The sequence below is a fragment of the Heterocephalus glaber genome, unplaced genomic scaffold (genome assembly GCF_053883595.1).
Source record: "Heterocephalus glaber isolate CG9 unplaced genomic scaffold, H.glaber_assembly_v1.0 deba00001532, whole genome shotgun sequence".
In the NCBI taxonomy this organism is placed as follows: domain Eukaryota; kingdom Metazoa; phylum Chordata; class Mammalia; order Rodentia; family Bathyergidae; genus Heterocephalus; species Heterocephalus glaber.
Genome location: NW_028258330.1, coordinates 23,608,248 through 23,676,343, shown reverse-complemented (window position 1 = coordinate 23,676,343; position 68,096 = coordinate 23,608,248). Strand labels below are relative to the sequence as shown.

General features: G+C 45.4%; 2 protein-coding genes and 2 pseudogenes across 7 annotated transcripts; 3 read left to right on the top strand and 1 right to left on the bottom strand.

The window, feature by feature from the left end:
• Positions 1-13,032: 13,032 nt before the first annotated feature.
• Positions 13,033-14,077, top strand: LOC101707421 (G patch domain-containing protein 11-like; annotated as a pseudogene).
• A 4,778-nt stretch (positions 14,078-18,855) lies between these two features.
• Positions 18,856-45,880, bottom strand: Pofut1 (protein O-fucosyltransferase 1). Of its 3 annotated transcripts, none has more exons than XM_087188847.1 (7): positions 45,672-45,880; positions 43,760-43,881; positions 38,868-39,050; positions 37,692-37,804; positions 28,011-28,203; positions 25,669-25,908; positions 18,856-23,127 (listed from the first exon to the last, which is right to left on the bottom strand). In XM_087188847.1, the coding sequence occupies exons 1-7, from the start codon at positions 45,802-45,804 to the stop codon at positions 22,939-22,941; spliced, it is 1,173 nt and encodes a 390-aa protein (XP_087044973.1). In that variant the 5' UTR covers positions 45,805-45,880; the 3' UTR covers positions 18,856-22,938. The 3 variants fall into 3 exon arrangements, with proteins under 3 accessions (XP_087044973.1, XP_004840638.1, XP_087044974.1); XM_004840581.4 differs by having other exon boundaries at positions 25,669-25,911; positions 45,672-45,878; XM_087188848.1 differs by lacking the exon at positions 25,669-25,908.
• A 73-nt stretch (positions 45,881-45,953) lies between these two features.
• Plagl2 (PLAG1 like zinc finger 2) lies at positions 45,954-59,975 on the top strand. Of its 4 annotated transcripts, none has more exons than XM_087188844.1 (3): positions 45,954-46,104; positions 51,401-51,774; positions 54,874-59,975. In XM_087188844.1, the coding sequence occupies exons 2-3, from the start codon at positions 51,515-51,517 to the stop codon at positions 56,102-56,104; spliced, it is 1,491 nt and encodes a 496-aa protein (XP_087044970.1). In that variant the 5' UTR covers positions 45,954-46,104; positions 51,401-51,514; the 3' UTR covers positions 56,105-59,975. The 4 variants fall into 4 exon arrangements, with proteins under 4 accessions (XP_087044970.1, XP_087044971.1, XP_021110552.2 ...); XM_087188845.1 differs by lacking the exon at positions 45,954-46,104 and adding an exon at positions 46,129-50,215; XM_021254893.2 differs by lacking the exon at positions 45,954-46,104 and adding an exon at positions 46,130-50,634.
• A 2,370-nt stretch (positions 59,976-62,345) lies between these two features.
• On the top strand, positions 62,346-63,531 carry LOC101714243 (putative testis-specific Y-encoded-like protein 3; annotated as a pseudogene).
• The last annotated feature ends 4,565 nt before the right edge of the window (positions 63,532-68,096 follow it).

The following is a 68,096-nucleotide window of genomic DNA, read 5'->3' as shown; positions in this document are numbered from 1 at the left end:
ATAATCTACCACATTTAACTGGATGTCTTCAATGCTTTATAATATTTTTTAAAAGAGAGAAACTGGTATAAACAGACAGTTCAGAAAAAAGAATAGAAAATATGGCTTTTCAACATAGGAAAAGATGCTTCTGCTCACTCATATTCAAGGAAATGAAACTTTAAACAATGAAGCTGAGCATGGTGGTACACACTTACAGTCTCAGCCACTAAGGAGTCTGAGGCAAGAGGATAACTTGAGGCCAGAAGTTTGGGGCCAGGCTGAGCAAAATAGCAAGATCCATCTCTTACCAGAGGGGGGGGGGGAGAGGGAGAGAGAGAGAAAGAATTATTTCTCATTTATGGGGTGGGGGGGAGGGCTGTATAAGGCATGGTTGATAAAGGTTTGTTCTTGTACATAGCTGTGTAGAGGATGGGATTTGTAGTAGTTCTTTAGCATTTGTATATTTTATGATGATCAACTTGATCTGCTTTATATAAGACTTTCCTATTTTAACATCAAAAGTTTTTTGTTCCAAGAAACCCCTCAGTCAGGGCAGACTGAGATAATCAGTCCCCTTGGGGTGGTGGGATGCTTTTTTTTTTTTCCTGGTACTGGGGATTGAACTCAGGGCCTTGCGCTTGCCAAGCAGGCTTGGCACCACTGAACTAAATCCTGGCCCTGGGATGCTTTTTAATGTAAGACCAGTAAGTTTCCATTTCTGGAACTTTCTTTTCATACCTTTTTCCCTTTTCCATTCATTTTGGACTGTAAGGGATTTGTTACTGATGGAAGAGTTGCTTCACCAGAAAAATAGAGAAAGGATTTTCTGAGTCCCAAATTCTGCAGGAGGGGACTCAAGGAATGGAAGAAGTCTTGAAAAGTCATAGCAGGACTTCCAACCCTGCCAATATGGGAGATTTTCTCAGTTTGACAATCCAAAGATGGTAAGAATGCAACAATAGGAACAATGCCACTTTCACTGGGACAAGGGGGTCCTGGTCTGGAGATCATACAGACTACAGCAAAGACCCTTCCTATTGCCTCCCCTGGGGCAAACTCCAGCCCAGAAACCATATCCTCTCAATCCAGTGAGCACCACTGTGTCTGTTCTACATAAAGTACAGAAGCCAACTCTGACCAATGGTACCAGGAAAGGATTTATTAGCAGAGTATTGAGAAGTTCACAACATCACAGGGATGTTTCTGATAGACTCCCTATGGAGATGACAAATGGTGGAGGGCCTGGTTGCCCTACAAGGGTAAAATCACTAGGTTTTCTTTCCTCTCTGACATCTAGGCAGTGCTGTCCTGTCCTGGCTTCTAGAAGTGGCCAGACTATGTGAGACCACGTGCTACTAGACTCATCCGGTGAGAACACTGGATGCCCCAGCTTTATGGGGGCATCTGGCTGTGGGCACTGTATCAGCACGCAAAGACTGCTCATAATTCCAGCTTCTTGGTAACCTGTGCTCTGATTGGTGGAGCCTTGATCATCCTACCTGTCTCCTACCTGCAATGGAAACTGTAAAGACAAACACAGAATCTAACTTTTTTTAAAGCTTCTGTGGTAGGTGGCTTCCACTTACAAAGTAAAAAATTTCATCCAGGGATGATGGCACATGCCTGTAACCCCAGCACTTTAAGAGACTGAGGCAGGAGGACTGCAAGTTTGAGTCCAACCTGAGCAACTTACCAAGACCTTGTCTCACAAAAAAGGTGGGGGCCCTGGGGATATAGTTTGGTTTGAAGGCCATGGGTTCAAACCCCAGTAAAACATACACACACACACACACACACACACACACACACACACACACACACACACACACTGCAAATTCCCCAAACATAGGAAGGAGGCTCTGTTTCTAGGCTGGAAAAATATCCCATTATAATTAACCCCTTACCAAAGAGCTCCCTCAATTTTGCCCTCACTGATGATACTCAGCAAGGACCCCTCTTCCCAGCAACAAGCATGTCACCCAGTGACCCAGCCAGAATGTAGCCTAATGTGTCAAAACCTTTGCTTTGTCTCCATCTGTTTTTTCCTGTGATTATGCTCCATTTCAGTGACCAGTGGGAGCCCAAATCCCATGAGACAGAGGAAGCACTGGATCCTTGGGGAAGTGTGGAAGCACTGGATCCTAGCAGGGAAGTGTGGGAAGGAATCTGGCAGCACCTATCACGGGAGGAACTGATTGAAGCTCAGACCAAGAGAAAGGTAAAACACAGCCCCAAACCCCACGCCTGGCTTTATGATGACCTTGCTTACTGAAAGCACCCTCTGAAGGACTCCCTACAGAGCTGGCCACTGGTGGCTGCCCTGTTCCCCATGAAAGGTAAAATCACTAAGTTTTTTTCCTTCTCTGACCTTGTAGAGCACTTCCATCCAACAGATCTTTCCATCATGATGGGAAATGTATTATATCTGTGTTGTTCAATATGGTAGCCACCAGCTACATGTGGTTATTGAGCGTTTGAAATGAGACTAGCGCTGCTAAGAAACTGAATTCTATTCACTTAATTTTAATTAAATCATGTTGAGCATACCACTTAAGGACAGTGGCTACTATATTGGACACCATAGCTCTGGGCTATGAAAAATGACCAACAAGGACTATAAGGTCCAGATAATCTTGAATTTGAATCCCAGTTCCATCCTTCTCCAGTTAGCTAAATGATCCAGAGAAAATCACTTATCTCCTTAAGACTTAGCTTCCTCATCTGCAATATAGGGCTGTAAATGCTGTTTCAATTTGTTGTGAAGATTAAATTAACAGGTGTTCCATAAGCAGTAGATTTCTTTCCTTCCTTTGTGGGTGAGGCCATGGTTCCCTCCAGGGAAACAATAACTGCAAACATGAAGAGTCTGGCTAGTAAAAGAGTTCAGTCTTCTTGGAAATTTAATACTATTTGGGGAAGAGAGCTGAAAGAGGTTGTGTAAAAAGGCTGAAAAGGGAATTATTTATTAGGACGCAAGGAGGCGGCATTCCAGAGCCTCTTTCAGGAAGCAACAAGATGCTGGGCTTGGACAGGGGCCAGGTACCTGAGAAACACTTGATGGCTCTCGCTTGGCTGAGTGCCCAGGTTCAGTGTGGATGAGCCTCTGGGACCCCAGGGAGGCTCAAGGGTTGGGAATCAAGCTAATGGCTTCTAAATTCACATCTCTGATGTTTCTGAAGAAAGCCAGACAAGAGTTGGCTGCTAATTGCTTCCTCCTCAGGCACTTAAAGGCAGTGTGACCTCGGGCAAGTTAGCTCACCTTCCCGGACCTTGTTCCCTATTTACTCTTGCAGGGTTGCCCAGAGGATTTGCCCAATCAATGAGCATGAAATGCTGTCCCAGGTATGAGGCACAGTACACCAGAAACAGGTAAGAGCAAGGATACAAAATCTTAGAGCCCGGAAACAGAGTGGTACCTAAGCACCAGGACTGGGTTTTGTCTTATTTACTAGTTTTTAGCACAGTGGCTGGCCCATAGCAGCACACAACACACTTGTTAAAAACATACACTATCAAAAAACCCCCCAAAAACCATACACTATCATCATTCACTTCTCAAATGACCAGGCTTCTTTGAAAGGACAACATTCAATCTTGGCAAGGATGAAGGGGGAATGCTTTTCTCCCACTGCTAACAGTGGTAAGAAACTGCACAAATTATAAGGAAAATTAACATGATGACTAAAAATCTTTTGAGTCAGTCCATTCCACTTCTAGGAATCAATTTTGAGAAAATGATATCTACTCCCAAAGATTCAGCCACAAGCATGTTCAACCCAACTTCACTTAACATGGAAATATGTCCAAGATTAGGAGAATGAATAGATGAACTATAATGCCAGTAAGAGGGAATATTATTCTGCCATTGAAAATGATGCCACAGGGCTGGGGATTTAGCTCAGTGGTTCCGGCACCTGCCTTGCAAGCGCAAGGTCTCAAGTTTGATCCCCGGTACCCCCCCCAAAAAAAGCAGAAAACGATGTCACTGAAGAACATCCAATGACATCAGGATATGCTCAAGAAGATCCGCATTTTACAGAAGAGAATCAATTCTCCAAATGATTATCTAATGAGGAAGTCTCAGAGTTAGATATAGACCTGTACTAACCAACATCAGAGTCTGTGACTTTGGTCTTTAAAAAAAATTTTTTTTTAGCAGGGTCTCACTTTGTAGTTCAAGCTCACCTTGAACTCACTATGTAGCCCAGGGTGGTCTCAAACAGCCAGTGATCCTCCTGCCTCAACCTACCAAGGGCCAGGATTACAGATGCCCACCATGCCCAGCAACTTTAGCCTTTTTTAGCTCATTCACTGATGGGCAGTGGACAGCATCTGCCTGCAGTTGTGTTTTGTATGAAGTGTTGTATAAAATAGAGAATTAATTACCAATATTTTAAAAATCAGATTTCTCATAAAAATTGGGATTTTCAGCTTCTCTTAACAAACCAAATCCAAAGACCTGACTACATTGTGCCTAGATTCCCACATAAGGGAGGGAGCAGCAATTGCCCCCATTCAATAGGATGTGTGTAGTTTACTTTGACATTTTACCTCCAGTCCCCAGCTTCCAGTCTATCTCATTCACTCCTGTTGCCTGCCTGACTCCTGGAAGCATCTGAGTTTGTGGCTCTGGGGTTTATACCTTTGAACAGTTGGAACTGCCTTACAATGTACTGAGATCCCTAACACTGGAGAGGTGCAGATCGAGGCCAGGTGAACACTTAATAGAGTTGTTTGGAGAGGGATTTCAAAAGCCAGCTGAGAAACTGGCTCAGATAACATACGCAATTCTTCCAGCTCTGTAATAACAAATACTTATCACTGCAGCATATATTTTTAATAACTAACTTCTCTTCTAGTCTCAATTTACTATTTCAAACTTGCGTATCACTTTGGTGTCTTAATCTATTCATAGATCTTTTGTGTTTTATTTTTTTTGGTACAGAAGATGGAACTCAGGACCTTGTGCTTGGGAGGCAGGTGGTGAAACTGCTGAGCTAAATCCCCGGCCCTAGTCATAGATTTTTAATCAAATGATTATACTATATGAATTCTTGGACGCTTCCTCAAATCCTTCTTGAAACATGAAATGAAGTATGGAGAACAAATAAGCCTATGCATAAATATTTGCTTACAGGGATTGGTTCCAGGTACTGGAAAGAAGCAAGTAAGAATTATGAATTGCAACTGCCAACTTATCTCAGTTTCCCTGCAAATGCTCAGGCTCAAGTAGAGAAGGACAGGTGGGACTAAGATCCCAAGGTGCAGCTGCTGTGAGCACATGCCTAGGCGCACTCACCTACCTTGCAGGAAGGGCAGCCTCAGAGTTTGGTTTTTTTGTTGTTTATTTGTTCGTTTTTTGGTACCGGGGATCAAACTTGGGTCCTTGAGCTTGCAGGGCAGGTGGCAGAACCACTGAGCTAAATCCCCAGCCCCTCCAAGTTTTATCCCTAACTCTTTACTCAAGGTAAATTTTAAAATTCTATAATTAGCCATGACAGTCTTTAAGAAAAGTGGATGCAGATTCTCTTTAGAGGGAAAATGTCCTCTTTTCACAACTCTTGGTAGAGGCTGATTTTAACAACAGAGTATGACAGAAGTGACACTGATTTCCAAGCTTGGATCATAAAAGACACACAGCTCTGCCTGACTCTCCTAGAATATTCTCTCTCCCAATGCTTCCTTCTGAAATGCTTCCTGCTAGGATACACCTTCCATGTTGTGAAGAAGCCCGAGCCACTGGAGCAGCCATGTGTAGGTCAGTGACTTAAGTGGAGCTCCAGGTTCTAGTCACTCTGTATCCTGTCCAAGTGCCTGACGCACAGAATCTGTGAGCAAAATATCAGGCTTGCTGTTTATGTTGCTAAACTTGGGGTAGTTTGCTACTGAGCAAAGAAAATTAGAACAGTAAGCCAAAGACACAGTTATTACAAATGATTCAAACCACAAAGAAAAACATAGAGCTGGGTGTGGTGGTGCACATTTATAATTCCAGCACTTGGGAGGCCGAGGAAGAAAGATTGCTGTGAGTTTGAGACTAGGTTGGGCTACATTGTGAGTTCAGTGCCAGCCTGAACTACATAATGAGACTCTGTCTCAAAAAAAAAAAAAAAAAAAAAAAAGAAAGAAAAGAAAAGAAAGGAAGAAAGACAGAAAGAAAGTTGTGTATGGTTGTGCATACCTGTAATCTTGGCATTCAGGAGGCTGAGGTAGGAGGATCACCAAGTTCAAGGTCAGCCTGAACCACACAGTGAGATTGTGTCTCAAAAATGAAAAGAAAGGGGCCTGGGATTTAGCTCTATTGTTCTACCGCCTGCCTCGCAAGCGCAAGGACCCGAGTTCGATCCTCGGTACCAAGAAAGATGAAAAGAAAGATACGGTGCAAAAGTGGTAGGTTCATGTGTGTGTGTGTGTCTATGTGTGTGTTACTGGGGATTGAACCCAGGATCTTTTCACTGAGCTACATCCTTAGCCCTTAAAAAAAATTTTTTTTTTTAATTTTGAGACAGGGTTTCTCTAAGTCGCTAATTGCCCAGGCTGCACTTGAACATAATGATCCTCCTGCTTCAGAGTCCCAGAGTACTGGGACTACCTGTGCACTACTCTGCCTAGCTAATAGGTTCCCTTTTATAACGTGCCTACCATCCCATCTCCCTCTTCAGGGGTGACCCTGTTAACAGTTTTGGGTGTATCTTTCCATATCATTTCCTGTGTATTTATACATGTATGTGTAATAGAAATATTTAGGCTTTGTATTTACTTTGAAAAAAGACTATATAAAAAAGTAACTTATCTTTTTTCTACTTATAATATGTCTTGTTGATCCCTTTAAATTTACAGGAGAACTTGAATGTGATTGTACATTAACAAGCTGTGGTAGCAGCCTCCAAAATGGCCCTCAGTGCCAGGTGTGGTGGTGCATCCCTGTAACCTCAGCACTCTGGGAGGCTGAGGCAGGAGGTTTGAAAGTTTGAGCCTAGCCTGGGAAACATGGCAACTTAGTGAAACCCTGTTACAAACAAACAAACACAAGGCTGAACAGATACCCTAGTGGGATGTGTAACTTAGTTGGATGTGTTGCCCAGTATTATATACAAAAAAAAAAAGATTCCATATTCTTTACTCTCAGAAACTGCATAAGATACTAATTGTTGTTTTCACTTCTGAGTATGGGGTAATTTATTTGCAGCAATAGATAATTAATGCACTCTGTCATTCCTGCATTTAAGCACCTGGTCCCCTTCCCCTCTCATGTTTCCCACCTCATTCGCAGTGAACCTTTGGGAAATTGACTCTCCTGGGTACAGAAGCAAACACACCCTGCCCTCCCACAGCTCATCTGCCCCTGGGAGGCTGCGGGAGTGTGTGGTACCTTTCAGCATTTGGAAATGCACCCTTCCTTCCTCCGACTCCACCTTTCCCTATCAGGGCCCTAGACACCCACAAGCATCTCCACATCCTGTGTCTCAGGGTGGGGGCTTCCCCTCCTCTCATACTGGTAGAAAACATTACCCAGCCTTTTTCTTCAACTCACAGAAGTCAGAGGTCAATGCTCACCTCCTGACATCTTGTCACCAACACCAACCTCACTGGCCTTCTTTCTCGTGGTCCTGGCCCTTCATCTTGCCCCAGCCTGGCACCTGTTACGTCAGACTTCTCAAAGTATGTTAGTCAGCTTTCTATGGCCATAACACACACTTAAGACAACCAACTATAAAGAGAAAAGGTTTATTTTAGCTTTTGGGGTTTCCAGGCCATAATTATCTGGCTCCATTGCTTTTGGGCCTTTGGCAGTACATTACAGTAGGAGTGAGTGGTGGAACAAAACCCCTCAGCCTATGGCCAGAAAGAGAAAAGGAGAAAGAAGGAGGAGCTGGGATGCCATGATTCCCTTCAAGGGCACACTCCAGTGATCTGAAGACTTCCCACTAGGCCTTACCTCCTAAAATTGTGTCCCTCTGAAATTCATATGTTGAAATCCAAACCATTAAGGCAGTGGTGTTAGAGTAGGAAGTGGGGGTTTTGGGAGATGATCTGATCTCCCAAAGGAGAGCCATGAAGGCAGAGCCTTCATGAATGGATTACTGCCCTCAGAGAGGGGTCTTCTACCACATGAGGGCACACAGAAAAGGTGCCATCAATGAGGCAGGGAGCCAGCCTTTGCCGGACACTGAATCTGCTGGCTGCCCAGACCTAGAACTGTAAGAAATAGGGTTTTGTTTTTTATAACCCACCCATTCCATGGCATTTTTTTATAGCAGCCTGAATAAATTAACTGTGGCAAGTCCATACAAGGGAGCACAGCTCAGCAATAAAAAAGAATGAATGACTAATGCCAGTAACAACTTAGGTAAATCCCAAAGGCATTATTCTGTGTTCCCAGAGGTTGCATACTATGTGATTTCACTTATGTGACATTCTCTAAAAGTCAAAACTATAGTGAAGGATCTGTGGTTGCCTCAGTTTGAGGTGGGAGGAATGTGTCACTACAAAGGGAAACATGAGGGTTTTTTTGAGGGGTCGTGAAATGGTTGTCCATCCTGTTTGTGGTGGTGGTTATGCAAATTTACACATGCAAAAATTCACAGAACTATACACATAAATTTTTTTAAGTTTTACTATATTCTAATTAAAGCAGAAAAACTTGTGATAGTCAGCTTCTAAGATATCTGCAATGATTTTTTTCCCTTGGTATTGGGGGGTTGAACCCAGAGTCTTTATACTGAGCCATATCCCCAATCTCAGCCCCCTCCCCTTTTAAAAAAAATTTTGAGGTCTTACTAAGTCACTAAGCTGGCCAAGCTGGGCTTGAACTTGTGATTCTCGTGCCTCAGCCTCCCAGAATGCTGGGATTACAGGCATGGACCACCACGCCTGGGTCACAATGATCCTTGACTCCTCTTCATGCATATGACCTTGTGTCCCCTTTCACACTGAATAGAGCTGACATGCATAACCAACAGAAATGGCAGAAATGACTTCTGAGGCTGGAGCATAACAGACATTGAAGCTTTGCCTTGGTCTCTTGAATCTATTCAAGACTCACTCTGGGGAAGCTGGCCATGTTGTCACAAGGACCCTTGAGAAGCCCCATGGAGAGGCACTGAGGCTTTCCACCACCAACTGGTCCCAACTTACCAGCCTCGGGAATGAGCCACCTTGGAAATGGAGCCTCCACCCGCACCAAGCCCTCGAGAGGCTGCAGCCCTGGCCAACATGTCACCAACCTCTCAGGGTACCATAAGCTAGAAATAGCCAAGCTACTCCCAGATTCTTGGCCCACAAAAACTGTGAGAGGTGATATATGATTATTGTTGTTTTTAAGATACTACCTGTGGAAGTTATTTGTTGTACGTGTGCAGCAGCAGATAATTGACATAAAGCCCAAGCTAGATACACCACACCTCCGCTCAAAAACTTCCAGTGACCTCAGGTCACTTGTGTAAAGCCAAAAGCAAGCTCTGCTATGACCCCACCTATGCTCCTCCTCACACCTCACCTCCTGTCCCTCCCTGTTCCTCAAATATACCCACCTCACCTCCACTCCAGGCTTCTGCACAAGCTGTTCCTTCTACTTGGCATGCACTCCCCAGACAGCCACATACATGGCTTACTTACTCCGGGCCTCTGCTCTGATGTCACCTAGACATAGAGGCCTTCTCTGACCACACCAGTCACTTTGCTCCCCCTTCAGCACCTGTTCACATCTTATATTTTTACGTGGTTCTCATCTGTTTCTCCCCTGATAGAAAGCAAGTTGCATGGAAGGAGTAATTTAATTCATAAGGATTTGGTGGTTTCATTTGTATTCTCCTTTTATAGATGAGAACACTAAATCCCAGCAATGACACACTGGATTAACGGTAAAGCTGAGCCTCTAACCCAAGCCCTTTGGACTTCAAGTCTTGTGTTCTTCCCAAAGGTCACCCAGTCCAAAGCCCTCATTTTACATGAAAGAGGAAACAGGAGTTCAAGTGGACCACGGCCTGCCACAGTCAGGTCTCTGCCATTCACTATCTCTTGAGCCCTATGTCATGGCCTGAGCCCTTGGCTCTCTCTAAGCTCTGCTGCTCAGGTGCCTAATCCTTTGGGAGGGGAGGAGGGTCTCTTCTGCAGGCTGTGTCCCTAGCAGGCTAAGTGCTCAAGGTTCCTGTTTGTTCACTGTCAACAGCTGAGAAAAGATGGTTTCACTCTGAGTAAATACAACATTGAAAAGCCAGGGGAATGTATGAAGGAAGTGTACAGCAAGCAGTGCTTCACAGGGCAGCTGGAGCCCGGGGAAAACTTAATCCCCTCTCTCTGAGGCCCTCCACAGGGTTGCAAAGCATTTTCACACTCTTAGCAATCTTTCTGGTAGCATTGTGCCAGCTGAAGTTTTATAGTTGAAGAAACTGAGCCTCAGAAAGGCTACGCAATTTCACAAAATAATAGCACTATTATTATGTAGTGTCTACTAGTATCAGATAATACATGCTCACAACAACCCTACAAAGCAGAATAGAGTTAATGTCATACAAATTTAACAAATTGAGACAGATATTAATATGTGCAATTTTTATGCATCATTTAAAAAACTTAAACACCTTGAAGTAGAAATACATTTTGTCTTTATATTTTAGGGCCTGCCTTTGGGATAAAATAAGACTCTACTGAGGAAATTATTTCCATCTTACAAAAATAGAGGTTCAGGGCTGGGAGTTTAGCTCAACGGTTCTGCTGTCTGCCTTGAAAGCGCAAGGACCTGAGTTCGATCCCCAGTACCCCCCCCAAAAAAATAGAGGTTCAGATAGGCTGACTGTCACAGACATTCCTGGTTTACTGATGTCACACATCAGTTAATGGCTGAGCTGTGACTTAATCCCAAGCCTCCCAGGCTGCGTGCAGCCAGCACACAATGGCACCAAGACAGAAATCAGCATTCAAATCCAAGACCAGTGCCTTCTCCCTAAGTCACAGGAAAAACCAGTGAAAGCAGATAGTGCAGCGGGGAGGGACTAAACTGGGGAGAATGAAGAATATGGCCTTTTTTTTGGTCCTTTGGCAGACAATGTGGTCATGTCAATCAAATTACAGATGTACATACCCTTTTGACTTGCCCAGAAACAATCCCTTAGTTGTGATGTGGCATCAAACTCTAATACCTCAGAATAAGTTAAAAAGCATTATCATGCATTCACTTTATAGAATATTGTGCATCAAATAAAAAGAATAAAATGATCTATGTACCTCTGAGGTGAAAAAAGCAAGAACCGAACAGTACATTTTGTGCTTTAAAAAAAAGGTATTGGGCCGGGGATTTAGCTTAGTGGTTCTGCCGCCTGCCTCGAAAGCGGAAGGACCCAAGTTCGATCGCTGGTACCAAAAAAAAAAAAAAAGGTATACATGTGGATGCATGTCTATATACAGACACTCCTCATTTAACAACCTTGTTCCATGAGCCAGAGATTTAGCTCTGTGGAGCTGCGCCTGCCTCACAAGCACAAGGTACTGAGTTTGATCCCTGGTACCACAAAAACAAAAAACAAAAAAAACCTTGTTTCGGGCCTGAGACTAGGTCATTGAATGAATTGGTCACTAAATGAGGAATAGTATATAGAATGTACATTACAATATTCAGACCAAAGAAATGGTCAAAGGAAACTTCGACTTGATGACTTTGCTTTGATTTGCATAACTCTTACATGCAGTACTGTAGAGTATAACAGAAAATAAAACTACAGTACCTTACTATACAGTACAATCAGCAAAAGTTACAGTACTGCATAAACAAGATGTACTGTACCAAAAAAAAGACATTGAGGTTCTATAAACAAGATGTACAGAACTGTATATAAAAAAAGATGGGTTGTAAGTCCAAGCAGCACTCCTCCATCATAAGCCCGAAAATCGTTAAACAAGTAGGTTGTTAAATGAGGAATATCTGTGTTAGACATCATATTATCAAAATAGTTCAATGAAATAATTTATTTTTCTTAAGAACACATGCTCTCCAATAACCTTTAAAATAAAATACACTAGCCACCAAGTCATCACATCAGCTGGGTTCAGGCATATTGATCCCTCACATGTCAGAAAAGGCAGGAATTAAAATTATTTCAGATAGCCGGGGATTTAGCTCAGTTGTTTCGCCATCTGCTGTGCAAGCTCAAGGACCCAGAGTTCTATCCCCGGTACCAAAAATAAATAAATAAATAAAATAAAATAATTCAGAAAATCCAAGATATTTTATGATATAGCAATGATATACAAGATGATCATCAATAATCATGATTTGCAAAACAGGTGCTATTCAGATATGATTTTTAGCAAGTTAACAAATATTTCCTCACATGCCCTTTCCTGGCATCTTAGCAGCTTTCATGAATTCTTCAAGGTAACACAGATCACACATTGATATTGCTACAAACTGTATTTTTTTTTCTTAAATTCTTTTATTGGTACATTTTAGGTATATAATACATTTAGATTTATCTTTGGGTGCTTGTACCTGTACATGATGTACCTTGGTTCTTATTTTTCCCCCATTACCTGTGCACCTTTCACCCCTAAACCCTTCCGTATTTACATACGTTTCCATTTTTTTCTTTTCTCATGCATTTTCCTTTCCATTCTTTCCTTTCCCCTTCCCCTCCCACCACCCTTACCCCTACAAACTGTATTTTGAATGTGCATTTTTGCCTCATTAATGAAGGAGCTTTTGCAAGTCATTGTAAGGGACTGATGAAAGCAAAACACTACAATAAGACATCTCAAAACCACAAACCTGCTTGACTCTAAAAAATCACTGGAACTGCTAAATATCCTTGATAGTGAAACCTGCATTAATAGAGCCACTGTAGTACATATGCAGTAAATATCTGTGGTAAATACCTTGGAGGATAGAAAACTATATATAAAGTATGTAGTAAGGAGCTTAGGTGCATGTGCAGTGCTGGCTCCCTGGACCTGAACCTGGACCTTGCTGAGTAGCTCTGTCAGGTCAATCCTGTTCCCTGTGGGAGGAGACTGCGCACGGATGTTGAAAACCCAAGATGCAGATAGTATTGCCATATGAAGTTGAACATGGCAGAAAAAGAGGACTGTATGTCTGATTCCTTCATTAATGTTCAAGAAGATATCAGACCGGGATTGAGAATGGTGAGGCAAATCTAAGAAGCCTGTTGAAAAAAAGAAAAGCAACAGGAAGCCAATTTGAAAAATAGAATTGGCCAGGGATTTAGCTCAGTGGTTCCACCTCCTGCTTCACAAGGGCAAGGTCCTGAGTTCAATCCCCAGTACCAAGAAAAGAAAAGAAAAGAAAAGAAAAGAAAAGAAAAGAAAAGAAAAGAAAAGAAAAGAAAAAGAAAAATAGACAGAAGAGTTTAGTATCTGTGCTGCCGAAGTGAGCACAACAGAAGAGTTTAAAAGAAGAGGAATGAGAAAGATGTGATACTGGGTTGTAAAATTCACTAGGCTGTGAAAACAAAGACTTTGCTTTGCTCCTAAGGGTGGGCTATAAAAGTGGTCCAGCTCTTGGCAAAAGTGGAGATAGTGGGCCGGGGATTTAGCTCAGTGGTTTCGCTGCCTGCTGCGCAAGCGCAAGGATGAGAGTTCGATCCCCGGTACCAAAAAAAAAGGGTGGAGATAGTATTATTGAACCATTCCTCTTAACGTCAAAACAGGAAAAAGTGGCACTGTTAAAACAGAGAACAGAAGAAAAACTAGAAAGCTAAGAAGCTTCATATGAAAAATCAAGCTGAAGAAAAAGCTGCAGTTCAGTTTCAAATGCGACTTAAACATAAACAAGATGAAGAGTAGCTTGAAGGCGATCTTAAAAGAAGCCAGCAAGCCTGTCAACAATGGATACCCAAAAGAATATTCAGATTCCCAGGGAGGCCTGGTACTGGTTGAAGCCCAAAGAAGAGACTCAAGAAGAAAAAGAAGACGATAAAGATGCATGTAAGAGTAAAGACTTAAGTGTACTGGAAAAATTACAAGTATTGACCAGTTATCTAAGGGAAGAATATCTGTATTGTATTAGATGTGAATGGCCTATGAAGATAAAGAAGATCTATCTTCAAATTTCCCAGGACCAACTTCTGCAGATCACGACTAAGATTATTCATAATAAAGTGGGAATTGTTTACTCCAGTAAGGGAAGAGGACCTTCATATAATGCTTTATTTTTTTGTACTTAACAAGTACTTTGGACTTTAGAATAAAATTGTTTGCTGGCCTGAAAAAAAAACACAATTCTATTTCAGAACACAAGGGTAAAGATTTAGACAATTAAAATTTATGATTGTATTGTGATGCCTGTGGGACTGATTAAGGACCTGAACAGGTAACATTCTTATTCCATTCTTAGCTTTGGAACAAATTGAAAAATAAGACACAGGAGGGAGATCAGAATGTCAGCCTTATTAGTGGAAATAGAGAAAAAGGTTGGCCTTTTCTCTAATCTGACTCCCTAATGTTTTTGCCCGATTAGAGAGTACAGCAAAGCCCACTGTGTGTTCTGAGGCCATTTAGCCTCAGACAATCTAAGGTTGCTTCTTTTGCCTAACTATACAAAAAATGTCAGGTAGCTTATTTTTCCCCTGTATCAGACATTATAGAAATAATATATATTTTGAAGACATTTGTCTTTTCATGAATGCTGTGTTTATTTGCATAACATGCTTAGTGAATGTGCCTAAAATACAATAAGCTACAGGCACTCCTTGTTTAATGACAGAGTTCCAGTCCTTCCACTGGGTTGTTGAATGAATTGGTTGCTAAATGAGGAACTGTAAGTGGTATGTACATTACAATATTCAGACCAAAGAAATGCTCAAAGGAAACTTCAACTTGATGACTTTGCTTTGATTTGCATAACTCTTACATGCAATACTGTAGTGTATAGCAGAACATAAAACTATAATACTGTACAGTACATTCAGCAAAAATTACAGTACTGTGTAAACAAGGTGTACTAGGGGCCGGGGATTTAGCTCAGTGGTTCTGCTGCCTGCCTAGCAAGCACAAGGTCCCGAGTTCGATCCCTGGTACCAAAAAACAATCAAACAAAAAAACCCCCAAACAAACAAAGTGTACTATACAAAAGAAAGACATTGAGGTGCCGCTCCCTGCCTCCCAAGCAGAAGGTCCCAAGTTCGATCCCTAGTACCCAAAAAAAAGAAAAAAAAAGAAATAAAAGAGATGAGTACTAACTCTGAGCGGTGGGGTGAGTCAAAATACTAGGTCTCTAACACCAGGCAGGTCATTAATCGAGGAATATCTGTACAGCAAGAAAGCCTTCTTTCTTGTTACTAGGGTTTACCTCTGCAGCGAGGTCTGGGCATTTTTCACTCTATAGGTATATTCTTTTATACTTTTTTCATTCTTTTTACCTCATACAGGGATTTATTTGCACGAATAGTTTGCAAAGCCAGAGCTCCGCCCTTGGCACTTCCCTCAAGGGCACTACTTTCACTTATAGATGGCTCCAGTGGCCCCTTTGAGTCCTGAAAAATCCCTGCTCCCCTCTTCACTTCATCTACTTTCACCCAGAGACAGTCCTGACTAAGACTTCAGCTTAGAGCTTCAGGCTCTTTACAATGGTCAGATCTTCAGCCGCCCCACCCCTTTTGGGCCCCATCCCCTGGATCATACATGGCACTGCCCGCTGCTCCCTCACTTAGCCCGCCATCTGGCATGGCTTTTCTTCTCCCCACAGATAGCTCTTGAAGTTGTGCTCAGCTTTCCACTCATCTCCTACATGCTCTGTGAATCCTACATGATGCCAGAAGCCAACTCACCTGCCCAGACCACTTTTTCTGCACATTCGTTCATTCACTCATTCAGCCCTATATAAGGCCACTTTTGTAAGCTAAGCACTGGGGTTAGGAGCTGATAAACAGAGACACCTCAGGCAGGGTCCATGTTCTGTGGCTGGGGGTGGGAGGACCTCTGTTCTAGCTGGGGAACAGATAAGCAGACACTGTCTTCTGATAAGTGACAGGAGAGGCAGCACAGCACAGGCCACAGACTTTATACCACGCTTCTAGGTTCTGAGTCCCAGCTCTGCTGTTTACCAGCTGTGTGACCTTAAGATAATGTTTTACCCCTTGTGCCTCAGTGCCCTTATCTGTAAAATAGAGATAATAAGAAAAGTAACTGGGGCTAGGAGTGTAGCTCAGCAGTAGAGTGCTTGCCCAGCAAATGTGATCCCCTTGTTCCATCACTAGCAGAGCAAAAAAAAAAAAAAAAAAAGCAATCTCTTTGGGTTGTTCTGTGAATCACGAGTTAAGTTTCTATAAAGAGCTTAGAACACAGTTATTGTTATAATTTCAAGGGGCTGTGGGGCTCCAAGGAGAAAAAATTCATACAAGAAGATCTTGAAACACTGAATGTAAACAGAAGGAAGGCCTGACAATAGTGTAGAGACATGGAAGGTGAATGGGGTTTGAATACACAGCAGTTTCTCTTATAGTGATTCCAATACATGTGCCTCCCTCTGACACTGAGCCATCTGGATCATGTCCTCCTCAGGTGTCTTTAGGGGAGGCATGAAGATGAGGTTGATCAAGGGTCTCCCAAACTTTATCTTCACAACTCATGCCTCATTATTTTTTGGGGGGTGCTGAGGATTGAACACAGAGCCTCATGCCTGCTAAGCACACTACCCCTGAGCTACACCCCCAGCCCTCATGCCATATTGCTCAATATTTTTCTCTAAGCCCAACTCACTTTTTTGTGTGTGTATGGTACTGGGGATCAAACCCCAGTCCTTCCATTTGCAAGGCAGGCAGTGGAACCACTGAGCTAAATCCCCAGCCCTCAACTCACTTTTTATAACCTAAATAAATTTCTTAAACGGAAACTTTAAAATATATCTGTATAAATAAATAAAACATAAATAAATATAACAAAGCTGGGGATTTAGCTCAGTGGTTCCGCCGCCTGCCTTGCAAGTGCAAGGACATGAGTTCGATTCCCGGTACAAAAATAAATAAATAAATAAATAAATAAATAAATAAATAAATGTAACAAAGACTGTGATTGAATTCCAACTAGCTAAGATTGCCTGATTCTGAAGTCTGCTCTCTCATACAAGGATGAGTATTAGCCAGTGTAGGAATTAATAACAAGCTGGCACGGGATTTGGACTTTTTCACCAGCATTGCTAACAGGGTTGAGAAGGAAAAGGAAAGAGATCTCTCCTAAACCACCAGAGAGGTGAAGAACCCCCTCAACACCATCTGAGGGAATGAAGTCAAGTGGTTCCAATGATGCCAATTGTTTTGAGAGGTGGATTTTTCAGAGAGGATTGAGGCTTCTCTGCAGGCTGCACCCTGGGGTGGCTATTGTCTTTCCCCTCTGCTGAGTCACTGCCTTGGAGGGAGGTCTCTGGGAAATGCCTTTTGTTGTCTCCCTGGTCCTGTTTACCTGGCGATTCTGGAAGTGCTGGACCGATGATCAATAAAGGATTAGATGGCAAATCAAACCAAACCTGCTTGCTTTTTTTTTTCTTTGGTACAGGGGATAGAACTTGGGACCTTGAGCTTTTGAGGCAGGTGGTGGAACCACTGAGCTAAATCCCCGGCCCAAATCTGCTTGCTTTTAAATAATGTTATTTCAGGAGAAAGGTCCCAACCCCCAAATAAACCAGGTTTTAAGCAAGAATTTGAATTAATTCTGACAACATAATCCAAAGTGCAGGATTTACCTTCAGGCTATGTGGTTTTTTTCTGTCAACTCCACTAGGGATAGAAAGAGAGCCAGGAGAGGAAGGGGTCTTTATTTTCAGGCCAGACAAGGCTTATTATTCACTAAGCTTCTCTGAGCTGAACTGAAAATGGAAATGGGACCTCAGCTTTCTTTATCCCTCTGTCTTTCCTCTCCTTTCTTCTTTCCTCTCTTTCTCTCCCCTCTGTTCTCTATTTCTGGAAGATCTATGTTTCAGGGCTGTGTCTCCTAGCTTTGTTCCTTTCAACTTCAGCTTCTCCATTTCTGCCTAACCCACAACTCATCTGTCCAAAATTCTGTTTGCTAATGTAAATTTGGTCCCATCCTAAAACAACCAAAGGTTTGATCATCAAGTTCCATATCCCATTCCCTCAACTGCCACCTCCGCCCCATACACAGAGGAAAAAGTCAATACAATCCGAGCGCTAAGCACCTGCTAAAGACACCTATTCAAGAGCCTTGGTGGGACCTGCCAGGCTTGCCAGGGAGTGGGTCCAGAGGACTTCCATGCTGCTTGCTGGCTAACCAGTGAGGGTTCTTATACCCATGTCATGTCAGGGCTGCCTCCCCAAAGATTCTAATGTAGCAGGTCTGGGAGCCTGAATCCCCGCCCCCCCCAGCACTGGAGATCCAACCCAGGGGTGCTCTACCAGGAGCTACATCCCCAGTCCCTTTCTTAAAATTTTTAAAATTTTGGGAGAGGGCCTCACTTAAGTTGCCCAGAAGGGACTCAAACTTGTGATCTCCCTTAAATGCTGCGATTACAGGTGCTACCTTGCCTGGTTTGGGATTCTGCATTTCCACTAAGCTCCTCAAAGTGACAGTGAGCCAGGGGTGTAGTTAAGTGGTGTCATGCCTGCCTGGCAAGTGCAAGGTCCTGAGTTTTATCCCTGGTACCAAAAAAAAAAAAAAAGTGACATTGATGCTGCTGGTTGAAGACCACAATTTAAGCAGGCTTTGGGCCACGTGCATCACAATCACTGGCAGGTACTTGTGAAAATGCAGATTCCTGGGCATGGGCCAGCTGCTACTAATCTTCAAGTGTGTGTGGGACGGCACTCGGGAATCTGCCTTACCCAGTAGAATCCCAAGGAAGTTCTGGAGACCACCTTAGCACCTGTTTTCATTTTCTCATTGGTGAGACAAAATACTTGACACCCAAAGTTAAAGAAAAAGAGGTTTATTTTGGTTCACAGTTTGCAGAGGTTTCAGTTCATAGTTGGCTGGCTCCAAAGCAGGCTAGAATGGCAGAGGGGCATTGCAGAGGAGAAACAGTTCATGGCAGACAGAAGGCAGCAAAAGCAGCAGGCAGCAAAAGCAGCAGGCAGCAAGCAGTGAGCACCCAGCTCTCCTTCTGTCTCTTACATTCTATCCAGACTACCCACCCTTAGGGTGGATAGCACTCTCACCCAAGGTGGAGGACCCTTAATCCTAGCACCACACAATAAATCAATCCCAGCATCACATACTCTAGCTTCAGCCACCTCTGAAAGCTCCATCTCTGACCACGTGAGACTTTAGGGGGACATCTAGACACAAGCCGTGACAGCACCTGTAATGTGGATACAAGATATGGGGTCCTGCCTTAAGATCACCTCAAGTCAGGGACAACTTCCTGTGGTTTGGGCTCCTCTTACCCCCATTCAGTGTGTCAGCAAGACCCATTGGCTCTTCTTAAACTTGTATTCAGATTATCTTTATTGTTTTTCTTCTCCGTATCAGGGATCAAACTCAGGACCTTGCACTTGCCAGGCAGATGCAGCACCGCTGAGCTATATCCCCAGTCCTCAGATTATCTTTAAAAGACTCCAGTTAACAGTCAGACTTAGAGGTAGAATGAAACTAGACTGCTAAATGTTGACAACTGTTAAAACTATGAGTTCAGTTTATTATTCACCATTTTTACTTATATTTTAATGTTCCCATAATAAAACGTTTTGAGTCTCAGATCCAATAAATCCACTTCTGGGAATTTATTTTAGCGCATACTTTAAAGAAAAATCTTTACAACATTTTTCAAATTAACAGTAGTGAAAAATTGGGAACACGTGAAAGTCTCATAATAGGAAAATGACAAACTATGGAATACCTTTTAATGGGGTTTTATATAATTAAAAGCATTTATTCAGGCTATGTATTGGTAGGAAAATATGACCTACAATTAAGTAAAGAGCCAAGACATTAAATTGTATGTGATGCATGATTAAAACTATGCAAAGATTTCTCTCTTCAAAAAAGACTTAATTATAAAAATATTTTTTAAAATAATGCAATGGCCTCTGCCTTTTGGGAGAAGAGGGTGCTGAAATTTCAGCCAGGGGGAGATGAGCCCCCTGGCTCTCATCTGCATCCCTGCCATAACCCCACACTATCTCTTTGGCTTCACTCCTCCTCTCTCTAAATGCCAGCCAGGATCCTTCAGAAATACCAGATCATCACCTTCTTCTGTCCAGAATCCCATATAGAGCCTTGTATGGTATCCTTACAACTAAAAGCCAAGTCTAGGCCTCAGCCTAGCCCTGTAGGCTATACAACATTCACCTGGTCATTCCCATCTGCTGCTCTGTTCCCTGCCTCCTTGCTGCACCTCAGGCACACAGACTAGCCTCAGGGCTTTAGCTGATGCTACTTCCTCTGCTGGGAATGCTTGGTCTCCTGCTATCTGAACAGTGTACTCCTTCCCTCCAGAAGGCAACTCTTTTCCTTATCTAAGACAGGTCCTTCTCTGCACCCCCAGGCCTTTTCTCTTCAGAGCACTTATCAACACCTCCCACAGTACACTTGTTATGCCTTCCACTTTCCAGACTGCAAATTCTTTAAGAACAATGACTTTGTTTGATTTCCTGATATCTAGTACTTTAGAGCCTGGCATATAGTAGGTGATCAATAAATAACTGTTAAATGAAAGAATACTGAATTAAACAACTCCAAGGGCAGAGTAAGCTTCATGTGGTAGGCTGTTTCTTATATGAAAGTTTCCTCCCAAAACCTGGCAGTGGCAAACCCACAGCAGGTGCCCCATGGAAACCAAGGTGGCTGATCTTTTCCAGTGGAGGCCTCTTTAAGATGCACAGTGTAAAGTGCACCATGTGAACTGCGGGAAGCAGAGCACAGTGGCTAATGGAACTGGGTTTGAGAGAACGAATACTGGCTTAACACCACCAGTGCACAGCTTTGAGGTTATAAGAATTCTCTTAAGTGTTCATTTTCCCTTGTGCAGAAAGATGAGGATAGCAGTTACTACTTCCCAGGGCTGGGACGGGGAACAAGAGAATGCCCATATAGCTCTTGGCAAGCACAGTGCCTGGGACAGAACAGGTATGCAATAAGAAGCAAATTAATAAGGCTGGGGACTTAGCTCAGTGGTTTCAGCTGCGCAAGCAGGCGGACCTGAGTTTGATCCCCGGTACCGAAAAAAAAAAAAGAAGCAAATTAATCAATAGCCACATATGTGCCTTTGTGTCAAGTTTACATTGTGCTCTTATATACATAGGCTTTAGCTGATTTGAGCTTTCAACAACATGTGGGTTTTATCACCACCTTAAAGGTGAGGAAGCTAGGCCAAAGAGTAAAGTGCTTGCCAACAAAGCACACCTGGATCTGACAGCTTCACTGCTCTCTTCTAGGACACAGGCTAGCATTGCTGCAGATGCCAATCAAGAAGATTTGGATGGCCTGGCAGAGCCCTAGATGCAAGTGTGTGCCTACTGTAAGGCTGTGAATGGTAGAGGAATTCAGATATAAACTTGGCCAGTGAGCCACGCTTTCATGACATGGTTCCCCAGTCTGTGGCTCTTTCTCTGGGTGAGGCTTGAGTGCAAGTCTGGACAGATAAGCTGTCTCTGGCAGGATTTAAAACACTTCACTGTTTTCCTAAGAGGGAACACTACAAAGTGTTTTCTGTAGTTTCTCCTGCTTAGAGTCAGGCAACAGCTCTAGGCAGCAAATGCTAGCTTTGGTGTTGGAGATCCTCCTGCAGCCTCTGACCTCTGACTCATTGTGCCCCTGACAACAAAGGATTTCTTTCCAAAGCCAATCAAGGGAGAAGCCCCAGCATGAAGCTCTGGGCCACCTATCTAGGATCAAAGGTGAAGGAAGGTCACATGACAGGTAAGAGATCCACAGGTGTTAGATGTGAAACTTAGAACCACAAGGTCAAAAAATCATTGGCTCTCCGATGTCATGAGTTATAAGAACCGCAGTATCTAAGAGACCATAAACCTCATGGCTGTAACACCTTAAGGCCTCATGCAACAGCAGAGATCACACAGGATGGGAAGAAGGAAAGGCTGCTTCCAAATTGGGAATTCAGATGGCTCCTGGGTCCTGAGCATCTTCTCCACGTCAAGGGCTTGGCAGACACTCCTTTGGGAACAGATGGTGTGAGGGTTCCAGCTGCAGGATGGGGGCTGAGAGAACAGGCTCTGGACACCAACCAGGCCCTTGGAGAGGGCGGCCTCAGGGGATCCTGTCAGTCCCCAAAGCCCTGACCCTGGATGCATTCTGAGGCTCTGACAGTGCCAGGTTTGTGGCAGCCATCAGTGACCAAAGACTGAGAGAAATACCATGATCACCTGCCTTGGTGGTGTGTGCTCCTCGGAGGGAACATGCTGTGTGAGTGGCACTTGGCTGCTCTCAGAGACTACTCAGCACCATGACTGACAACTCCCATCTGCATGGTGCTACTGATGGAGAACGTTCACATCCCAAGCATGGCAATGGTTTCACAAGTGGAATGACAATGGCTCTGGCCAGGCAGTGGGGACAAGTCTGGGGGCCACATTGGGGGACATCTGGAAAAGTGGCCAATAGACTTACCCCAACCTTGGCTCATCCACATTCAGTTAAGATCACTTTAGGTATCTATGCTAATAGACTTTACTGATTTTTAAAAATGAGAGAGTGTTCTAGGGTAGTCATGACCTTGTATCAAAACTATAGAAATCTCTATATAAAAATCTCTCTGGAGAGAGTTCACCACCCTAGGCTGCTCAGAGCAAGGCAGATCAAAAGATAGATGTTGGACTGCCCTGCTGATTGGAGAAACAGTAAGAAGCACATGGGGTCGGGGGACATTTGGGCCTTTGGGAGGTTGGAAGCCCTGTGCCCTTCGATGGAAGGTCTCCTTCTTCCAGGAAGTCTCTGGAACTGTCCTCCATCGCTGACAGGCAAGAAGAGGAGCTTGCAGTTCTGGGAGCACTTTTGGCTGTCTGGGCCCCTGCTTAGACTGATGTGCCCTGGCAAGCATCAGAACTCGTCTCGCAGTTGAGGGGGCCTGTCCATGCCGAAGAAAGAGGACTGCTTCCCCTGAAGATCCCGCTCGCGCTTCACGAAGGCAGTGAAAGATGACACACAATTGCCAATAAAGTGGTCAGCTTGGCCAAGGATGTACAGGTCGATCTGGGCCACCTCTGGCTTGAGGCTCACCACCTTCACCTGCAGGAGGAAGGCAGAGCACATGAGCCCAGGTGGCTGCAGGTCTAGGTGAACCTGAAAGAGGCCTGTGGGCCATACTCTCAATCTTTTTCCCTTGGACTAAGGATGCAGATGGAAGGAGGAGTAGGCAGCAGGGACACCTGGGTGTCAGGAGTGTGAGAGACGTGCTGGACAGCTGCTACACTCTCCTCTAGCCTTGGCTCCCCACATACTATTTACACCTCTGTGCCTTTGCCTGCAGGGTTCCCCCTGCCCAAGCATCTTTTCCTTACCTATTAAAATCCTGACAAGGGTTCTGATGTGGCTCAGGGCTAGACAGCTTAGTTAGCAGGCACCAAGACTGGGTTCGTGCACACACACACACACACGCGCGCATGCACGCACACACGCACGCGCGCGCACACACACACACACACACACACACACAGATCCTAAGCAGCCTCTCAAGGCTCAGCTCACATTCTGCCATTTTCATAAAGCCCTAGCCCGATGGGCTTTTGCACCAAGTCCGAGATTGGAGCACAAAGCTCACTCATCCAGTTCTGCTGCCTGGATGCTTCCCTCTCCTACACACCTACTCCAAGCCTGAAGTCCTCCTGCCTGTCCCATTCACTGCCCCAGAAGTAAATCCTTCCATTGAGGGACTGGCACCCCACGGGCCAAGCCACCATCATCTCCAGTCCAATCAGCTATTACAGCCTCCTTACTGTCTCTCGCTGCCTCTCCTGGTCTGCTTACCACAGAAGAGACCAAGGAAACTTTAAAAAAATTTTTGTTTTGTTTTGAGATTTTTTTTTTTTTTGGTACCGGGGATTGAACTCGGGTCCTTGCGCTTGCGAAGCAAGCGGCAAAACCACTGAGATAAATCCCCGACCCTTGAGATTTTTTTTTGAGACAAAGTTTTGCTACATAGCCCAGGCTAGCCTCGAACTCTTGATCCTCCTGCCTCTGCTTCCCAGAGTGTTGGGATTATAGGTGTGTGCCACCATGCTGGGCTAGGACATTAGGACATTTTATTTGTCAGTATTCCTGATGGGGCACTGGCCCAGCAAAATGGAGGAGTGAAGCTTAATTCAGAAGGAAAGGTGGGGTCAGGAGGGGCTGGGCAGGGGTGGGGACAAGCAAGACTGGCCTAGGAACAGGAAACAGAAAATGGCAAGAAGCTCAAGGTGCAACAAACACTTCAACTCTAAAGCTCACAAAAAAACTCCCTGGGACTCTCCAAATGCTTCAGTTTAGTACAGAGGTGAGGAGGGGTGTGGGCCGACAGAGCTGAAAGTGCTCTGCTGTTCCACTGAATTTCTGATACAAGAAAAACCATCAGCTTGCTATTTGGGTTGTAGCAAAGAAATAAAACCAGTTTAATCATGGTCAAAATCCCCCAAACAATTCCACCCACACCCTGAAACTTACCCAGTCTGTGTCATGCCCACTATAATTAGCTCTGGGACCTCTTGGGTAAACTCAATCCCTTCTTGAGACTTTGGTTTTCTCAGCTACAAAATGGAAGGTTGGAGTAAAAAGACCCCCAGGTCTCCCAGCTCTGATGTCTACCTATTTAAAGGGTGGGTAGGACTAGAATGCACTGAGCCAGCACTTCTACCAGCTGGAGCTTCCTGTACATGTGCATGCTCATGTGTGAGGCAGTAAGAGAAGGCGACAGCTCTCAATGTCAGTTTCTTATGGTTTGCCCAACACTTAAATGGTTTTTTTTTGGTACCGGGGATCAAACTCGAGTCCTTGCACTTGAGAGGCAAGCATCGGAACCACTGAGCTAAATCCCTGGCCCCCACTTATGGTTTTCATTCATTTAACAAAGTCTTACTGAATGCTTATATCAATTCAATTTTTTTTCTTTTTCTTTTTTGCTGCAGTACAGGGGGGTTGAGCTTTCACCCTGAGCTATATCCCCAGCACTTTAAAAAATTTTTAATCTTTATTTTGAAATAGGGTCTCACTAAGTTGCCCAGGCTGAGGTTGAACTTGTGTACTCCTTCCCCAGCTTCCCAGAGCGCTGGGATTACCAGCATGCACCTCATGCCTGGCACAGAGTCGATGCTCTTAACTCTCTGCTATACTGGATCTTTATTTAAGGCCCATTCCCTATGTTCTTACTCAACAAACTGAGCACTGTGTGTCTGGCACTGACCTAGGCACTGGTGATGGTAAGGAAGGGTCTCGGGCCTCCGGAAGTCAGAGCACCAGGCTAGACATCAAACGACATGAGAGTGGTTCAGCCTTGAATCCCACTTTCAAGGAACCCATACTTCTTGGATGAAATAAGACATATTTCTACACTAGTCTCCGTCAATCAAGAAAATGGCTCAGGAGAAGAGAGAGAGTGTTACATGAGCTACAGAAGCAGAGGGAACCCTGGAAGACATCTGTGGAAGCGGAGTTTGAGCTGGGCTAGAAGGAAGGATAGGATCTGGAGAGGAACGTATGTCCAGGAAAAAGACCAGTGGGATAGAACAGGAAGCATGTAGTAGGAGAGTGGGACCAGATGGCACTTTCTTTCTTTCCCTTCTTGCCCACTCGTACCTTCTCTTTGAAGAGCTGCTGGATCTCCGGCACATAGCTCTCAGAATCAGTGGCAATGTAGATCGACTGGGCGCTCAGCGCCCTCACCCAGAGCTTCACAGCCCGCCAGATTTCCTTCAGGTCAGGGAGGCACATGGTCATGGTAAGTGGGGCTGCCGTGACGCGGCTGTAGCCCACACACTGTGGAGAAGCCATGAAGTGCGAGCCCACGGTGCCATCCTTCAGCATAGCACAGGCATTCTTCTATGGGGAGGGCAGGCACTGCATTAGAAAGCAGCAACTGCCCAGAGACCCCAGGAGAAACAACTGCCATGTGGGGAAAGACCGGCTATACGGGAGGAGCCCAACTATTGATTTTTTTGGGGGGGGGGGTGCTAGGGATTGAATCCAGGCCAGGGCCTCCTCCACGCTAAGCACATATTTTACTGCTGAGCTACACCCTCAACTCCCAACTATATATTTTTTGTTTGTTTTTTGGTACCAGGGACTGAACTCAAGACCTTGCACTTGTGAGGTAGATGGTGGCACCACTGAGCTAAATCCCTGGCCCCCAAATATATTTTTTTAAAAAGTATTAAAGGAAGAGGGAAATGCATCGAAATAGTAATAGTGGTTATTTCAGGGTTGGTAGGATATTGGTTTTGCGAAAACAATTTTTTTCTGGCTCTCTGTGTTATCTGGGACGTTCAGTGTAATTGTGAACAGTGGTGGTGATAAGGAGCAGCTTATCTGATTCCTGACTTCAGTGGGGAGACTTCTGATAGCTCCCCATGAGGTACATGTTTGCTGTGGGCTCCAGAGCAATAGCCTTTATCAAGTTAGGGTGGGTCCATTCTATTCTTGGCTGGTTATGAGTTTTTATCATGAATGGGTATTGACTTTTATCAAATGCTTTCTTGTCCTCTACTGAGATAATCATATGATTTTTTTTTTCCTCTTTGAGTGTTAATACCATGAACTTTATCACTTTCTTAGGATAGATTTTACTTGTTTAAGTTGTATGGCTATTTTCTTTGGTGGTGGTGGTGGTGGTGGTACTGGGGATTGAACCCAGCCCTTCACATTTAGCTACACCTTCACTTTTTTTCCCCTGAGGGGAGATAGACAGAGTCTTGCTGATTTACCCAGTCTGGGCTGGAATTTGCAATCTTCCTGTCTTAGCTTCCCAGACTGCAAAGATTACAGGTGGATATACCACCATGCTTGGCTTGAGTTATATGTTCTTTGGTACATTATTGGATTTTACTTCTAATATTTTACTTTGGATCTGTGGATCTATGTTTATAAGTGAGAAGGGCTATAATGTTCTGAGTTGATGTTATCTGAGTTTGATATTTGTGTTATGGTACCTTTGTAAAAAAAAAATAGCATCTTATTATCATTTACATTCTAGGAAAGTAGAGATGGGAGCTACTTCTTAAAGGCTGGACTGAAACCATTCATAAAATATTCTGAACCTGGCTCCTTTTCTTTGGAGCAGGGGACAGGGGGAGCCTGGTAGGTAAATGTGAGATTACCTCATCGACTGACTATGAATGAATTTTAATCCAATTTCCTTATGTTTCAGTATTTTAAAATTTTCAACAATGAGCATTTCCAACAAATATATAAATCTCCTCGTGTAAATTAAGGAGACTGAGTATGTGGGTTCTATTATTTTCACAAGGAGGGTAATCTGATGAGCCTTCTGCACAGTCAAGCATCCTCTAAATTCTGGGAAGATGACATGTTCATTTCTTGGGAACCCCACTCAATCTCCACAGTTTGTTTTTCTTTTTTTTTTTGTAGTGGAAATTGAACTCAGGACCTTATGCTTGCCAGGTAGGCGTGGTGCCGCTAAGCTACATCCCCAGGCCCATAGTTCATTTTTCTACTAGCCAAGCACTGAGCTGGGACAGGGGATTCCTAAGTTTGGGCTCTCTCTCTCTCTCTCTTTCTTTTTTGAGACAGGGTCTCACTATGCTGTTCAGGCTGGCCTTGAACTCACTATTAGCCCAGGCTGGGCTCAAACTCAGTGATTCTCCTGCCTCAGCCTCCCATGTGCTTGGATTACAGGCAGGTGTCACTATGCCCAGCTGAGGGTCTCTTTCTATTTTGCTGCTTGACTTGGGATCTGGCTTGATGCCTCAGTTTATCCATCTGCAAAATGAAAATATAACTGGCAACTGTTAAAAATGAAAGCTGGTCAGCAAGCACTCTAGAGTCACACTTCTGACATAGGCTGCACTGGGCTCATAAGATATAATCCCACAGACTTGGCTGAGTGAGCATTCTCTGGCCTGGTGGGATTCAGGGCAATCCCTACAGGCAAGGGTCAGCCAGGGAGAGGAAGGGGAAGTTACCCAGTCAGAGCCAATGCGCAGATGAATGCCCACATAGGGCCGGATGAGGTGGTTGCGGATCTGGGATTCTCCCATCTTCACCATCTCGTCTGACCATACCATGTACTTCTGGAGTGACCTGTGTTCTTCCAGGATGGGGAACTGTGCTGGGGCCCCTGGTAGAGCAAGCACCGGATGTTCCTTTGGTGAAAATCTAGGCATGAGATGGAATCAAGGGAAGTCAGACAGAGGATGTACAGAGAACCTGGCTGCCACCCCCACAGGAAAAAGGGTGGGATTGCACCATGCCCCAGAGACCCTGCAGAGGAGCCCTGTAACATGCAAGATGCCCAAGAGGTTGTGAAATCCCAACGAGCTGATAAGAAACCTTGGCAGTGGCAGCAAGCACAGTATGCAATTCTGTCCTGCCGCACAGAATTTACAACCTTTTTTGCTTGTTTAACAATTAAAAATTTACAGTAGAGCATTCCAACCTTTTATATGTCATGCTGGCTTCCAATCTGTGGTGTGGTAATTCTCTCCAGGGTGGGGTGTCTGGACCAAGCCTTTGCCCTTTTACCCACATGGTAGGTGCAGCTGCTTACAGAGGCCAACGGCTGAGACTGTGCACATTGGATTAGATGATTCAACACTTATCAAGTACTTACTGATTGCCTACTATGTGCTGGGACCCAGGAACAATGAGACTGGCATGATCCCTACCCTTGTGGAATATATCAAAAGTCTGCAATGTCCCCATCATACCCTGTCAAGACTCTCTTTCCCCATTTGTACAGTATGCATTTCACAATTATTTCACATCTCTCTTTTTTGTAGGACTGAGGCCCCCGGAGGCAGTACCTCTATTGTGCCTAAAATAGTGCCTGGCACATGTAAGAGTTCAGTAAATATTTGTTGATTGAATGAATGAGTATAAACTTGTGCTCCCTTTTCAGCTAAACCCAGACTCCATTCCAGCAACATAAAACATCTTTTTTTTTTCTTGGTACCAGGGAACAAACTCAGGACCTTGCGCAAGCGGTGGCACCACTGAGCTAAATCCCTGGCCCAACATAAAATGTCTTGCTGTTCATGAACTCACACTGTATTTTCAAGCTCTACATCTCTGTATACTTCTTCCCTCCACCTGGAATACCTGCCCTGGCCAGTCAAATACTTTTTCTAAACATTATGCAGTAGGCATATCCACTCTAAAAAAGTTTTGCAGTTAGTTTATTATAAAACTAGGCATGCAATTACCATATGACCCAGCAATGATACTCTTGGGCATTTATGCCAGGGAAATGAAAGCTTATGTTCACATACAAACCTGTATGCTAATGTTCAGAGCAGCTTGATTCATAATAACCCCAAACTGAAGACAACCCAAATGTCACTCAATGAATAAATGGTTCAACACACTGTGGCACATCCATACCATGGAATACTACTGCAATAAAAGGAATAAACTATCAACACAGGCAGTGACTTGGATGGCTCTCCAGGTAATTATCCAAAGTAAAAGAGCCAATCCCAAAAGGTTATATACTGTATAATTCTACTTATATAATAATGAAATGACAAATGGAGAAGAAAACAGAAATGGAGAAGAGATTAGTGGGTACCAGGGGTTAGGGATGGTGTGTGATTAGGGAGGTGGGTGTGGCTATAAAATGGTAACACAAAGATTCTTACCATGATAGAGCCATTCAGTATTTTAATTGTGGTGGTGGATAGATAAACCTACACACTTGATAAAACTGCACAGAACTAAATACACACACGTGAGTACAAGTAAAATAGGAAGTCTATCTAGATAGATGGATTGTATCAATGTCAATATCCTGGTTGTGATACTGTACTAGAGTTTTGCAAAATGGCACCATTGGAAGAAATTGGGTAAAGGGCACATTAGAGCTCTCCATATTATTTCTTATAAGTGGATATGAATCAACAATGACTACAATAAACATTTCAAATAAAAATTATGAAATATTTCAAACTCTTAAGGTAAATACAGAAAATAACAATCCACATACCCAATGACCCAAGTCAGCAGAAGTTAATATTTTGCTTTGTTTCAGATTTTTTAAAAAAGTACACACCTGCTGGGGATTTAGCTCACTGGTTCCACCGCCTGCCTTGCAAGCGCAAGGTCCAGAGTTCGATCCCCAGTAAAAAAAAAAAAAAAAAAAAAGCCCTGAAGGAAAAAAAGTACACACTTAAATATCCTAATATCACTTTCCCAAAAGATGTTTTTTTAACATGATTACACTTATCTAGTTATCTACCTATCTGTTCATCTATCTATGGCTATCATCTATCTATGCCTTGGATTCGCCTATCTATGCCTCAGCTTTCTTAACTGTTTTGTGGAACTATAACACTTCCTACCTCATTAGGCTGATTTTTTTTTTTTTTTGGTGGTACTGGAAATTGAACCCAGGGCTTTTGCATTCAGCTACTTCCCCAGATTTCTTTTATTTTTTAAAATTTTGAGAAAAGGTCTCACTAAGTTGCCCAAGCTGGGCTTGAACTTGTGATCCTCCTGCCTTATCTTCCCACAGTGTTGAGATTACAGGTGTGTACCACCATGCCCAGCTCTCAGGCTGTTTTTTTTTTTAAGTATATATTTAATGTGTATAACATGTACATAAATGATTAGTACAAGTCAAGCCAATTAATACTTCCATTCATAGGAGCGTTGAGATGATTACAACAGTGTTAGGCACACAGAAAAATGTCAGAAAATCCTGGTATCATCATCATCACCACAGTCAAATTGCACACAACCAAGTTCAACTTTCTAAAAATTCAACTCTATGTTTTACAGATTTGGCCATGCCGGTCCAAGGCCTGTGCTAAGAATAGCAAGAGCAGGTATTCTCTACACAGCCCAGCTCTTTATGACACTTGAAATTTCTGTTTACATGAATATACACAGGAATTATTTATTGAGCCTCACTAGGTGACAGGTAATGTTTCAATTCTCATTTGATTTCCACAAGAGCCCTGTGAGATAAGTATTACTGCCATTCTCTTTACAGTGCAGGAAACAGAGGCACCAAGAGGCTAAAAATACGCAAAGGTCGCAAGCTAGGAATTGGTAGAGCTAGAATTTGAGTGTAGGCAGTTTGCATTAGAACCTATGTTCTTAACTCATTGACCATACACCCATCTCCCCATCCAGTCAGTGAGGACCTCAGGGGCTGAGTCTGTGGCTTAGTCTTCTGACTTCCAAGCCTTAGCTAGCATAGGTCTTAACACACAGTAGCTTCGGTAATTTTTTTTTTTTTTTGAGACAGTCTTGCTATGTAGTTCTGGCTGGTCCTGAACTCACTATATAGCCCAGGCTGGCCTCAAACTTGTAGTGATCCTCCTGCCTCACCCTCAAGAGTTCTGGGATTATAGGTGTGTGCCACTATGCCTGGCTGCCATTAATTTTTAAATGAATGAATGAGTCAAAGACATTACTAGAAAGACCAAATCACATCATCAGGTGTTAAAGGAAGGAATTAGTATGATTTGAGCACCTACCATGGGCCCAGCTTGCAGCTCAGCTCCCTTCAGATGACCTCCAAGCACTCTGAAAGGAAAGCAAGAGCTTTCTGATCTTCCAGGGTGCTGGATGATTAGGGTAAGATCAGGATTTGTGTTCTCCCTGATCTCATGGGAAGAACCTGCAGCTGATCCTTGGAGAATTAGATAGATTTGGAATGTCTGTCCTCTCTACCCAGGCCAGCACCAGCACGGAATTGGCCCAGTGGACAATGTCAGTTCTGGCCCAATGGAAGCAGGGGTCTTGGTTACAAAGAGAACTTGACTAGCTCCAACTGCCCCCTGACCATCCACCGTAGGTCAGTCCTTAAGAAGCTGCCTTTCCTGCTGCTACACCCTGTAAACCTCTGGAATTCTGCACTACTTCACCAGGCTGGTGAGATTCCTCCATGCACAGCATCCACTTACATGCCCAGTGCACATTCTGAGGCTGTGGATGAACACCATGCTGAGTGCAGAGGACTAGGACATGCTCTTGATATCCCTGCCACAAAGGACTTCCTTTCCCTCCAGCTCTCTGTAGGGGTGGCTCCATCTCATCCTTTAGCCCTCAGTCTGGTTTCAGCCCTGCCAATTACTTATCTCCTGTTTATGTGCAATCAACGAGGCTGCAGCCTGGGACAAAGATAAACCATGAACTCAAATACTTGCTATCTATCCACCTGAAGCATTCAACATGATAGGCCATAGTTTTCCAACAATAAATGTGCAATAAATGTCTACTGAATTAAAGGTCTACAATGTTATGTACAGATGCAGCACCAGCAAAGCAGGAAGGATTCTCGGAAATCACTTGTCAGGGAATAAAAACCTTTTATCTCCTTCTAGAACCCAATTGTCGTACAGATACACAGAAGTAAGGACATTTCTCTGTATCTTGCAGCTAGATCTGGCCCATGTGCCTTAGCACTAGCCAATGATATGTAAGTAGACTGGATTATCTTGTTTTTTGGCAAGAGTTCTTAAAAAAGTAGATGCAGTGCCACATGCCTGTAGGCCCAGCTGTATGGGAGGCTCAAGTTCACTTGAGCCTAGGAGTAGGCCAGACTGAACAACACAGCATTACCTTATTTCTTTAAAAAAAAAAAAAGCTGAGGATATGCCCTTTTTTGCTTCTTCTACTGAATTGCCTAGGATGTGATGGCTGGAGCTTCATCTGCCAGCCTGTCCCAATATGTGTCACTGAGGATAAGTCAGTATTAAGAGCAAAGAGTGGAAACAAACGAGCCAGATTCCTGCTGATATTGTGAAGATGCCATCCTGTCCTAGATGTATACTCCAGTACTTCTTTTACTGAAGAAAAAAATGAGTGTTATGTTGTTCATCTGCGGTTATTTTGGGTGTTCTGTTACATGTATCCTAACTTAACCCTGATGTACCCAGATCTCTAGCTTATAAATTTCTTTAACCTTACTTGGAGCCCTGATATCTATGAGAGTCAATAGTCAAGATAGTGAGGAGGAGGAACTGAGTCCTTCCAACTGGGTTCTCCTGCAAAGGCACTATAGGTACTTTTCAAGAACTAGCCAAGTAGTGCATGCCTGTAATCCCAGCTACTCAGGAGACTGAGACAGGTGAATCACTTGAGCTCATGTCTGGGGGCCCTAACTCCCTCACACTGCCTCTAGGGACCATCTCCCCCACTATTCCTCTTTTCTCAGAAATTTGTCTAAGGCACAAGCTTCCTCAAGCTCTCATGAGAGAGGTTCGTTCAAGTCAGTGAACTCAAGACAGACCACGGGGCAATGAACAAATGTGTGCACAACATTCCCCAGCTGAAGCATCCACGCATCACTGTTCCTTCTCTTCTGACTAGGACTGTGTGCTTCTCCTGGATGGGTGGATAGATGGATGGATTTGTTGATTGACTGATTTGACTGAGACAGGGTCTCACTATGTAGTCAGGACTGGCCTCAAACTGATGACCATTTTATCTCAACTTCCCCAATGCTGGGATTACAGGTGTGTACTATCACACCTGGCCTTTGTTCCTGGTATTTTGAAATTAATTTTGAAGGGGTTTTTTTGTGGTTTTTTGGAGACTGTCACTCAGGCTGGCCTTGAACTCACTATGTAGTCCAGGCTGGCTTCAAACTTGTGGCAATCCTCCTACCTCAGCCTCCTGAGTGCTAGGATTACAGGTGTGTGCCACTGAAGATGTTTTTAGAGTTGGAGGTATTTTTTGGTCCTGGCACACAGATGACAGGGGCAAATTCCCAGCCTTTTCAGGCAAGTCAGCCTTCTGGCAATGGCTCTGGGTCATTTGGAAGTGAATTGGGGAACACCAAGCAGGTGATCTAAAGGGAGAGTCCTATCCAGCATCAACATGATGGAGATTAGACATGCCAGGACTGAGTAGCCTAAGTGGTTTACGCAATAGCTGTAAAGACAAGTCCCAGAATGGATGGACAACTGTTAAGGGCACAGATATTTAATCTGTGGCAATTAAGAATGGGTGCTTCAGGGCCGGGGATTTAGCTCAGTGGTTCTGGCACCTGCCTCACAAGCGGAAGGTCCCAAGTTCAATCCCTGGTACAAAAAAAAAAAAAGAAAAAAAGAATGGGTGCTTTAAGATGGGCATGGTGTTGCACACCTGTATTCCCAGCACTCTGGGAGGCTGTTAGTGATTTAGTGAGACCCTCTCAAGATAAAAAATGGGCTAGGGATGTACACTGAGGTACCTCCAGTGTAAATGCCCTGGGTTCAATCCCAGCACCAGAAAAAAAATTAAGTTTATTTACTTTTGGTACCCGGGATTGAACTCAGGACCTTGCACCTGTGCAGTGGAACCACTGAGTTAAATTCCAGGCCCAATAAAGTTTATTTTTTAAAAATTTGTTTTTCTTTATGGAGACAGGGTCTTGCTATGTTTTTTGGTGTTTTAAGACAGAGTCTCACTCTGTCATTCAGGTTGGCCTTGAACTCACTCTGTAGCCCGGGCTGTCCTGGAACTTGCAGCCATCCTCCTGCCTTGGGTATGGGAGATTTTACCAGGGCCTTCACACTGAGCTACCCAGACCCTGTTTAAAATTTTTTATTATTTATATTATTATATTAATATTATTATCATTATTTTGAGGCAGGGGTCCTGCTGAGTTGCTAGGTTGCCCATCTCCCTGCCCCAGCCTCCCAGAGTGCAGGGATCATCAGCGTGTGACACAACGCTGGCCCTGGGAGTTGGGGAGAGCCTCTTAGATGTGGAATTTGGATTCCATCACTGCCCCATTCGTTCGGAACATTGCAGACATTGGCACTGGGGAATATCTGAGTCTTCTCTTGTCCTGTAGAGTGTTGTGCATTCTGGTTCTGGCTTGTTTACCCACTGCCCGGTTTCCTGTGCCCCAGGGTTCTGGATTTTACAGCCCTCAACCCCTGACTGATTTCAGGGTCTCTGTCTCTGGTCTTCAAGGATGAATGAGACTGGAGCAGGGTACAAATACAGCTAGTCAAAGGAGGCAGCACACACATGATTGGGGGTGGTCTGGGGGATATGGGGGGGCAGTGGCACAGAAACTGCTCCGGTGTGTGGGAGAGGTCAGGGTCTTGCCATGGTAGTGCAGGCTGGCCTTAAACTCACTATGTAGCCCAGGCTGGCCTTGAACTGGCATTGATTCTCCTGCCTCAGCCTCCCAAGTGCTGGGATTATAGTTGTGCACCACCATGCCGGCTGAAGAATGGGTATTGTGTAGCTGAGCATAGTAGTGCACATTTACAATTCTAGCTACTCGAGAGGCTGAGGCAGGAGAATTACAAGTTCAAGGCCAGCATGGGCAACTTAGTGAGACCCTGTCTCAAAATAAAAAATAAAAAGGGCTAAGGGTGTAGCTCAATGGTATACCCTCAGTGGGTTCAATTCCTAGTACCAAAAAGAAAGAAAAAGAAAAAAAAGCATGGGTGCTTTGCAATCAGGCTGCATGGATTTAAAACCCAGCTCTGTTACTTTAAGCTTTGTGACCTTGAACAAATGATTGCCCTCCCCTCCCCTTCCCTCTCTTTTCCTTTTCTCTCCCCTTCCTCCCTTTCTCTCTCTTTCCTCATGCATGGTAGGCAAAAGCTTTACCCCTGAGTCACAAGCCCAGCTCTTTTAAAAATTTTTTAACATTCTGAGACAGGGTTGAACTGAATTGCTCAGTCTGGCCTTGAAGTTGTGATTCTCCTGCCTCAGCCTCCCAAGAAGCTGGGATTACAAGCGTGTGCCACTGAATCCAGATACTGCTTCTGTTTTTTTTTTGTTTTGTTTTATTTTGAGTTTTTTGAGACAAGGCCTTGCACTCACCATGTAGCCCAGGCTGGCCTCAAACTTGCAGTGACTCTCCTGCCTCAGACTCCTGAGTGCTGGGATTACAGATGTGCACCACCAAGCCCAGCCTTGCTTCCATTTTGTTTACATGTAAAGCACAGATGCTATCACCTATCCGACAGATTCATGGAAAGATTATGCCCCACTGGGTGGTGGCACATGCCTATAATTTCCACTACTTGGGAGGCTGAGGTAGGAGGATCTCGAGTCCAGAGCCAGCCTGGGCAACACAGTGAGTCCTCATTACAAAAACAAACACAAGTCAATACCTGTGAAAACTTAGAATAGTGCCTGGTACACAGCAGGCACTAAAATAAAAGCTCATTATTTATGAAAGACTTATATGTAGGTCCCAATTGCCCATGCAACAGTTCTCTGACCTTGGGCAAGTTATTCAACTTCACTAACCTCAGTTTCCTCATTTTTTTTTTTTGGTACCGAAAATCGAACTCGGGACCTTGCTCTTGTGAGGCAGGTGCCGGAACCACTGAGCTAAATCCCTGGCCCTTAGTTTCCTCATTTTTAAAATGGAAATTCAGAGCTGGGGTGTAGCTCAATGCTAACGCACTTGCCTACCATGCACAAGTACATAAGGCCTTGGGTTCAATTCCCAGTACCTCAAAAAAGAAAAAGAGGGCCAGGGATTTAGCTCAGTGGTTTCGCTGCCTGCTGCGCAAGCGCAAGGACCCGAGTTCGATCCCCGGTACCAAAAGAAAAAGAAAGGAAATCAATAGCAATAGGTACATGAATGACAGTGACAGCTAACTTTGGGTGGCCTCTTACTATAGACCATGAACATTATGCACTAGGAGACAGATATCATTAAGTGCTCTTTCCATCAAACCAAGGAGGGAGAAAACTGGGGCAAAACAGCTGGAGTGGCCTATTCAGTCTTCTGAGAAAGAGGCAGAGGTGGGTCAGAGGTCAGGCTTGTCTTTTTTTAGACGTCTCTCTATGGCCTCAAACTTGAGGTGATCCTCTTGCCTCAGCCTCCCATGCGCTGGAATTACACGTGGGTACCATTATGCCTCACTGAGCTCAGGACTGTCTTACTCCTAAGCCTGTGCCTGTTTTTCCTCTGAAAGCCAAATGCTGTGACCATACCTCAAATCACATGTTCCTCTCACCTCCCAACCCAGTCTGAGTCTGAGCCCAGGAAGTCCAAGGTCTTCCATGCCCCATTCTGCATCAATGGCAAGGGTACCATGTGAGTTATCATCAGGAAAACTCATTGGTAGCTCTTGAAGGCAGGCACTGGGTCTTCCTCAGTTTTATTTTCACTTTTTTTTTTTCCGATACTGGCGATCTCTTCCTCATTTTTATCACCTTTGGCCTGTGCATACTGTGTCCCACACATGACATATACTCTATAAATACTTCACAGCCTGTGCCTGTGCCCTGCTAACCTATTTCTTTAATAGGGCTTACTGGCACACAATTAGTAAGGCACATCCAGTAATTATCAGGATGACATCACTTCTCTGTCTGCACCTGAAGAAGCTGTGCTCTAGGAGCTGCTTCCAATTTTCATGTTGTGAAGAGGAAGGCAACAGGAGTGATTCTCATGCCTAGAGCAGGAAATCGAGACACAGGTGACTGCACAATGTTCTTTTATGACATCTCTTATCAGCCAATAAACTCTTGCTCAACTCTGTGGCAGGTCAATGTCCCACTGTGTCAGGCATTGAGAAGGGAACTGATCACACAAGATCCCAAGTTCAACAGACAGAGCACCCATACCTTTGGTCTCATACATCAGGGTGGGGAAAGGGTCAGGAAGGGGATGGATGCCCATGAGTCCCGTGTCCCTCCCTGAACCCAGCACAGCTATCCTTTCCAAGTACCTCTGGATCCACTGTTCTTTATAGGAGGCGGTGAAGGAAAGGCCTGCAAAAAGCTCCGACTTGTTGAAACTCACGTGAAACTGGTCCCAGAATGGGCCAAAGGGGTTTCCTTCCTGCAGAAAGAGGGTTGTAGAAAGCTTACTGAGGGAGAGGGAAAGCCATTTGGGGAGGGAGGCAAAGAACAGTTGGTGGAGGAGATCTGGGTGCTTGGACTCTGGTTGAAACACCCACACCCTCTTAGGTCGGCCCTTGGGCAGGGGGCTGAGGACAAGGCTTGGCTTCCATTCTAGCTTCCAGCAGGAGATGTTCGTCTGTGTCTGAGTAGTCTTTCCTGCTCACTTGCCATGTCCCACCTACCCTGCAGCACTGGTGGGGCCTAGGAGGAATGGACCTTGGGTCTGGAAACATGGACAAGAGATTCAAGAGACTTTCAAGACTGGCTAATCCAGCACCCTCATTTTCAAGATGGAAAGCAAAGCTCATCGAGGGTAAGACACATACACAAAGTCACACAGCAGTGTTGGGGCTGCAAGCTGGGTCTCTTTTCCCAAATATCATGACTCTTCTAACTACACTCTCCAAACTGTAGCCCAATTTGGGGACTGTCTTATTTCCAAAGTGCTAAAAATTCACAAATTTCTAATAAAATATGACAGCTTCTCATCTACCCACTGAGAGGCAGAAAAGTATTGGAGGTAAGAGGGTGGACAAGGGAACCAAATTACCTAGGGTTGAATCCCAGGTCTACTGTTTGCTGTGTGACCTTGGCGTCTATGATATACAATGGGGATACAATCAGTACTTTCCTCAAGAAGCAGTTTGAGGAGCAGTGAAGTGAGTTAGTATATGTAATACTCTTAGCATTCACCTGACATACAGTAACACTATGAAGTATTAGTTATCGATGTGGCATTTTACACTTATACTTGGTCTTCATGATGGCTTTTGAACAAGAAGGAGCAAGAAGTAGCATCTCCATATTGTGTAGAAATAAGGCTCAGAGAAGCAAAGTCTGCCCAAGGTGGTACTTCTGAAAAAATCAGAAGTAGACTCGAATCTCCATCTTTCTACTCCAGGCCTTTCTGGTGCCTTCTCCCACATATGGTCACCTTATATTCTCAGGGGCCTAGAGGACATGGAACAGACAGAAGAGGTTCTCAGACCCACAAGACCTACCTTCATGGGGCACGTCTTCTTATCAGGGCTTCGCTGAGCTGCTACCTCAAAGCAGTATGCCACCCGCTTCTCAGGAGGCCAATAGGTGGGTGCCAGCTTCTCCATGAAGTCCTCCAGGCTGATGACCCGATGGTAGGCCTGGAGGGGCTCCAGCTTGAAGTATTTCTTGTAGGACACATGCAGCTATAGGAAAAGGAGGAAAAAGAGGGGCAGAGGTCCCTCCTCAGTGTCCTAGTTTTAGATACATTTATTAAAACCATATACTCCAAGACCCACACAGCTCAAACTACATGACGGTGAAAAACTTTTCTTAAAAGACACCAAAGTAAGCCATGCTTGGTGGTACATGCCTATAATTCTAGCTATCCAGGAGGCTGAGGCAGGAGGGTCATGAGTTTGAGGCCAGTGAGTGCAACTTAGTGAGACCACTTCAAAATAAAAAAATAAAAAGGGCTGGGGATGTAGCTCAGTGGTAGAGTGCTTGCCTAGTACATGTTAGGCCCTGGGTTCGTTTCCTAGCACTACAAAAAAACCAAAACATACAAAAAAATAAACCTTTATACCAATGTTAGGACAGAAACAAACGGAGACAAGATATCTGTAAACCAAAGAACAAATAGTAGCATCTCTTGTGTTCAAAAATGACTGGCGGTCTCTAAGAAAAGACAAATAATGGGTAAAGGATAGGGGTGAACAACTCACAGCCAAGGAAACCCAAATAACCAGTGTACTCAAAAGATGTACAACCTCGCCAGGGACTTAACTCAGTGGCACCACCTCTGCCTCGCATGTGCAAGATCCTGAGTTCCATCCCCAGTAAAAAAAAAAAAAAATGTACAACCTCATCAATAATTAGAAAAAGCAAATTACAGTTATCACAAAGCATCACTTCTCACCTGTGAGACCAACAAAAATTTAAGACTAACTCTAATTGTTGGAAAGGATGTGGGAAAACAGACACTCTTGTATGTGGCTGGCAGTAGAAGTGTACACTTTGGAGCAACCACTTTGGGATGCAACTGTCAGTATCAATAGAATTAAAATAGCCAGGTGTGGTGCCTGTAATCCCAGCACTTGGGAGGCTGAGGGAGGAGGATCACTATGAGTTTGAGGCCAGCCTGGGCTATGTAGTGAGTTCAGGGCTAGCCTGAACTACACAGCAAGACCCTGTCTCAAAAAACCCACAAAAATGGAAGGAAGGAAGGAAGGGGGGGAGGGAGAAAGAAAGAAAGAAAGAGAGAGAGGGAGGGAGGGAGAAGGGGAAGGGGAGGGGAGGGAAGGGGAAGGGGAAGGGGAGGGAAGGAAGAAAGAAAGGAAGGGAAGAAAGAAAAAAAAAGAAAAGGCTCCTTCCCTTGCTAGATATTTACCCTAAAGAGGCTCCTGCATTTTGCAACAGGAGATAAGTACAGGGAGGCTCAGTGCCCCAAATGAAGTGTAGGAGAGAATGTAGAAGGAGTCACAACAAATACATTAAATCTATAGGAAGGATTGGTCTGGGAGTGGCAAGAGGGACTTAGGATTAGTCACAGGAGCCAAGAGAAGCTATCATTTATCAAGTGTAACTGTCATGCTGTTTTTCTTTTATTAACAAAAAGAAAGGATGAGGCAAAAATCACTAACAATGACCACTGCTAGTAGGTACATAGATGGTGGTTGTATTCTTTGCATTTCTTTAGATTTAAAAAATATTCTTGGAACACCATGGAATAAAATTTGGATTTAATTCTACAGGTCAGGGTTTCCCAAGTATGTCCCACCGGGTGTTCAGGTGGATAAAGGGTTCTGCAAAAAAGGGCTCCAGAGTTGGAGAAGTCTAGGAAATGTTGTTTTAAGGTGTTTTCTTTACTGCAGCAGGATTTTTTCAGGGCCTTTAACATGCTAATGTGCATTGCAAATCTGCAAATTTGAGAAGATACAGAATTGATAATATTATATTCTCAAATGATTTAACTACAGCACCCTTCCAACACAGGTTCTAACAAACAGACTTTGGGCTCCTTAACTATTAGCACTGGGGTATTACAGCTAAAGGATTTTAAGTAGAAATAATATAATTTGCCTTTCTCTCCCACCTTCCCTCCCTCCCTCTCTCCCTCCTTCCCTCTCTTTTCTTTCTTTCTTGGTACTGGGGATTGAACCCAGGGCGTTTGCACTGAGCTATATTCCAAGCCTTCCCCGCTTTTTCTGTTGCAGAACCTGAGATCGAACTCAGGACCTTGCATTTGTGAGGCAGGCATGGTGCCACTGAGCTAAATCCCGGGCCCCTAGGCTTGAACTATTGATTATCCTGCTTTAACCTCCCAGGCTGGGATTATACATGTGTACAACCACACCAGGCAAATTTTGTCTTTTTTGGAAGATCACTCTGGTAGCAGAGTAGATGGTACTGATGCTACAATTAGAGAAGGGAAAGGAATTAGGAGGCTACTTTTATTTATCCATGTATGCATTCAACATGTATTTGTTGGGCATTTCCCATACATCTAAGTGAGAGATGCAGTGGCTCAGAAAGGTAGAAGGAAGGTGAAACAGAAGGTTTGGGAGTTGAGAATGTATGGAAGGGATCTTTAGGGTAAATACCTAGGTTCTTGGCTTGGTACTCTTGTGAATGGAGGTGATATAAACTAAGGTTGGGATTATAGATAGCGGCACAAGTTTGAGAGGAAATATGCCAAATTCAATTCTGGCTTTGTGAAGTTGAGATACCTATGGGCTATCCAAGTAGACTCAAAGGTTTAGGAATCAGAAACACAGGCCAGTGGTCTGAGAGGAGTCTGGGTCACAGATAAATTTGAGACATGAAGAACAGTGAAAGCCACAAGAGCCAAAAGAAATTTATAGCAAAGCAAGTAATGGTAATAGCAGGTACTATTTATTTATTTAGGTACTGGGGATCGAACTCGGGTCCTTGCACTTTCGAGGCAGGCAGCAGAACCACTGAGGTAAATCCCCAGCCTGCAGCTACTATTTATTGAGGGCTGACTTAGTGCCAGGTGCTGTACTCATCACTTTACAAGCATTTGCTCACCTAGTTCTAGTTCTAGTTCTAACAGGCAGGAATATAACCATCTCCAGCTTACTTAGGAAGAAACCCAGGCACACAGAATCTAGATAACTCATCTGAGGCCACATAGCTAACAAGCAAACAGAAAGAGAACACAAACTAACATCTAAACAATGAGTGGAGAGAGGGTTGGGGATTTAGCTCAGTGGTGCTGCCGCCTGCCTCACAAGTGCAAGGTCCTGAGTTCGGTTCCTGGTACCAAAAAAAAAAGTTTGCACAACAATGAATGGAGAGAAAGGAGCCCTTAGTACAGCACAAAGAGGAAAACAAAGGCTGCAGAAGAAATGGATGTGTCCTGGAAGCCAAGGGAATAGAAATGTTCAGGAAGGAACAAGGCTCATGGGGCCAGGTGCAATTGGGAGGTCAGGTGAGATGAAGACTGTGAAATGAACCCTGTATTTGGCAATGAGAACAGTTACAGTAGGGCAGGGGAGCACAACTGGGGCAGGTTGAGTAACCCATGGAAAGCAAGGAAGTGCAGACTCAGTATGACAATTGGCTGAGACAGCAAGGAGACAGAAAACAAGTAGGGCAGAGGGAGATGGATGGGCAATGTCTAAACTATTAACAGTGAGTGAAAAAAACCCAGAGCATCGATGGATCCCAGGAACAGAAGACTTCCTGTGTCCTAGCTGTTTACATTGAGGAGTTCAGCTGGTTCTAAGTGGGAGGCATACAATAACATTTAAAGCATGAGTACCATCATTAATTCAATCTTCACCATGGGAAGAAGCAACAATTATTACCAAGCTATTTTAGAGATGAAGAAACTTGAGGCACAAAAAGGTCAAGTACCTTGGCCAAGCTACACAATTAGTAGGTGGCCAAACTAGGCTATGGTCTCCGATATTCTGGCTTTTAACTTCTGTTAATAACCTGTCTAGGGCTAGGTAGTTCAATGACAGAGCTCTTGCCTGGTATGCATGAGGCTCTGGATTTGATCCCTAGCACTGTAAAACAATAAATAAATGATAGCTTCTCCAAATACAGATATCCAAAGGAGAAAATAAAAGGGTATAGGAATGAAATACACTGTTTTATACATATTAAATATAATTTATGTATATTCAAAATTTTTCAAGTCAATTCATACTGGGGATACAGTATGAACAAAACCAAACACAGTGCTATTGGAAGACACAAAGAATAAGCTAGGAATTAGAGAATGCTGAGCGTACCATGCCAAGGGAGCCCTTTGATGGGGGAGAGGCAGTGCTGGAGCAATACTGCTTGGATTCATAGTCTTGGACATGTTATTAACAACCTGTGCTTTATTTTCTCCTTTAAAATTGATAATAGTAGGGCTGGGGATTTAGCTCAGTGGTTCCGGTGCCTGCCTCGAAAGCCCAAGGTCCTGAGTTTGAGCCCCGATACCCAAACCCCCCGCCCCCAAAATAATAATAGCATCCACCAACTATTGACTAATGAATGCACAGAAGGTGGGATCAATCAGCACTGGAAAAAGAGGCTTTAGGGTCAAGTCACAGGCTCTGTAGTCAGACAATCATGGGCTTGAATGCTAGCTCTACTACCCATAAGCTGTGTGACCTGGGCAAGTTACCTAACCTTTCTAAACCCCAGTTTCCTCACAGGGATGAGATGCAGAAGAAATGAGCTAATCCTTGTGCAGTGCTCAGAACAGTCAGCACATAGCAGGTGCTGGATAAATGCCAGCCATTGTTACTCCAAGGAAGACAGATCTGGGTAGGGAGCAGGGCAAGCTCAGAGGAGTGGGAGGTAAGGCCCAGAGAAAGATCTGGAGGTCAAGCAGAAGTCAGCAAGACTTCAGAACGGTGGACAAGGGCCAAGGTCAGTGGGAAATACTCACATTGGTGAAGGGAGGTTTATGATGCTGGTACTCAATCCATGGAGGTACAGCCAAGGTGCGATTCAGTAGCTTTGCAAATGCAAGGGAGCCCAAGAAATGATCGGCCTGGTTCCCAAAGCGCCCTGAAAATGGTACAATGGGGATGAGGTGAGGCCTGGGGCATCATGGGAATGGAACATAAAGGGCTCAGAAATGTGGATCCAGGTGTGGGGAGGGCCAGGACACCTGGAGAGCTAGGGAAGTTGGCAGCATGAAAGCAAGTCTGGGCTGGACCTGACATTCAAGGGCCGCTCCTTCTGCCTCAGTCATTCCAGGTTCTTCACTATCTCCTCAATACACTGTACATTTTCCACTCCATCTTCTAGCTTTGTTCTTGATGTTGCCTGAGCTATGAATGCCCTTCTACTTTTATCTCCAATTATCTGCACATGAAGGCGCCACTCGAATGCCTCATTCACTAAATGCCTTTCACCAACCCCCATCCATACTCACTCTCCCTCTTCTGCCTCCCACTTTGCATGAGTTACTAAAGCCCTTCACTTTTCCTGAAAAGTCTTTTCTCACTTCCTGACTTTTGATGTTGGCTATTTTCTCAGCCTATGAATGCCTTGGGTCCAAGGACCCTATTTGATTATTTTTATTTTCTCTAGTATGACATCCATTCATACATTCCCCCAATTTTTTTTTTTTTTTTGGTACTGGGGATCGAATTCAGAACCTTGCGCTTTCAAGGGAGGCGCCAGAACCACTGAGCTAAATCCCTGGCCCCAATTCCCCAAATATTGAGAGATCACACTGTGTCAGAATCTATGCTAGGTGATAGGACATGAGTAAGCAAAGGCAAAATCTCGAAGGTCTTGGTACTTGCAGTCCAGTTGGAGAAGCACTAAATATGTATAACAAATACATACTGGTAAATTGTGATAGCAATCAGGAAAACAAAATTGGTGATGGGGAACAGTAAAGAGATTACTTGTGTAGAAGTCAGTGGAGTCCTCTCTGGTGACATTTATGCTGAGACCTAAAGAACTGTTAGGACGTGGTGGGGCACAGGTGAAGGGAGTGTGTTCCAGGAAGGAGTAGAACATGAACCTGAGTGTGTGAGGAACAGAAAGGAGGTGTGGCTGCAACTCCGGAGGGCCAAGAAGAAAGGAGTTGTAGAGATGACTAGCAGGGAACCAAATCATGCAGGGCCCTGAAGGGTCATGGCCAGGAGTTTTAGGGGTAAGTTTTACAACGAATCTGCGGCTCCATTTAAATGGCACCACAGTTGGGGATGCAGCTCAGTGGTGCCGTGCCTGCCTGGCAAACGCAAGGTCCTGAGTTCAATTCCCAGTACCACACACACACACAAAAAGGCACCCCTCAACTGACCTTTACATTGTCTTACCCAATCTCTTCCCACAGTTTTCATTATTTTCTTTAAAACTATGTACTTTATTTGGATGTGTATCTTTTATTGTCTGCCTTTCCCACCTAAAAGGATGGCTCTACAAGGGAGTGGGTTTATCTGTCTCACTCACAACTTCATTCCCAGCAAAGGGAACAAGGTGTGATACAAAAAGGGACCCCATAAATAGTCGTTGAATGAACGAACAAATCACTTGGAGCCAGAGTGGGTCAGTGACACCAAGTTCTGCCTATTTCCATTTACTGGGTTCCAGGCTAGCTTAGACCTCCAGCAAATCACATAACCTCTCCCAGCCTGTTTTCTCAACCATCAAATGGAAGGTTGGACACCATGGCCCCTCTGTGCACCTGCAACTATGGCAGAGAGGAGAAAAGCCGGTTCTGCCTCACTCTGGAGATCTCCTCTGGATTTGTCAAATTGTCTCTGGGGCGCGTCAGAGCAGGGTTTCTCCTCTCCTGGCCTCCGTTTCTCCAATCGAGCAGAGGGCTCGGGAGGCCTTACCCATGCACGGGCAGTAGAGCAGGTAACCAGCCGGGTCCCAGGAGCCCGCGGGCAGCCCCGGGAGCTGCAGAAGCAGTAGCAGAAGAGACACACGCAGCAGCAAGGGCGGCAGTGCCCACGCGGCGGCGCCCATGTCGGTTCCGGGGCCCTAGCTCGCCGCAGCAGAGGTGGGGAGGGAAGCCGCGAAGCAAGCGCCCGCCCCACTCCCGGCGGCCCCCGCGCGCCGCCCGCGCGTCGCCCCGGCCGCTCTAGCTCACAGGCGGGAGGGACCATAGAGAGCCCGCGGCACCGCCCCCCTCCACAGCCCGAGCTCCCGCTCGCGCGGCTCCCACAATGCACCGCACAATGGCCCGACCGCCGCCACTACCGGGGCCTGAGCGGGCCTGGCGGAGCCCGAGCGCGGCCCGGCCCGCAGCGCGGGGCCCCGAGCGCGGTGAGTGCCAGCGAGGGCCCCGAGGGACAGCGGGGAGCGGGGCGGGAGGAGTCTCCCCGCGCCCGCACGCCCAGCACCCGGAGCGGCGGCGCCCCTCAACTCGGGCCCCTCAGCGCGTTCGCCCACACCCCCGACTGGGGCCCCCCTCTGAGCCAGTTGGGCCCTGGATAGGCCCCAGGGTGATGAATAAGGCGCTGGACCTCATACCTGTGCCTGAGGGACCCGAGGGAGCCCCACTGGCCCCCTCCTTTCCGAGACGTGGGGACGCAGCCCAGCGGATACCCCACTGTCGACCCCCAAGCTCCCCAGAGGCTCAGGTGACTCACTGCTGACCTTACCAGGCACCCGGGTCTGGGGGACCCAGTTAAGCTGCACCTGCTGCCTCTCTCAGACACGCCTACCCCGACCAACATAATCCCCTCTTTCCTGCTCCAAACAGTTTACTCCTTACCTGTTTCCTTTTCCAGATTTACATAACCCCCTTAGGGGCGTCCCTCAAATACTTGGATCTGGAGAACCCAAATAAGCCCTACCTGTAATTCCCTCCCAAGTGACCATACTCCAAAACTTTAGCTGTTTCCCGTCGGGCTACCCATTTTGAGACTCCCTTGAAACTCAGAGAATTTACTTCTGTCTTTAACTCCCGGAGCTCTCCTTCCACTGTTAGACTTCCCCTCTTTCTTCCCCTCTTAGAGACCCAAATAATTTGCTCATAATTCTTTCCCATTCTCACCCTTTCTTACATCTGTGAGGGAAAGCCCTCTCTCCCCATTTCTTCCTGAATTTCTGTCTCCTCTCCCCGTAATTCACTCCCATCTCCAGTCTTGTGGGGAATTAACATTTTCCACCATTCAGTGGGGTGGTCTAGAAGCCGGCTTTCGAGTCAGACTGTTTCCTGTAAATCTAGCTCCTTGTCGTGGCCCAACTTGATGGGAGAAAAAGGGTCCTATAAGCTGGAGGGAGGATAAGGAAGCAATGATGTAAGGGGAATTGGTGCTTTCACCTACAAGTGTGGCCTGTCTCCTGGCTTGTGTGTTTTTCCATCTGTCAGCCTGGGGCTGTGCTAGACTTGGGTTTCTAACCCTCCCATCCCAAGATGAGGCTGCCAGATTGGTGGGGTGGGTATCTAATCAGGTTTCCTCTGTGAAAATGAGGCTATACTGCGTTGCAGCCATTTGCTCAAGGCCTTCCCAGGAGTGGAAGGCAGCAGGAATCCAAGGAAATAGGAATCAAAGGAACTCCAAAAGGGCCTATCTACATTGACAGAAGAACTAGCAGTCCGAGAGTAAATCCTAGCGTTGTTAATCCTGTTTGTTTCTTGGAATGATGCAAGTCATTGAGACTCTTCAGCCAGTCCCTGTAATTTAATTCTCCCACCATTCTGGAGTGTCCTCTGCATGTGTTGGGGGGCGGGTATTCTCATTCCCCTCTGTTCCTTTTAGTTTCCCAGCCAACCAGTGTGTCTTTTGAAATTGTTTCTGGTGCCCAGGTCAGGACACCCCCCTCCCGATTCTATTTATAATTTCCCAGTTGCTATTTTGGGTTCTGCTTAAGGGAAGATTCTGTCCACCCCAAGGAAAGTTCCTGGGTGTGTATCCTCCTCGGCAGGTGTTGAATTGAGTTCTTCAGATCCCCAAGTAGCTCTTGGGCAGGAGGGATAAAAGCTATTTTAGGGTAGTCACTGAAGTGGAGCTGTTAATCCTCTGTGGGTTTCTTTAGTTAAGAACACTTAGAGATTAACCCTTTCCATGCTTCTGGGTGTGGGGGTGCTATCTTTCAACAGTATTTTGGGGAGGAGTTGGAGTGTGACAGCAAAAGGTAGAAAACATGCAACTCAATACAAAGACAAAAATAATAGCTCTCTTTTGTTGGGTGCTTATAGCAGGCCAAGCCCAAGGCTGAGCCTTCTGCATACCTGACTAAAATAATCCGTACAACAAGTCTGTGAGGTAAGTATTTTTAGCTTTACAGATGAAGAAACAGACTAATAATGGAGAACAATTGCAGTTTCTATAGAGATGATGTAACATTATAAAACTATAGTTTCATCAGAGGGGAGCAAGCATCATGGCACACAACAGAAAACAGGCAGACATGAGCAGTATCTCTCTGTTTTAGTTTCCAAAGACCAGAGCTTTGGGGAAGCATTCCTATTTTGGAGACCTAACAATAGAAGAAAGTATAATAAAATGACTGTCCAGGCAAGAGAAAACTCTGGCCCAGGAGATGTACTGGAGGAAGGTAAAGTAAGAGGCTGGTTAGGGGATGTGCTGAGGGTTAGTTATAAGGGAAAAGGGGAAGGCTGCATTCTGGGGAAATGTTGGGAAAGGAAGAAAACTCGCTCAAGGTTTGAGAAGTTATTCTAAAGAAGAGAGGAAGAAGTATTACTTAGGTGCTGTGCACAACAAAGGCAGGGGAAACTTGGACTTCAGAGAGGGCACTGCATATATTCAGCATACATTTCATGTTACTTTCAAGAGTATTATTTCACTTAATCTTCTAGGAGAATCTCAGAGGATTCTATTTTAGAAATTGAGGAAAGAGAGACTCACAGAAATAAAGTAAACTGCTGGTGGTTTCACAGCCAGTAAGTGGCAGCTCTTCTGATAGCAAGTCCAAGGTTCTTTCCATGCTACCTCCCCCTTCAGATCAGATGCCAGAAAGAATCCTAGGCCGAAAATATACTTATACCAGTAACTGGGAGGGATTGTGTTTGTTTTATGGGAACAGGTTCTGTCAGCTTCTCTATAGTTGTTATGAGTAGAGTATGAGACCAGAAGAGCAGCTTTGCAAGGGAAGCAGAATTCTTTCACAGTTTTGCTAAGGAAGGAGAAATTTGAAGGAACAGGCATTGTTATGTGAGACAAAGTGAGGAATCTTTCTAGATCAGAGAAGTTTGCAAAGGATAGAGAGACAGAGACAGACAGGCAGGTGGGCAAGTGGGCAGGCAGCCAGACACCAGATCCTCAAAAGGACTCCTAGGTAACACTGCCACCTTTGGTGATCCAACAGCCTGCTGGTACTTCACAGTGCCTTTTTAAAAAGGCCTAGGAAAGCAGGATCAGGGTAGTAGCTCTTTTCTATTTAAAGTCATAACCCCATTAAATGTAGATCAAGTCAATCACACAGTTCCTGCCTTCCTTCTCTGGTTCCATCAGTACAACCCCATGAGCTCTTCTTAGCCACTACCAACCTTTTTCTTAGAAGCCCATTATTCACTCTTTCAATAGCAGTATGCTAAACTGCTGTGTCTTGTTTGTGCATGTTCAAGAGAATAGATGAGGTGGATGTGTGTGTGGGAGGTGAGGGACATACTGTTCTCTTTCTGAGTTTGTGTGGAGTTTCCAGGGCTAGGCTGTCTTGGCACATCAGCCAAACTGATGTGACTTGCTTTCCTCTTGCTGTCATTCCCAACTTTCCAGAGGGTGAAGTACATGATTTCAGATATGAAGGGAGAACAGAATATGACTTTGAAGGTATGGGAAATTCCCTCCAAACTAGACATGCATACTCGAGCTCATTCTGCCCACTTCCAAGGTGGATAGTAATCATCACTGGTATTATAAACAGGTAATTCCACCCTTGTGAAGGAGGAGGGTACTTAAACAATGAAAGCCAGACGTCAGAGACCTTTGAGGTTTATAGTGAAGCAGGCAAATATTCCATGATGACTTAAAGGCTCAAGTGGGTCTAGTTTTTAGTATTGGCTACCCCTCCCTATCATGTGATTTACACATAATGAGACTGCCTTTGTGCGATCTTTCTAGGCAAAGCTCCACTCGTGATGGGGAAATGTTTATCATATTACATTGCAGTGTTTCTTCAACAAGAAGAATGGTTCCTGAACAGGATATAGCTCATGTTAATGATGAGCAAAGCTCTCTGGGGCATGAACCCGCTGATACTATCATCTTGTTCATGGTCAGTCTGTTGGATGAATAATCACTGTAAGCAGCGTGTGCTAATGAGCTGAGCAAGCATTCTATGATCTACAGCTAGTCTGTGCAGTTGGAGCCCTCCCCAGGTTCTTATGGACAGTCCCGAGATGCCTCTTTTGCTCTCTCCACATGGAAAAGCCTCCTGACCAAATTTTGACATGATCTCTTCAAAGGTATTCCCCTGTTGTAGTAGGTTATATTGTAGTTGGGAATGTGTGGTGAGCTAGTAAGTATGAATGTCGTTCTGTTGTCCCCCTTATGAGAGTCAGTCTGATAATTCCCAGCCTTTCCTCTGAGTTGGTGTCAAGAAAGAAGTTGTGTCACAATCACTGCAGCCCTTCTCCTAATACCACTTCTACTAACATGAGATAGGGTCAGACTTGAAGATTTTGCTATCCTACTTTGGAAAGGCTGTGAAGCCAGTTTAAACCAGAATTTTCTACACATAAGTTAAGCCTCTGAGAATCAACTTGCATTCAGTGACTAATTTATTCATCTTAAAGTTGCAGATGTTAGGAATATGGAGATGAAAGAGAGGATAGGAGCCCACAGAGGATCAAAATTAGGTGGAGAAGACTAAATTCTAATGCAAGTATGTTACTTGTTCCTAATGGAGAAGTTCCCCTGTGCCCTGAGAATTTGTTGGAGAGGCCATTCAGAACCTCGTGTTGGACAGGCTTTGCTAAAGAAGCATAGGCTGAGTGAGGAGACCAAGAGCTCTGGAGAGGTAGTGGAGGTGAGGGTGGTTTAGGAAAAAACATGCTAAGTCTGCTATTACCTCCTTGGAATCTCCTGATGTTGATGTGCTGCTATGGAGCGCATCTGGCATAGGACTGGCTCCTAAGTAAAGGCTTCTTCTCTGTTGCCTTTTGGAGATTTTATTGCTCCTTAGCACCTCCAGGAAGAGGAGAATTATAAAAAGTAGGGGGCTGGGGGGCAGAGTAAAAGAGGAGGCAAAAGAACTTCTGTTTCCAGTTTAAGTGGAAAAGATGTAAAAGTGAAATGAGAAGAGAAAGTTTAGAGTTCTAGAGCTTTTAGTTCCTCAAACTATCTTGTTTTTTTTTTTAGCCTAGATGGCTCTAGTAATAATAGTGACCAGTAAGCACTTACTAGGTGCGCAGTCTTCTGCTGAATACTTTATATTCATGATCTCATTTGATCCTCAGAATATCCTTATGCTATTGGAGATTGTATTTCTATTCTTTAAGTGAAGAAACAGCTGTAGGAATTAAGTAATTGAAAGCCATACATCATCTGTGTGGGAGGGCAGATATTGGAATGGGATCTGTCTGCCTCCAGAGCCCGTGTTCTCATGTTATTGGGCTCCCTAACACTAGATGTTCTGATGTTTGTTTCAGGTGAAGAGATTGTTTTCTGAAGGCTGCATTGGAGGCTGTGACAGATCGGAGAGCCTGAGTGGAGCTGATGGGGAGGCTTTCTGAATAACATGGCCCTTCGCCATTAGCCTTGCCATGACCACATTTTTCACGAGCGTCCCTCCCTGGATTCAAGATGCAAAGCAGGAGGAGGAAGTGGGCTGGAAACTAGTTCCCAGGCCTCGGGGCCGGGAGGCAGAGAGTCAAGTGAAGTGCCAATGTGAAATCTCGGGGACACCATTCTCAAATGGGGAGAAGCTAAGGCCTCATAGCCTCCCCCATCCAGAGCAGAAACCATATAGCTGCCCTCAGCTGCACTGTGGGAAGGCTTTTGCTTCCAAGTATAAGCTGTATAGGTAGGTGACACTCCCATGCCTCTTCCTGCTGCAAGGTTCCCACAGGTCAGAGCCAGAGAGTTGCCACTGAATTGGGCTTTATCTAGGGTAGGAGAGTGGAGGTTAATTGTCCTACAAGTATACCCTGAACTCTGACCATTTGAAGTCACTAAAAAATAATGGTGGGGCCAGGGATTTAGCTCAGTGGTTTCGCCGCCTGCTGCGCAAGCGCAAGGACCCGAGTTTGATCCCTGGTACCAAAAAAAAAAAATAATAATGTGGTATTTTTGATTCAGACACTAGAATCTGATGGGTACCGGCAGCCATCAGGAATGAGACTGAACATTTTTTTCAATACTACTTTCTCTATCTAGTTCTGTCAGATAAATAATCAGAATGGTAGCCAGAAGTTAGAAATCAGTTTTAGAACTTCAGAAAGAAAAGGAAACCTGGTCCAGGCTATAAATTTCAAAGTGAGTGCCAGTGGTGGTAGTGGACACCTATAATCTCAACACTTGAGAGGCTAAGGCAGAAGGATTGCCATGAATTCGAGGCCAGCCTGAGCTACATAGTGAGACCCTGTCTTAAAAAAAATATATATAAATAAAAACAAAAAACACCAAAAATGAAGTGAGTGAGGCTCAGAGCAGGGACAAAATGGACCCAAGATCAAGTAGCTTCTTGGGCTTGCATCGCTGCTTTTATTGAATCAGTCTGCTGCTCAGCTGATTACTTTTACCTCTGTATAGTCCCTGGTGCCTTCTGGGTCAGCTGCTTTTCTGAAACTTTTTAAGTCCAAGAAGCCCTACTAAAGTGAAATAGAATGTGAAAGCCTTGCTTAGGGCTTTGGTGAGGAAAGGTCCTGGTGAAAGCTATTTTCATTTATCCTTACTTTTCTCTCAGAACTATGGCCTTGCCCTTTACAGATGAGATAGACCAGCTTGATACATAGTGATCTAACCATTCATCTAGTGAATTATTGTTTATTGGATTATTTTTGTTTTCATTTTTTTCGTACTGGGGATCAAACTCAGGTCCTTGCGCTTGTGAGGCAGGCGGCAGAACCACTGAGCTAAATCCCCAGCCCGAATTATTGTTTATTGACCTCCTCTTACAAATTAGTCACAGTGCTCATTGCTCGGGACAGAATAATGAGCCAGATGGGTGGGTGTGCTGGCCCTTCTTGACCTTACCTTCCTACTAGTGGAGGTAGACAACAGATGAATACAAAAAAGCTTCAGTCCTCATCTGGAGAGCAGGTATCAAGAAGGAACTAAAATGGTCCACAAAGTAGTATGGAAGCCAGGGTTGCCCTCAGGGTGCTTCTATACCTTAAGGGGAATTTAGTCTGGTTCGTTCTCTTACACTTTCTTAGTGACAGTAGGTGCCTGGGAGACTACTGGAATGGTCCCAGTCTAGGACCTGGGATCCCTGACATAATTCACTTGGGAATTTAGGTGAGTTCCTAAACCTGTCCGGGCCTTAGTTTCCTAACCTGCAACAGAAGGAAATAGACTGGATCATTTAGTGCCTCCCTCTCATACATTCTCTTATCAGCTGTGTCATAGGAGGCTCATAACAGCCCACATTGGCATGAGCATTCCCATGTAAATTGAGGATGATCTTCCAGGTAGGGTCATTGGGTACTGTACTAGCTGTATTAGATTAGTACTGTATCAGACAACTGTGGCATGGTTCAGTAAACCCAGGTCTCAAGAAAGTCTGTGTTTAAATCCAGCCTCTGCCACTTAGGACTAGTGGGTGGAGCCACCCTGTGTGTTAACCTCTTCATCTGGAGAGCAAGTTTAATCACACAGCTCACCCAGGGCCTGGCAAATGGTGGGCCTTTGAGGCCTTCTTGAGTTGATTTTAAATAGATATGGAATTGTGGATTGCAATTTCCAGATTTTGAGCTGTTTTCCAACTAGATGGAAGCAGGTAAAGTAAGGGATACTGAGGTGCCATTCCACAAAAACATTTCTTATGGTCTTACTGGTTTACATGGGAAACAATTTAGGTGGTACAAATGGACATGCAGTGAAAAAATCAATTCAAATAGTCACTCAAACACACTGTTCCTCTTCCCAGAGGCAGCCAGTGGGATTAATTTCTTGTGTATCCTTCTTGATGTATTTAAATATGTATTCTTTTCCTTTTTTGTTTTCAAAAGGGATCATAGTACATGTACTATTTGAACTTCCTTTTTTGACTATCTCATCTATCCATTCATCTGTCTTTCTTGGGAACTTGTTCCTGATCAGGATATTTACATATATTTCATTTTCCTTTTATTGTGTCCTTTAAGTTTTTAATATAATTTTTTGAAGATGAAATACATTCGCATAGTTCAAAATTCAGAAAGTACCAAAATCTATACAATGAAAATACTCCATCACACCCCTCTATAAGCTGTCTGGTTCTTTGTCTGTAGGGTACCAGTGATGTCAGTTTCTTTTATCTCTTCCCAGATATGTTTTAAGCACATACAAGCAAACATGCATTTATTTTCCCTTTTGTGTGCCAAATGCCATTCTCTATGCACTATTTTGCTTTCTTTTTTTCTGTGTCTAAGGATCTTGTACCCTAAAGATACATATAAAGCTGCTTTATTTTTTATTTTTATTTTTTTATTTTTTTGGTACTGGAGATCAAACTTGGGACCTTGTGCCTGCAAGGCACGTGGTGGAACCACTGAGCTAAACCCCCAGCCAAAGCTGCTTTATTTTTTAAATAGTTGAGTCACTTTATAGACTTGGCATAATTTATGTAACTAGTTCCCAATTGAATGAATTGGATGTTCAGATTGTGTCTGATTTTTTTATTACTACAACTAATGCTGCAAAGAATAGCAGTACATACTGGATTTAGCAGATAAATCTTTTTTTTTTCTTTTGGTACTGGGGATCAAACTTGGGACGTTGTGCTTGCAAGGCAGGTGCCAGAACCACTGAGCTAAATCCCTGGCCCAAGGATTTAGCAGATATCTGTAGAATATAATTAGCATTGCATTCCATTACATGATTGTACGTAGTTTCCTGTTTGTTAACAGATTAGTTGTCCAGTCAGCCCTTGTGATCACCCGTTTCTGCTTTCTCCTTTGTTTTCCATCCCTGACACCAGGCACATGGCCACCCACTCAGCCCAGAAACCCCACCAGTGCATGTACTGTGATAAGATGTTTCACCGCAAGGACCATCTGCGCAACCACTTGCAGACCCACGACCCGAACAAAGAGGCCCTCCACTGTTCTGAGTGTGGTAAGAATTATAATACAAAGCTGGGCTATCGTCGCCACCTGGCTATGCATGCTGCCAGCAGCGGTGACCTCAGCTGCAAGGTGTGCCTGCAGACCTTTGAGAGTACCCAGGCCTTGCTAGAGCACCTGAAAGCCCACTCACGCCGGGTAGCAGGTGGTGCCAAGGAAAAGAAGCACCCCTGTGACCACTGTGACCGGCGGTTCTATACTCGTAAAGATGTGCGGCGGCATCTGGTGGTGCACACAGGCCGCAAGGACTTCCTGTGCCAGTACTGTGCCCAGCGGTTTGGCCGCAAGGACCACCTGACTCGTCATGTTAAGAAGAGCCACTCTCAGGAGCTGCTCAAGATCAAGACAGAGCCAGTGGACATGTTAGGCCTACTCAGCTGCAGCTCCACAGTCAGCGTGAAGGAAGAGCTGAGCCCTGTACTATGCATGGCCTCTCGGGACATGATGGGGGCCAAGGCTTTTCCTGGCATGTTGCCCATGGGCATGTATGGTACCCATATCCCTAACATGCCCACCACGGGCATGCCACACTCCCTGGTACATAACACACTGCCCATGGGTATGAGCTACCCTCTGGAATCCTCACCTATCTCTTCTCCACCTCAGCTCCCTCCAAAATACCAGCTTGGATCTACCTCATACTTGCCCGACAAATTGCCCAAAGTGGAGGTGGATAGTTTTCTGGCAGAGCTTCCTGGGAGCCTGTCTCTCTCATCCGCTGAACCCCAGCCCGCCTCACCTCAGCCGGCGGCAGCTGCGGCCCTCCTAGATGAAGCACTGCTCACCAAGAGCCCCGCCAACCTCTCTGAGGCCCTCTGCGCTGCTAATGTGGACTTTTCCCACTTACTGGGCTTTCTTCCACTCAATCTTCCCCCATGTAACCCACCTGGGGCCACAGGAGGCCTGGTCATGGGCTACTCCCAGGCTGAGGCACAGCCCCTGCTCACCACTTTGCAAGCTCAGCCTCAAGATTCCCCAGGAACTGGGGGACCACTGAACTTCGGGCCTCTGCACTCCTTGCCTCCTGTCTTCACTTCTGGCCTGAGTACTACCACCCTGCCTCGTTTCCACCAAGCATTCCAGTAGCCCCCACAGAGGCTCTCAGCTCAGTTTTTGGTCTGTCACAGATCCTGAGTACCCTCCCTCTCCGCCTCCCCCACAAAGGCAGCTGAGCTTTCAGAGCTGGGTTCAAAAAGCAAAAATTCCAGTGTCTGTATGGAGCACTTGGTTTGAGGGTTTGGGCTCCAGGATTGATTCCAGGGGGAGCCTTGAGCCCCAGCGCTGTGGAAAGATCTACCATAGGACTTTCAGGTATTTTTACTTTTATTTTTTTTAATCTGAATTGGGAGCCACACTTAGCCTTCGACTTCGCCAAAGCATCAGAACCTCCTTCTCTTTGGAGGAAGGGGAGGCCTCTTGGAGACACAGAGGGTTCACCTTGGATGACCTCAAGAGAAATTGCTGAAGACACCTGTTGTCTGTCCTAGCCTTTAGACCCCAAAGCCCTGCTGTGGAAGGTCACTTGGCTCCAGCACCTGCTTCCAAGCAGCAGGAAGGAGAGAAGGCTTCTATTCTTCCTGACCGTCGCCATCCCCACTATACCAACAGCTCTGTTTTCAGTCAGTGTTGTCCAGCAACGGTACCGTTTACACATTCGTCTCAGACACACCATTTCACCTCCCTTGCCACGCTGTTAGCCTTAGAGTGATTGCAGTGAACACTGTTTACACACCATGAATCTATTCCCACCAGTCCATTTCAGTTGGCACCAGTCAGAACCACTTGGTACCTGGTGTTAACTGGAGCCCTGTTTACAAGGCGGAGTCGGGTCTTGCTGACTTCTCTTCACTTGAGGTCACGTTTTTCCCCCGTGGGGAAATAAACTGACTTTTGGATTGCTTCGGTTTCTGCCATCTTCCATGACTGCATCTGTTCCTGCCTTCCTTGGCAGTGTCCACAAGAGACAGGCAAGAAGATTGGAGCAGCTTTCTCACAGGTCTGTTTTTCTCCAAGTCCATCATGACCCCCTCATCACCCTTTTGAACTGGAGAGGGGAAGAAATGAAAGGCATGCCCATATCTATCACCTCCCCATTCCTTAATTCCCACTCAGAATATTATGAGCTGTTGTTATTTGTCTTGGAAGAAGGGACTCTGGGTTTTAGGCTGGTGGGAACAGCAGAGAGGGAATGAGCCCCTCATTTGTCTCTCCTGCCTGCCCGTTTTTCATGAAGTTGTGGAATTATTAGAAGTTGTTTTCAGAAAGCTAGGACTGGACACATAGTTGAGTCCTAATCAATCTAATCATTGTTGTCTCTCATACCAAAAATTTTCTTATCCACAGTGTCCTTTCATCTCTTCCACTTTGCAGTCCCCATGGACACAGGGCCACTGTGTATAGGCTTCTAAGAACTTCTGCCGTCTTCTCATGGTCCCTCTCAGTTTTGCCCCTACTATCTAACAATGTTTTTTGTAAGAAGTGATTAGTTCTCTTGACTTACAGGGCTCCCTGGCAGACAGTGTAGCCCTTACCCAGAACCCAGCCAGACCCCAAAGCCTGCTTCATCTCAGTTCCACATGGGCTCTTCCCACGCATGGAAGGAGGCAGCTCAGGGACCACTACTGTGGTAGGGACCCTCTTGAGATACCTCCTCTCTGATTCAGAAACACACTTCTACCTCTTTACTGTTAACTTGTACAGATGCAGCCAGCAGTTTCTGGGCACTTCTGTCCGTGGTGCCTCATGCTGGCCTCTCCACTAGAGTTTCAGGATAAACTACCTAGGAACTGCCTCACCCTCCTACCAGACCTCCGGCCCACTTCTGTTGAGACTCATTTCCATCTATCATCAGGAACTGAGCAGGTCAAGACCTAGGCTTCTGCTTTACCCCAGGCCAGCATCCTTATTTGAGGTGAAAACCTTAAAATTTAGCTCTCTGGCCCTTGATTGGAGGCAGTGCAGAGTGAATAATTAACTGTTTTGATTTAGGCAAGGTAGCTTGGGATACTTTTTCAAAAGTAAAACCAGATATAAAAATGTCTGGCAAGGTTAACATCAGTCTAGATGATTTGCTTCTAAACATTAGTTTCAGTGAGTCCCGGGGACTAATTAAGTTTGTTTAAAAAAAAAAAGTGTAAGAGTGTCTACCTTGGTACACACCCACCTCCTGCATGCTGTGCATGTTATTGGGACTCATATTATAGGAAATGGTATGTGAGAATCCAAGCAGGACTTGCTGCTGCCATTCTCATATCTGATCTTCAGTAGACCCGGCAACCCTCTTCCCTTGCCTGCTGTCTTCCCTGCACCCTCAGTTTCTAGAGGCAGATGGGCTCTTGGCCACAGGATATAAAGTCCTGAGCAGTTAGAGGAGTCTTGTCTGGCTGCCTTTTTCCTGCCCCTTCCTTGAATCCCTCCACAGGGATGCTTTGCAACTCACAGGACAGGCAGAACAGCTATTTAAAATGTTGTACTTGGGCCTTGTCCCTATCTCTTGTCTTTTCCCCAGCCATCCTTCATTCCCATCTCCCTCTTCCTTCCTGCCTCTCCTTTCCTCTTCTCAGTGCTTTCACCATCACAAGGAATTTTCCTGTCACTGTGAACTTTGCTGGTGCAGAGGAACATTATCTGCCTTCACCTTTTATGGACCATAGCCACCCTGCTGTTTCTTAAGCCTCTCTCTGTTCCAAGCCCCCCTTTCGTGGGGGAGGTCAGGCTGTTAAAAGGATAAGAGTAGATTTATCCTGTACTCAGTACCCAGGCATGCTTCAGTATCCCTACTGAAGCCAAGAGAGCCTGAGGGGCACCTGCCAGGATTGGAGCCACGGCATGTGGAACAGACCAAGGACCAGAAAAGAGGAGTGATGTTTCTTTTCTGCAGCCATGCTCCAGCCTCTGTCAACAGTAAGCTGGCCTGTTCAGGGGCGGGCACCTCCCACCCTGCATGGTAGCTGCTCAGGGCTGAGTACAGTCCTGGGCCCAGGGGCTGGCATCCCTATGTGTTAGCTCAAAGGATTTCTGCTCTATCTCAGAGAGGTGGAGGCAGGGAAAGGTGCATCAATGAGGTACCCCCGCCCCCCGCAACTTTTTACAAATGGCATTTGTTGATGGAAATCCAGGAAGCAGGTGTGATTACTTTTTTGCTCATAGATATTGTCCTAAGTTGAAATTTTCCCACTGCTCTAAACTTTTCCTAGTATCCCTTAAATCCACCCCCTTCCTTATTGGTAGCTGTTTTTTTCCATCCTTCCTCAATCTCCCCTCATCTAGGAGCTGTTTTTAAGCACGACTTTTTAAAACAGGTAATATTGTACAGGATCAATATTTTGCTTTTTAACAAGGATATTTATGTAATAAGAAACTTTGCCTTAGGCAGGTGTTGGCCAGAAAAGTCCAGATTCCTCTGGGACCCCCACCCTGGCCTCTCCTGGCACTCTGAACCTGCTGTGGAAGGAATTGGCCATGACCTTCACTACTGGAGAGTAGGGCCTGTGGCGAGGGAAAGGGGTGTTCACTGTGATAACCTAGTGCCTCCGGAGGGGTGTGGAAGCGTCCCAGTCCAGTTGCTTCTGGTTTCAGCTGACTCCCCCTCCCCACACCTCTCCACACCTCTCCACCTCTGCGTATTCAGCACTAGAATGAATGCCTGAACACCACTTCTCACACTCTTTCCTCCCTCCGAGTGGCTGAGGCTGAGGCCACTTTCAAAATGCCAGATTATTTAAAGAGAGAAAAATACAAGACAAAAATCTTCTAGCACTTTGTAAACACAGTGAATAACCTCTTGGAGTATTTTTGGCTTTATATAAAACAAGGTTTTTAATTGTAAAATAAGTGCCATTAGAAAATGCACAGGGCGTTATCTTTGTTAAGGTAGATTTTTTCAATGTTTTACAGAATTACATTTTCAAAAAAAAGTTTTATAATGAAGTTGTTTATTAAAAACTTCTGAATGATGTGTTTGGGAGTTGTGAACCTGTCTGGGAAAGGGGTTGGAGGAAGCCTGGAATTGGGAAGAACTGAAATCACTAGACATCTTAGCATCCAAGGGTGACAATTGTGAGTGTAGGGCAAACAAGAACAAATGCTCACATTAACATAAGCTTTGTACTTGGAAATGAAACATCTTAATTGGATGTCTTTGGTAAGTATTATGTGTCATTCTGCCAGTTCTTGAATACAAGAGTCAAAAAACCAAGATCAAATTGGCTTTAAACAGTGAAGTTTCATGTAACTGGAAACACCAGATATAGTGCAATCTTCAGGTTGGGTTTGATCCAGAGGCTCAAATATAGTTGGCTTCAGCATTCCTGTTTCTTTCTGCCCTGTCTTGTGTAGTTGTGACTTCATCCTTATGCCCTACCTAGGTTCTCCCCTTGTGGAAGAGTGGAATGCTGCCATAATTCCAGACTTGTCATTTACACAGTGCTGACAAATAGGAGATCCTGGGCTTTTAGGAGAGAGGAGTGCTTTTATTCACAGAAGCCCCAGGAAGCACCTCATTTCATTAGATTTCCTGGTGTTCTGCACCCTACTAAACCAGTTGTCAGTGACAAGACAGACATGGGGAAGAGTAGTTTCTCAGTGTGAACTTGAAGTACTGTTAGGATGAGAAATGAATGCTAGTTCTTCAAGAAAAGATAAATGTTGGGCAGGGTATTTAGCTCAGTGGTTCTGCCGCCTGCCTCGAAAGCACAAGGTCCCGAGTTAGATCCCCAGTACCAAAAAAAGAAAAGATAAATGTCTATCATAGTCACCAACTACCCAGGATGTACAGCTGGTGACAAAGCCAAGACCTTGCCTTACCTACATCTGTGCCCAACTACCAGGCTTAGACTTGAGAGGCCAACATGGCTTTGTCCAGCTTTATTCCTTGCCAGTCTCTTGACAGAGGTAGTTGTCCCCATCCTGGGCCCCGCTTCTTTTGCTGAGATACTTCCATAATGGGCTAACCTTTCTGTGGTCTGGATCCAGTGGCCATAGCCAAGTAGTGCAAGTCACTTGGAATCCAGCCTAAGAACTCTTGAGGACATTAATAAGTATTTGTTTAGGGTTTTTTTGGTACTGGGGATCGAACTCTGGTCCTTGCGCTTGCCAGGCAGGTGGCAGGACCACTGAGCTAAATTCCCAGCCCTGTTAACAAGTATTAATATGCCAGTGTTTGTTGTACAAGGGCAATGGGCTGAACCTTCGTTTCTGGCTTTCTACTTGCCAAATGTTCACTGTCCGTCCTTGTGGGTCAGAATCCCAGCTAGAACCTAAAGGAAATCCCCCTTGCTCTCTGGATGCTGTGAGCCCCAGGATAAGTCTTAGGGACCCAGATAAAGAACTATTGTGTTCATTGGGCAGAAGAGGCTGAAGGCTTTGTGGAGCTGACTGGCTTCCAAACAGAGATGAGGGTATGAGGTATACTGATCTCCATAGACCACACTGTTAGGGTTGAGACCACATCTGCACAGGATCATGGATTGTAGAGGGTGGTCCATCCAGGCTTTTTGTCTACACAAGTACAGACTGGACTTCAGTCCACCTTTGTGGCTAGTACTGAGCAAAGGGTTGCCTCTTGGCCTACGACAGAGTGAAGCAAGGTCCACCCAGCTTCAGCCATCCAGCTCCTCTGGAAACTGAGCAGATGCTTTTTCCTTGGTTTGTAGTGGTTTAAGACCTTTACTTGCCTCAGAGCCTTGTGCTCTGATCTTGTTTTATCCTTTCTCCACATAAATATTTCAAGCACCTTCGTGTGCCCAACAGCTACCTTTACCTGAGGCTCACACTTTGTGGACATTCCTTCTAAGGGACACCTCTTGGGCCTTCTGCTTGTGCCTGAATAACCCACACAAAGCTGCAAGTGACCTACAGCTGCCCCTAGGCAGCACTCGAGTGTGAGACCCTGCAAGGGACATTGCCTGGCGTGGTGGCTGTAATGAAATCATAACCATGACTAGGGCTTGGGCCTGTACCCTGTGTCTGCTCCGTGCTGCCTATTGCTCGGTCCACCTCCCCTGGAGTTCTTGCCACCTCCTCCATCTGCGCCAGCTCTGTTAGGCGCTGGCAGTGAGGAATCCACCGAGCAGCCCGGAATCCACCGGGCAGCCCTCTGCCTCTGTGCCAGAACTCGTCTAGATCCTTAGTCTAGGCTCTTACCCCCACCCCCACCCCCAGCAAAGGGATCGTAGCGAATCAGACACGGAAGGAACGGGGGGGGGGGGGGACGCGGAGGGCGTGCCCCAAAGGAAAAGACCACTCTCCTCCGCCGCCCTGCCCCTGTCGCAGGAGTTTGCAGTCTAGCGGCAAATCCTGAGCCCTTGTAGTCAGCGTCTCTCAGGCGATGGCGCACGAGAGGGCAGGGGCCCTGGAAACCGCCGTGCCACTCGCCCTGGCCCGCGCAAGAGGGGAGTCCGCGCCTGGCCCCCGCGGCCTGGACCCCAGGAGTGGCGGAACACGGGCATCTCGACTTGCAGGGGGACCCGAGACCTTCCCATCAGTCCTAGGACGTCAGGAAGTGGCCCCCCGCGGTCACTGCCCCGAGCGTGGAAATTGGCCCGGGCGGGAAGGAGGCCGCGGAAACCTGAGGCACAGGGCAGTGGGAGGTGACGGCGGGAGCCGGTGGGAAGGTCGAGGAAGTGACGACTGAGGAGGGCGCCATCTTGGAGAAGGCAGCGCAGGCGGTGGGGAATCAACAGGTGGGGGGAGAAGCAGCTGGGGGGGGGGGGCGGGCAGGAGAAGTTGGAGGTGGACGTAGAGACCCAGGGGCATCTGGTGCCCCTGCACCTTGAGGGCCTAATTGTGGACCCACTGGAGGCCATTCAGTGGCAGCTGGAAGCCACGAGTGGCCAGGCTGACAGCGCATACCAACAGCTCTAGCGCAGGTTCGGGAGGATGCGCCTGCTGCGCTTAGCTCGGAGCTTCATCATCCAAAATACTCCGGGTTTTGGGGTCACTGCCTTCCTGAACGACCCGCAGCTGGCAACCATGATCAGCCCCCCAAGATGAAGTCATGCTCTGCTCCCTGATGAACTTGATGAGGGAGCTCAGACACACCAGGAAAGGTTGCAAGTAAAAGTTCCGCTTTTGGAGCAACCCCTACTTCCGAAATAAGGTGATAGTAAAGAAGTATGAGTGTAGATCCTCAGGCCGGGTGGTATCAGTTGCAACTATCAGATGGCACTGGGGCCAGGAACCCCCTGCCCCAGCACAGCAGAACCTCGACACTGAAGCTTCTTCAGCTGGTTTTCATAGCACAGCTTTCCAGAGGCTGACAGGGTTTCCCAGATCATTAAAGATGACCTGTGGCCCAACCTCCTGCAGCATTACTTGCTGAGGTGTAGGGCCTCCAGAATCAGATGAGGCCTAGGAAGGGGTCCCACAGAGGCCTCTCCTAGGCCCTACAGGTTCTAGCCTGACTAAGGTCCTGCCCTGGGATACGGCACCTGCATAAGACTCCTTTCTGCCTCCAGTGGACCTGTGCTTAGGCCAGCAATGGGCACTCTGCTGTTTGCCTTCTTTTTTGTGCACTTTGGCTCCTTGGGATGTTCAGTGGACTCAGCTGCAAGATTGTGGCCTACGTGACCAATCTCTGTTGTTTCCATGTGAACTTAATATTGTCCCATGTCAGCATCACGACTGTCACACACTATTGTATTTATAATAGGCACCCAATTTTGTGTACTTGTACTGTCATTATCTTCATGGCCTGGACCTATCTGTGACCTAGCCTTCTCACCCATCTTTGTTTTGACAAGGGTACCCATGAAGTATCACAAGGAGGACCAGTGCCTTTTTGAGGCCTAGTCCTTTAAAGCCACAGCATGCTTGGCTTCACATTCATGCTCACTGTGCTCATTATAGTCCTACACATTGGCTGAGGCAAGCTGAGTCTCATCACCCAAGACAAAGTGGTTGCATTTGGTGCTGGCTGCCAACTAGTCTTGGATTTTCCATGGCCTCAGGACCATAGGCCAGGTTGCCACCTAATGGACTGTTGAGCATCTGGCAGAATGGACAGCCAGGTGACTAAGCATGGGTGAGGTCTAGGATACAAAGCAGTAGGCAGAGCATTCTTTGTAATCACACAGCTCTTCCTGTCCCACATTGGTCCCCATCTTATCCTCCTGTTAACTTGTGAAGGCCTGTCCTGTGCCTCACCAATGCCTGGCCATCACCTTTCTGATGAGTTGTGCCCAGGCCACCATCAGTCTTGTTGCCTGTCCCAGGTCTACAAGGTCCTTAAGAACTGCCTCTGGACCCAGGGCTACTGCCAGTGCACAGAGTACCTAATCTCCCACAGTCTTCACCAGCCCTGTATATCTGGGCAGGTGCTCAAGCCAGAGCAAAGATGGGATCCCTTCCAGCAGCTCACTTCCCTGAGCCCAGTTGCTGGACACACACAGAATGCAGGACCTTTGCCATCTCCTCCTGTGTCTGCCTATTTTTAGGCTCCAGGTTGTAGGTGATGGGGTGGGGGTGCTGGCCATTTGGGCTATCTATACTGGCCCAGATGTTATACCATTTGTCATTAAAGTGTCAGTTCAGAAACAAAATAACTGCAGGGCCAGGGATTTAGCTCAGTGGTTTTGCCGCCTGCTGCGCAAGCGCAAGGACTCGAGTTCGATCCCCGGTACCAAAAAACAAACAAACAAAAAAACTGCAGAAATTAGGGTTTTGCAGATATCCAAGGAGATAGACTTTCTTGAATTCACCTGTTTCCAGAGAGAGCTTGTCTATAGGCTGTCAGCGCTCTTTGCCCCCTCTGTTCCTTTGCCCTGCCCCCTTTAGCAAGGCCTAGAATCTTCAAAGTGGGGGACAGTGCAGGGCTACTGAAGAGAGACCAGGAAATCCCCAAGGGCAGGATAGTTAATCATTTCATTTTATGCTATGTTCTTTTAGAGGAACTTTAGTCCTAACTGTTCTCCCTCCTCCAGGTCTACATTCCCTGCCCCTGTGGCTTGTGCATTCCTGTAGATATGAGAGCTGAGCTGCCCCTCTATCTCTAATCCCTCCCAAGTCCTCCTTTGGCCCCATAGGGGTATCTCCATTTCACTTCAGGGGAGGGATGGTGGTGACCCTACCCAAGGCCCTTCCCGTGAATCTTCTGCTCCCTAGGCCCAGGGACATAAGAGTGGGGAGGGGTGTGCAGGAGCCAGTGCCAACTGGGAAGGCAGGAGTGGCTGAGGGTCTTTGGGGTGGAGGTAGGAGAACCTCCTGATTTTTGCTAACTTTTAAAAACCAATATGTTTTATAAGTTAGGATAACAGAACACTGCAACTGTAGGGGTTTTCTCTTGTTCAGGTATGTCCTTATGTGGATGGGAACTTAATGCTTGCTTTTTATTTTGGTACTTTCAAGTAAGACCCTGTGCATCCCCTTCTCTGAGCCCACTGGGAAGTTTGAGCTATACAGATATAGACCTGCTTAATGCTGAGAACATTATAAGACTGCCAGTATAATTATTCTGTGCCACATGGAAACTTACGTGACCATTCGTGAGTGTTATCAAGTTGTTGCAGCCTGATACTATAACCTTTCTTAGAAATAGGAATGAATGGGCCGGGGATTTAGCTCAGTGGTTTCGCTGCCTGCTGTGCAAGTGCAAGGACCCGAGTTCGATCCCCAGTACCAAAGAAAGAAATAAGAATGAATAAGGTGGTTTTGCAGGACTTTTGTTACCATGTTCCCTGAGAATAACCTCCAGAAAGAAATCTGCAACTGATGGTCTTGATGATCCTGTGCCTTGGTCTGTGGCCATGTTTTAATTGACATCACTGCAATGACACTGCTCCTTCTAAACAGAGAAATATTCACAGGGTGGCTTTGTCCAATCAGAAGAGGATTTGTAGCACTTCTGTCTTCTATATGCATGATGGAAAAATAAAAACCTTTTGGTCTAAGGAAATAAATAACTTAGATCATATTACTCTCCATCCTTATATTGGCAAACAAACAAGAAATAAATGCACATCTGAATTCTTTACTACAGCTAACAAAGCCCTGCCTTCTCTAGTCCTTGTCTGTATACTCCCTCCATTGCCTGTTTGCTTTCTCTGCTCCCCACACACTGGCCTCTCTGTTGCTCCCTGAATACATGAAGCATACCCCTCCCTGCCACCCACAGGACAAAGCCTCATGGTTTGTGCATTCTCTTCCCTCTCTGGAATTTTCCTCCTGCAGATACTCACATCTTGAGCTCCCTCAATTCATTCTGGCCTCAAATGCCATTTCTTCAGAGGTTTCCCTGTCTGGCCCTTCATGATTTTCACTTTATCATTTGTAACTCTGAAATGAACTTATTTTCTTCCTTTCTCCCTCTCACAAGAGTCAGGAGAACACAGGTGTCTGCTACTTTGGCCTGCACGGCTTGGTGTCCAACACCTCAAAATCACCTAAATGAGTGAATGACTATCCAAACGTGTTGGAGTGCTGTGTGAGGCTCTGACAAGTTGAAGAACCAAGGTGGTTTCTGCCCAAAGGATTTCAGTTAGGGGAAGGGGGGGGCGGACGAGGAGGGGTTATTGGATAATTTGTCATCTAGCTGGAACACATCTGAAAGTGAAATGGGTTGCTTCTAGTAACTGCACCAGAATAAGAGGCCAAACTGGTAATGTAACAGTCACCCCAAGGAGTCAGAACTCAAGTCCAGCTTGGCTGTCATTCACCTCAAGTGTATGTGATGTGAGATCAGAGGGTTGACACTTCTCTGAACTTAGGACACTGGAGCTGGCCTTTTGAGAAGTGGGTAAAAGTTTAGAAAGTTAGGGTTGAATGGAATTCCTGGCAGAGGGAACAGCACAATCAAAGGCATTGGAGAATGGAGATGTACTATGTGTTCAGGGATTAGCGTGACATGTGGCTGCTTGGGAAAGGCAAGCCTGGATGGGTAGGTTGATGCCACCTTCTAAAAATAGGAACAGAATGCCAGATCAAAGCTTTATCCTGTGGAGGGCAGGGAGAGGTATCAGGTGTGGTTCAAAGGTGAGACTGTCTCACAATGCAGCTAGAGGAAAGAGAGTCTGCAACTCTAGATCTTGTCTTCACTTTGAAGCTTATCCATCCCAATAGGCTGCTGTTCTTCCAGGAAACCCTCCCATGGTTGCCCCAGCCCAAAATAATTTCTGCCACCTCCCAAGTACAGCTTAAAATCAGAATTTTGGTACTGGAGCCTGGGTGGGCTACAAACTCTGGGTTTCTCTTTTGTGCAAACACCTGTCCCTGACAATCCTGGGGAGATCAGGCTACACTTCCAGGCATCCCGGTGATCCTGGAAATTCATGCCCCATGTGGTTTCCTGGTTTGTGCCTGATGACTGGCAGATGCACTTTGGCTCTTCCAGCCCGCATCTGGGCCCAGCTGTATCCTCTATGCTCTTAGCTTGTAGATAAACAGTGGTCTTTAATAAAACAAGGGCTTACCTGCTCTTTCTGCCATATGGTCAGGGGCATCTTCCCCTTATAGCAACTGCATATCCCTCCACTCTTCTGGGGTATGAGTCTCATTCTCAGAACCCTGTTTTGCTTACTCATTCATGCCCTGAGTTACTAGTGTGTTTATCCATGTCTCAGCACCTCCTCTCTACTGGGCACTAGGGCAGGAGATGACTCTAGTCTGGTCCCTGCCATCCGTGAGCTTAAAGGTCTAGTAGGCTTAGCTTGAGGATGAAAAAGTGATAAAGATCACCATTGTTTAATGTGCATCTATTATGTAACAAGGGCTTGCATGCATACAGTGGCCACAGAGACTCTCCAAACCTGAGTCAGGCCATGTCTTGCTCCAATCTCACACAAGAAAAGCCAACAAGCTCTGCACATTCTGTAAAGGTCTCATGATCCAATCTCTGGTCATCTCTCTTGGATGCTCTCTAGCTAACCCAGCCTCTTGCTTCCTGTAACCACTGCCTAGAGACTTCTCCAGATATTTGCATGACTAGCTCTGTGCTTCTTAAGGCTTCTCGGCTGAAATGTGCCTTATATTTTAAAAAGAGAATTTTCTATCTCTTTAAGGAAGCCTTTGGTAACCCCTTTCTAGAAATCATTCTGTAACTCTCCCTTTTCTCTGATTTGGATTTTGTTTAAGCACTTAGACCACC

Excerpts from the sequence above, each read along its gene's own strand:
- Plagl2 (XM_087188844.1), top strand. The coding sequence starts at position 51,515 with ATGACCACATTTTTCACGAGCGTCCCTCCCTGGATTCAAGATGCAAAG. Across the intron at positions 51,775-54,873 it reads TCCAAGTATAAGCTGTATAG|GCACATGGCCACCCACTCAG; the intron begins GTAGGTGACACT and ends CCCTGACACCAG.
- Pofut1 (XM_004840581.4), bottom strand. The coding sequence starts at position 45,804 with ATGGGCGCCGCCGCGTGGGCACTGCCGCCCTTGCTGCTGCGTGTGTCT. Across the intron at positions 43,882-45,671 it reads GCTCTACTGCCCGTGCATGG|GGCGCTTTGGGAACCAGGCC; the intron begins GTAAGGCCTCCC and ends TACCATTTTCAG. Across the intron at positions 23,128-25,668 it reads AGCAGCTCTTCAAAGAGAAG|GTGAAGGTGGTGAGCCTCAA; the intron begins GTACGAGTGGGC and ends TTCCTCCTGCAG.